We start from the raw sequence: 72,089 nt of genomic DNA, 5'->3' as shown, positions 1-72,089 counted from the left end.
TTGCCTACTTTTAGGGCAAAGCAAATAACAATAAATATATAAATATTGCATAACTTTAAATAAATAACTTTATTTTAACTTAAATTAAATTAAATTTTATAATATATTATAAAATATTATTAAATACCAACTTTGCGAAACATTTGTAAAGCATTTCAAAAGAATTTTTGACACGCAAGTTAGCAAAGACGCACTTCGTCTATTGTTTTCGTTTTTATCTAGAATAAAAAAATAAATTTCATATTTTCTTTCAAATTCCGAGATACATCTTGTAATATTTTTTTATTGTTTGCATAAAAATGGAGTTTATATATGAAATGTTTGCTTTTGTCTATTCAAAAGCAGTTTCCAAGGAAACTACCTGGAGTTTTATTAAAATAGTCGCTACGGTAAGCTTTTTATACTCTGCTACCACAGGGTATGTTAAATATGTGCGGATGTACACAACACCCAGAACGCGACAGACCCAATCGATATAAGCTTCTCTGTCAACATGTTTCTGTGTTCAATCTTGAGGTCGCAAATTTCAATAAAATGTGGTATACTCTTACGGGTTTCGGGACGAACGCTATTAAAAACGTTACGAATCGATCCACTTTTTCGACCAATTTCTTTATTTTAAAAAGTCATTATGTGGAAAGGATTGAAATTTTCTAAATTTTTCGACAATACTCGCTGGTAATAGCATTTCGGCTTTCTAAATTGATTTCTTCTCCCTTCAGAAAAATATTTAATATTTAATAAATTAAGATGAAAATTGGTTAATAGCAACAATTTACCACAAGCGCTAGCGGTAGAGGAGTTGAATCACATAGGTCTCAATTGGCCTGCGCCAACGTGTATAAGGATTATCACGTAGGGAAAGTTCAATTTCTAGTTCTTTAGGACAGAAACTGAAAAATAATAAAATTTTTAGGAAGTAAATTAAATTCGCCAAATTTGATTCAAGACATGTAATGTTTTGGAAATCCTCCAACAAGCAAACTTTCATGGAAAGTATGCCTTTAATTGTAATATTGGTAATGGTGTATTATTGTCAAAACGTGCGAATAACTGTACAAGGCGAAGTGGAGTAGAGTACGTAATAGTAGACGGCTTTGCCCGACCATAATGTTCCTACTTTTTTTTTTAAATTAATAAGTGCGTAGTCAGCTTCAACTAGAAATCTGTACACGTATAATTCACGTATATATAACAAAGTATCAGAATTTTATTTAAAAATGCTTTAGATGTTTGAAATTTTGGGATAATGTAGGGCCGTGAACCAGTAGATAAATGGTGGAGTATTATGCATAGTAATGTACGTAGGTGTGCAAATATGAAATAGACTATCTTGTGGTAATCGGATGGAACAGAACCTGCTGAGTAGGCCAAGTAAGTAGCGCCCCCTAGTCTGACCCTTGTACGACATAACAAACGGAGTTTGCCGTACTTGATAGAACGTTACGTGGGAAGTGTTTGAAAAAGGATTCGATGAAAACTAGCGTCCTTTAAGTTGACCACAAGAAAGCAAGACGGACGGACAGACAGATAAAGCCACTTTCTGAATCGATCGGTGTAATACAAACTGGGTCTATTTCAAGATTTTTGGGTGTTGCATACATTCGCAAAAACCTAACGTATCCTGATAGCACAGGTAGGTATAAAAATGATCTCGTGCTGCTTTTTTTGTTATTCTGGTCGAACTGCTCAAATCAATTAATTGTTATCAGAAGCATGTAATATTAACCGTTTTATCAAGTTTTAACAACTAATAACAGGCAAGATTCCTTTGGTCGTATCAAATACAAACCGTGGTCTTCCTGCAAAAGCAATTCGGGTTTGTGGTTTCATTCTTACCGACGACACCACTCTAAACTGACTTCTTCTTGTAAGATTCGAGGAAAAAAACGCTGTTGATGGCACAAATTTATTTAGCACAAATTTCGAAGTAACCAACACAGTAAAGCACTACATGCTATACAAACACTTTCGTAATTTACTTCGAACAGTTTTATTTTTGGAATAAAAATTTAGCTCAAATTTTTCACACTGCACTACATAACTTCAAATAAATTTTTACAAACTATAATTGATTGAAAGTTTGGAAAGTATTCCCCTTAATGATTTAATACCAACATTTTTGCGATAACAAAAATAGCTACAGAAGTAAAGTAAATTCGTGTGACAAAACCGTTTAAAAAGTTACAGCGGAAAAGGTATAAATAAATAGAAAACGAAGAAGATTTAAAAGCTAACATATCGCTTTTGTTCAATAGACGTTTTTTCGAAAATTTTGGAATATGTGAGAAAAGAATTATTATATAAAAAATATTTTACTTTAAATTGACGAGCGCTTTCCCGAGTCCTCCGAAAACACTTTCAAAAGTCAAATGAATTTTTAGTTGTGGCTTTTAACTTTTACTAAAAAATGACCTTACGAAATTACCGCTGTATGGTTATGAAAGGGAGAAGAACTCGATAATACTAAATGCTTCTCTGGAGGAATTAAAAGTGCATAATAAAGATTTTGATGTTATTTGTGAATTCAGCTTTAGCTCACAGGCGAACGAATTTTGGTCTTTGACGCAGGCGCAATCCTAAATCCTTTGAAAGGATTACTTTGGTCATGTCCTGACTGTAGGAAGCTGGGTATTGACTTTTATAAGCTTTTCATGGAGATAAGGATGGATCCTTAATACCGGAATTCATTCCTCGTCCCCGTAATGCTAGTTCGGCAGTTCTTCCAGCTACAAAAAAAATAAATGTTTCTTCAGGTCCTGTAACTTTCGTTTATCAAAATGTGAGCACAGAGTTTTCCTGTTTGGCTTTCACTGAAACCTAATTAAAGCCTGGTTTACATTCATCGGAACTTTTCCCGATTCTTTGTAGGTTTTAAGAAAGCATCGATTGGATTTGTCTGGTGATGGTGTTTTAATTACCACATCCGCGGCAACTTTGTCGTATTCGTTTGAATTTCCTACTCCTCCTGACGTTGAATTTATTGCCATTCGGGCGAAGATTGGCAGTAAACAGTTATATGTAGCTTGCTGGTATACTCTCCGAAAAGGGGACATTTCCTTTTAAAAAAAACTTGCTGATCTCATTTGGGACGTGGTTGGGAAGTCTAAACCTTCTGACATAGTCATAGCATTGGGGGACTTCAATGTTCCTCAAGCTACTTGGCGTTACAGTGATGATTCTGGCTTTCACATCTAATAGAGCTGTTTGTGTGTTTTTTCAATGAATTATTTGATGATAGTTTACTTTAATACATCTGTGCCTTTAAATATAATAAGAGACATTACGCTCGATTTTTCTGCTGTGAATATTGAAACCCTACTATCATCGTTCTATAATGCATTTCTGCATCTGTTCCAATCGCCCTCGAAGCATCTTTCAATGCTGATTCCGGTTTAACTATTAACTATCCGTTTCCGACAACTAACTCGCCTTCGATTTCTAACTTGATCATTTCAGAAAACTATGTTTTACGTAGTTTGAGGTCTATAAAATATAGTTGCGCGTTTGAGCCTAATATAGTTCCACCATGTATGCTCAAATTATGCTCTGACAAGCTATGTGGCGTTATTTCAATGATATTTAGTTCGTTCTTGCAATCAAGTGTTTTTACATTGTCTTGGAAGACTAGTTTCCTTATTCCGCTTCCCAAATGTGGAAATAGACATCACTTTGAGAACTACAAAGGCATTGCTGAGTTGAACGTCTTGCCTAAAGTATTTGAATGAATTGTTACTCACTATTTAGCTTTTGCTGTCAAATTTTACATTTCTCTATTCTTGCATGGCTTCCTAAAGCGAATATCAACTGTTACGAATCTCCTAAAGTTTACTTGCCATGTTTTCAAGGTTTTTTTTAGTGGCTCTCGCACGTATGTCTTATATACTCACTTTAGTAAAACGTTTGACTTAATTAATCACAACTTGTTGATCTTCAAACTCCATGCCTTTAGCTTCGCTTCGTACTTAGTGAACTGGACAAGCTCTTATTTGCATAATAAAGCATTCGGGATTCTGCTTAACTTCAACACCTCGAATTTCTCTTGTCGTCTGGCGTCCTTCAAGGCAACCACTTAGGACCCCTTTTATTTAATTGACACATTAATGATCTCTAATTGGTGATTAAATTCAGTCACATCTTAATGTACCCTGACGATGTTAAACTATTTTCTTCCTTCTTCTTGCAATCGTCATTATGAAAATGGATTGCGTCTGTCACCCTTAACATCACTTAAGATTTAATTAATGACGAGATAAGGTTCTATGTCCCTAATCACTTCTTCTTTTCTGTTGTTTTTTTCTTTCTTACTTAATTAATTTTTTCTCCTTTATTTTTCCTTATACAATTTATACTAATTTTTAATGATAATTAGTATAAGATTTGCTTCTGAATTTGGCTGTTAATTTATTTTGCTTTGGATGTTCTTGCACTGTATGCGGCCGAAGCCACTCCTGCCCTTGGACCTAAGAAAGACCCTGTAAGGCCATCCAGTATACTATCCTTTCTCGAAGAAATAATGCTTTCAAGGACCTTGTCATACAGTACATCTTCCTGTGCTACAGCTTTTTATCGCTTCGTTGTACCATCAGAACATGATGTTTAATGAGGCCTTTATGATCGAGAACAAAATTAGAGAAGAATATGTTCTTTTTTTCTTAAGGAAAGATAACTCCTTTCGATTGTTTTCCCAGGATTCAAAGAGAAAAATCTCATGACGGGTTAACGATAGTCAGTCTATACCGTCGACTGACCGGCTCTAATAACTAAGAGCTTACATTACAATCGGACAAAGTTTAAAGGGAGCGACACGAAAAAGTGAGAGCTTCGGTACGTTTCTGGTCTTTCGAAGAATCACACAGTTTCGCTTACCTCCAATAACGCGCAGTGTGATTAAAGAGTGACGAGTCGAGATAGTTTGTTGCACGACCCTTCCAGGACACGTTAGTGGGAAAGCCGAGAAATCTTTGTAACTTTTTTAAAGAATTTAGAAGGTGGGCCAATTTCTTTCATCTCTGTAGAAGACTTGTTCTGCTTGTTCTTGTACATGAGCGCTACGTAGCCATCATTACGCCGATGCTCGAGGACATTGAGAGTTTTGGACACGCCTTCATTGCTCGTGAGCATTTGAGCGTTTTGTTGTATGCGAGCTGTTAGCTGAAAACAAGAATGTTTTAAAAACATCAAAACCGTTTTTACATAAATTTTTATAGAAAAACGTACTGTAGAGGAACTCAGGTATTCAAAACGTGTCTACAAGTAGAACAACGTTGCAGGAATGTATTATCAATGGTCGTAACAACATATTTAGGGCAGTACGTTCCAAATATCTTTCAACATGTCGTAGCGTTTTTTTACGAACAACGGGCACACAAGCTTAGATCGATCTAGGAAGCGATTTTGCATCGATCAGTATAATAAAAGATGGGTTTATCTCAAGTGCTTGAGAGCGTTATATACACTCGCACAAACTTAAAAAGGACTATGTGGAGTTAGGTGCCAATATAAAGTCATTGTCCTGTTTACTATAGTGAAAAGCGTTGCTGAATAGGAAAACGGATTTCACTATGAATACTCGGGAAACCTCCTTGCGGATGTAGCAATCAGACGTTGGAGCTAAATAAACGTAGTGTCCTAATTTGTGAAAAAACAATGGAATATAGTGAATATTAAGTGCAAATAAGTTTTTGCTGACAAATGAAGATTTACAATTGACAATGTAGCCAAATGCTTCCGGCGGAACAATCAGTGTGGGCTGAGCCTATTGTTAGGGAAAATGTTTGCAGCGTGCGAAAAGAATTGTCAGGACCAGGGGTTTTTGTTTTTAATATGAGGAAGCATTTTGCTATCCGTGGAATGCGCTGACAGTTAAAAAGAAGTTGGGAAAGAGAAAAGGGCTGTGAGGGAAGCGCGCCCGTCTAGGGGATGTGTGAACGATAGCTAAGTACTATATCTTACACCAATTGAACTTATATGGAATAGTTTCCCCTTTGGTTCGTTAACCTGACAGACGGGATTTGAAGCCTTATTTGCTCTGAGCTGAGCACACAGATTCGCTCAAAATTGCTGATGCTTTTGTGTGACAATTTGCCTTTAATGATATTTAAATTAATTTACGTTAAGTGCGTTTCTCTCATATTCTAGGAAAAATTTATATAGGAGATTATACCTTTATATCAAAGTGACGGAATTATTAATGCTTAAGCTTACACGACATATTGGATTTATTGCACACATACATTATCCATCTGATTAAATTACTGCTCAACAATATTCATAAGTCGTGATATGTGATTGCATGGTAAATAATGTTACATAAATTTAGAAAATTATTATTAAAAATTAGTGAAAAACAGCTATTCTGACGAAAAATGACAGCCAACGTATCGTTTCAGATGCTCCTCATAGTGACATTAATAGGAGAAATTAAATGGTCATGAACCCTACGAAGATGAATCAGAGAAAAATAACGTGAGTACGATCGGAGAAAAAAGAAAAATGTATTGCATTATTTCCCACAAAATTTCCGAATTTCATCAAATCGAATGTCAAGATGTCACGTTTACTTATGAATTATGTTATCTCGATATTATTACAACCGTGATTTGACGCTATGATAGACGCTTGATATATTTAAAACTTGGCAGTGCTATATAGTTAGTAGGGCAACGTTAACAAGAGGCCCTCAGTCCCATACAAACTTTCAAAAGCTAATCTTGGTGGGAGAGTGGTTGTCGCACAAATGAGTAGATGTTGATAGTGAGTACCAAGTTAGCGCTTGCGGGCTCAAACTTCATTGCGGAACACCAAATTTTATCGCAGCTATAATGAATGCTCAGTCGGCAAAAGCAATCGGGAGCGCAGTAATTAAGATCTTCAAGACTCCTTACCACTTTCTTCACATTATTCTGACCATCACTCTGTTACACGTGCGGGGAACATCCACCAGTTGATTGGTCGTATTAAAGAACACAGAACGTGCATGAATAACATATGTAAGCTTATTAATATACAATAACATATGTACATGAAAATACGATATCCGAAAGCGTACTTTTTCTGTTTTATCCACTTGTGACATAGGGTATATTAAGTTAGTGCGCACGCAAAAGGGCTTAAGCTTATCTTTTATCCTACCGATCAATTCTAGGTAAGTTCCTTGGTCCGCTTGAGTAATGCCTATGGTAAATATTCCCAAAAATGAAATGTTGCTCGCAGTTTGCCATTGAAAAGGGCCGAGATCGATCGAAGGATACGCTCACAGCGTAACGTAAAGTGCAAAATTCTCTATTTACGAAGGCAGAAAAATAAATTCGATTTTCTTGTTCATTACTCGTAAACTATTATTATTTTATTATCATATGGTGCCTAGAACAAAGAAATAAAGTTTAGGATTAAACAATAGGATATGCACTGAGGCAACTAAAGTGACTATCGACTCTTTATGCATAAAGTACGACAAATACAGATGAACGGTTGTTTACTCCATTTTAAGTTGACGGGTGTAGCAGATACGGACACAGCTGAATATAATCTTCATATTTGTTGTTATCGTAAGATTCAAATTTGCACTAGTTTACTTATAGGCCGCACAGCTCTTTAAAATAAAGAACGTTTGCGAGAATGGCCACGAAAAAATTTTTAAAATTTTGAAATTAGTCACCTGTGTAGTATTCTGCTTAAAAAACGTACATTATTTATAAATCCTTTTATTACGATTAACTTCACGCGATCGCAGGATGTACGATGAAGAGCGATTGTTTATATACCACAAATTAACTCCATTCTATTTGTACATTATCTATTTTGAGTATTTGCTTCATCATTGCAGATGCTTGATGATTTCATCTTATACTTTGATAGCTTTGGCAGCTAAACTCCTCGTTAAAGATATGGTATCGGATTTATAACAGAGCACGAGCAAGCGTTGAATTCCATGAATTCCTTCTATGCTTTGTTAGCTATTTTGATGTAGACGATATGCGAAGCAAATTTTTAAAGAAAAGTCCTGCAAGTGTTGTTTGCATCACCTCTATCGATGATATCTCCAATGTCTTTGATGTTAATTTGTATGCTTAATAGTTGTGAAAAAAGCTATTCTTTTAAACTTCTGTAGTATTTTTACTCTTTAAAGCAAATACGACACTCTGTTAGGAATAGATTGCAAATTTCTTCATTTCGTGTACTAAGGTCAACAAGGAATTAGGGTAAAAAGGATTCGAGCAACATTGTAATAAATTTGTGCATAATGTAGTTAACGTCGACTGTTAAATTTAAGCTCTAGACCTAGGTACTTAGCCTCATTTTTCCAGCGCATGTTGTTATCGTTAAATCGGTAGGTTTTTCGGTGGGAAACAATTTCCGAAGTTTTAATCGGTTTTTTTTGTTTGTTTACTAGACTAAACCCCCTTGCACATGCGTGATAACGCATATCAGAGCGGAGGACCACAATGTGATCAGTAGGTATGGAAGAAATAAATTCACTTGCTTGGGGAATATTAACAAATAATAGTGTAGATTATCGAGGTGAAAAGCTCGATTCTTTAGAACAGCCAGCAGCAGTTACACTGTACTGTGGATTAAAATAGTCTTGAAAGGGCTTTTAAGAAGGAGAACAAATTTTGATTTAAACTGTGCACAACGAATTATAAAAGTTTTAAATTTTTTTCGGAATTTTTAAATAATGCACCTTGTGCGTGGCACGACTGTATTAAGTTCGTGCGAATGTACGCAGGATCCAGAAGAACTTGAGTTAGAACTGCTTTTATTAGATTGACCTATTCAGAATCACTTCCTGAATAGATTTAAATTAGTATTTCCGTCTGTCCGCTTCGTTTGTTTGTGTTCAAAGTAGAGGCCACAATTTTTGATACATTTTGATCAAGTTCGGCAGATTGACGTGTTTTAGCTCAAAGATACATGCTACTGAAAATAATTCGTATCAGACCACTTTTTCGACCGCTTCTCCCATAACGTCTTATTTTAAATAATTGTAGGGTGATATAGCGTATTTAACGGCTGGTCGTAGCACATTGTAGAGTTTTGACTTGTTTTATTTAAACTTTACGGTCGAAATTGGTTACCAACAGTCCTAAGCCTCTAAATATGGAAAACTTACGAATGAGTTGAAACTTAGATGTGAATAAAGAGTCCTCTTAAATTCTCAGCAGGGTGTTATTTATACCAATCAATCCATTGTTTACAGATCCCTAGTTGACGGCAGTTAATGTTTTAATATTAATTTAAGTTTAACTTAATATTTAATAATAATAATTATTAATGAAAAAACAACAACAGAAGCTTGTGGACAAAAACCAGACTTCTGATATTAAAATATGTTGGAAGATGGGATCTCCAGGGAATATAGCAATATTCTATCACATCTACGCTGGTTGAAGACGTACCTAGCACCCTTGTTTATGATAACTTGCAACTTTTTTTAGAAACAATCTAATTAACCATGCACATATGCTCCGGCTGATGTGAGCGGTACAACAAGGCATTTAATTAGTCTTAATGAGACCTCGGTTTTCTTAAAATATTATGAATACGTATAACTGTGCAATTAACATGTCCCCCCATCCTCAGACGTGGGCTGATTGTAATGAGTATTGTGTGGTAAGGAGGAAGAATTATAAATTGCGGGTGATATTATAATGGATATAGTTTTGCTTAAATTTAACTCCAAATCCAGACCAGAGAGTATTGCGCACTAAATCATTACCTATTTGATGGAACGTATCCTCCACAAATCCAAGCGGGCGCGAGAAGTAAATTTGTCCATCATCGGCATATAAATGAACGCTGCAATTGAGACAACAAGCGACTGTTAAGTTTGTGTCGACTTGAGAAAAGATTTGAAAAGTATGAGGAAGTTTACAGTCTTGTTATCCGCTCACGCGCAGGGTTGCTGATACTCTTCTCTATATGATTCCATTTTTAATATATATTTCTCGGTAAGAAAATGCGATATTTTCACTTATTATCAACGTTCATAACGTTCACTTATTCTCAACTTCATAACGTATCGGTGTTTCAAGACCAAACCAGCAAAAGATATTAAATTTTTTTTTTTTTTTTGTATTTACTTGAAGCATTTAACTTTTCGACATTTTGGTTTTAAAAGGTTGCTATGTTCTGAAATTGAAGTTTTTGCTTCTATGCTTCAACCAAACCCGATACTTTTAACAATATCGAAACTCGATGAAAAAGCAAAGCATGAAATAAATTAAATTTTTTTTGTGATACCTCTTTTCATTTAAATTTTTTTTCTTCTTTGTTTTTTATTGAGAGAACATAGACACAAAAAAGAATTGAAAAAAAAACAACCGAAATTTTAAATCACTACCTGTAGCATACGAATGTCAGTTACTGAAGAGGAGATCTATTTCAACTAACGCAAAAGTCGATGTATGCATGTATTGATGTTTTTATCTCTGCCTTTTTCTCTCTTTGTAGTGTATTAGATTTGTTAGTTAGTAGGTGAACATAACATGATGTTTCAGGTTTTTTTTTGTTTAGGGATTTGTTTAGTTTAAAGTCTGCTTTTGCTGTAACTAATCCATTATCGTCATTTATATATATATATATATATATAAATTTTGTTTAATACCATATATATAGTTTAATATATATACTATTATATATATAATACTATATATGCATAATATATATGCTTATATATGCATGTATAAATGATTAAACAAAGTGCAAATATCTAGGGATAATACCCTTCAAGCAGTTTATTAATTTGATAGGTTAGGGGTTTTTATGCATTTAACTGATATAACGATGTGTATAGCTATAAAGTATGGAAGGAAAAAAATCAAGTAAGAATATTATAGTCGGCCAAAGTCGACTAGTAGTCACCCCACACCACTTCGCCTAATACTGTTCTGAACCATTCTCAATAGCGTTCGTCTTTAGGCCAAAAACACCGGCCTACCATTAGTGCCGCGTAAATTTAATATACTCCATACCAAAAGTGGTGTAGAGTAATAGAGCGAAAGTAACGGCCGCTTTAAGGCAAAGATTTAATACCCATTAGCATGTTAAATAATTATGCAACAATTTTTGTTGTTGGTTTAATGATTTTTAATCATTATTCTTAAAGTTTAAGATGCGGTTAAAGATCAGTCATGAAAGATCATCGTGGCAAGCGAAAAATTCGAGAACCTGCAATTTTAAAATGACTACTCAACTAAAAGAGGAAAAATAAGTAAGAACATTATAGTCGGACAGACCGACCGTTAGATACTCTACACCGCTTTTGTCTAGTTCAATCATTCATTCGCTTTGGTGATATGGTATCAAAGGTTCCAAAAGTTAACGCAATGACGCACTTTCCATGAAAGCACGCTTAGTCGAGGGTGCCCAAAACATCACATGACATTACTCAAATTTAGCAAAGTTTTTGTCATAAAAAACTAGATTGGACCTTCTTTCCACGTAAGGGCTTGCTTTTCGTGTCAATCCCTACACGTGTTGGGATCTAAAAAGTAGACCTATGTGATCCAAATTCCCCAACATAAATTTTTGTGTTAATAGGAATCAATATTCATCATAGAATATTTTAAATTACATTTTTTCCTGAAGAGCTTACTATTCGTGGGAAATCCTATGCGGAGTCTCTTCGAGGAAATAGAACTATGTGCTTCAAATTTGGTCCACTTAATTTGTATATCAAGTTATTATCATGAACAAATTTTCGTCATGAAACCTTACCAATTGCGCCTTTTTGCCATATGAAAATTTCCATTTGCCAAGAATTCTTATATGCGGTGCCATCTGGAAAATAGGTTTCTGCGATCCAAATTCGATAAGGTCTCTTGTCAATTTAAAGTTTCCATCATGAAATATCGAAAATTAGATCTTTTTACCATATAAAATTCAGTTATCATCGAAACGGGTATACAAAGGTAGGTTTAAAAAGATTGCCCCAGCCGATTCAAACCAATTTGGAATGTTAATATTCTATAAGGCAGCGACTACCGTTGAGAAATCGAGAAAATCGCAGTTTTTTTTTCAATATAATTTTTTTAAATATCACGTTATATAAGGAATGGTCGAAAAAGTCAGCTGATTCTAACCATTTTCAAAAGCATTCGTGATTGAGTCAAACAAAGTCAGAGTACCATCTTTTATCGAAATACCTGAAAAATTGCGTCCTGTAGGTTCAACAAAATAGTACACGGGCAGACATCAGACGAGCGTACAGACTGTCAGAGAAGCTTAATCGAATATTTTGTGCTCACTAGCTTTGATTCAAGAAAACTTGAAAGGAAGGAGGACAATATTTCTGCAATGTTTTTGTCAAGATACTGCGGGAGTACCCAGAGAATACCAATGGGAACTTTCATTGTTGTATATGCCATAGATTTCGAGCGATGAGGAACAAAATCTTATTTTTTTTTTTTTTTAGCAGAGATAGCCTTTAACCCTCTTGGTCAATTTTCAGCATCAATCCACGAGCAAAAACCACCCATGTTTTTGCCAAACTTCTAGCTGCTACGTTAGCACAAACGAACATGTCGAACATAGGGTCGATTCGCATCTTGATATTAATCGAAAATATACAAACTTTATAGTATTTCTGAAGCTTTCTTCGGTAGGAGGTACAGAGAATATTCTTTCTTAAGATTCGTGTACGCCTTAGATGATAAGGCATTGAAAAGAACAACTTAGAATGTTTGCTTGTTTCAAAGTCCTTTTCTATTATTGCGAAAGTCCGAATAACGGTCAGTTTGAAATTTACTTTGCTAAATTAACCCTGGGATGTCTTGTGCAGTTTTTTAACCAAATTTTTTCTCCTTTTTGAATTTCGAAGAATGTATGGATGGATGGATGGATGGATGGATGGATGGAGAAAACTTCCAACTATAAATCTTTTGCTGTTTAAAAGTCTAGTCACCTGATAGAATCTCTTGTAGCTTAATTACGCTTGTATTTAGCAAAACAGTAAAAGCAAAATTAGTTTACCGCCATACCCGGGAGAATAGCGTACGCACGTACACCTAAATACGATGCCTTGCAATAATTCCCTTTAATACAAAGCAAAATAAAACTACTTTACCGAGAATTTTGTCTTCGTTATTTATTATCTTAAAGCAAAATCCACTGCATGTATAAAGGTATCATCCATGTTCATAAACGCATACACGTACACAACACAACATAATTGCTAGGGCGGTTTAAGTAGTTTGTCTTTGCATTTAAGGCAGATGCATTTCTGTTTTGTATTTCGTTTTTTTTTTGTTGCTTTTCTTTTTTCATTAAAACATCTGCTGGAAGCACATTTTTTTTTTTTTTTTTGGTTTTTTCAATTAAGAAGACAAGCTGGAATTAAGATTTTCGTTTTTGGATTCGTTCTCTATTTAGATGATTTGAAATATAAAAGCGTAAGTAGAACAGCATTGTAAATAGAAAATACATATTGTATTTCGATGCTTACTGCATACGTACAAACTCGCACACATTCATATCAAAACACTATAAATAAGCAGAAGAATGCGAGGGAGAGAGAGATAGATAGAAAGAGAGAGAGTAATAGTTATGAGTTTAAAATCTTCGATTATTGATATGCCATACACGCGCTGAATGAATGAATGGCTCGGTATTAATCTTTTGTGTGCATCTTACTCTTATACTTATGCGATATACGCGTGTGAGTGAGTGCTTGTTCTCGTAAACCATTCGATTGCAGCTGTTCGTTCACGTACGAATTGTTCATACATCATATATACACGCACAGGTAATCAGGATAATGTTGCGATGTGACCTATAATGAAATTCTTTTTTGTACGACACTTTTCTTTTTTACTGAGTATCTATGTATTCGTTTAGTTTTTGTGTTCCTTCGTAAACATAATCATTTTCAGGTTAGTCATACTTCTTCGGGAAAGTCTTTGATATACGCATATGTAATAATAGCAAGAAGTTTAGGAAAAAATAATACGTTTAAAGTGTGTTATTAACGAACTTTTTTTTTATAATGCGTTCTTTAGAACCTGAACATTTTCCTTCCCGAGCATGTTTCAAAGGTTTATTTCCTGCGATTAATCACAAGCAATGGTGCTTGGATTGAAAAGCCTCTCTCTCTCTTTTTCGGGTAAAATATTAAATATAAGTAATTTCTTGATGCATTCGTTGTACTTAAATTCCTAATTCATGCAATACTTCAAAGGTGGTTCAAAGAAAGTTAGCCGGACTGAATAGTTAATCCATTTGGAATATTTCACGTTATTATAAGTGCCTAACTTTATTGTCTGCTTACCAATGAAACTAATAAAGAATAGAAGTAAAATTCTTCATTAAAATATTTATCACAGATACTGAAGCGGCTTTAAGCCCTTGAGTAAGTTCAAGCCTTCTTTTAATCGCAAGTACATTACAGACTTAAACTATTATCAATCAAAAAGGCAGATTTATTTTAATCTTCTATTCCGTTTAGTTATTGTCTTATGTACATATAAGAAAACCACCCAAATTGATGAAAAGTGAGGATCATAATAGGGTAAGCGAACGAGTTTTTCCTAGGACAAAATGTTTCCACTTAAATATTTCAAAAGAAAAGGAAAAGATAAGCGGGTATTGCAAGTCGCCAACTCTTGATGAATATGTGTACAGTGTTTGTACTTTTTTGTATACAATTTGAAAAAAGAATTCAACAAAAAATCTTCACATCTTCCGCATTGTCATTTTGAAGTTGCTGGCTTTAGTTGTTTCCTCAATACGCAAAAAATATAAACAAGTGAAAAAATTATATTCTTTCATGCCCGCATCTTCCATATCAATCACCGTGATCCTGAAAGAAAGGAAAACAACTAAATGTTCACACTCCGTAATATTTGGTTGGCGCGGTTGATTTTTTCTATTTTCAGTGTAAAAGTGGAAATTGGGCCAACTTGTGTGCAAGAACTTATTATATTTCTGCAAAATTCGAAGGCGTTAACTTCATTTTTGCGGCCCGAAGCATGTTTACAAAAAGTATTCTTCCGACGGACGGATGGAGATGCTTAAATCGATTCCGAATTGGATGCTGATTGAAAATATATATAAAATGTTTCGACAAAATGAATATACCTCTCATCCTTCGGTGATAGTATAAGAATGAAACAAACAACTTATAACACGAAAAGAGTAAAAAAACATGGACTTAAATAAAATTAATAAAGAAATATAAAAGAAGAATTAAATTTAAAAAAAAAATAATTTTAACCAAAACTAAATTATAACTTTCGTAAGGTTCAGCCAAGGAATTTTGTGTTCACCCTGAACTTTTCTCACTTGGCATGATGAACCATCTGTAGCTGATTCGCAAAATTTTCAGAAGAGAAGAAAAGTGTTCTAAACAATTGCCGGTTTCTCTTAATAACCAACACATAAAACATTTTTTGGGAATTCGAAAAGCAAAAAAGAGAAAGCGCACCGCAATTAGGCAACTTTTCCAAGATTGTGGGAAAGCATTATACTTATGCAGGGAAATTATACTCGTTAGATGATGGCATACGCGCGACCTGCGGGCTCAGAATTGTTTGATAAAGGGGGACTCGTCTGCGAAATTATAAAGGAATGATATTGAACTGTTCGTAGGTGCGCAGGCGTTCTCCACTGCTGTTTGTGATTGTATAATCGCCAATTACTTCATATATTAATGTATAATGATACTTTACCCATACTACCTTAACACATAATTACCGTAAACAAGTTGAGTTCGTGCAAAAACACATTTCCACAGTTTCCACTGCTTTGTTTGCGGTGTTTGCTCTTGGATCATAACATCCGCCTTCCACCATAAAGGAACAGTTTAGCGCTGGTAAAGTTGCCCATTTTGAAAGTTGTGCTAAATTTATCTTCTCGCCTGAATCTGAGTGCTTGATACCTAAAATATACTTTAATGTCCCATACCGAGTGCCTAGGCATTTTCGTCTACTTGATATTAATTACTACAGAACCAATTATGGTAACAACGAACCTATCCGAAGATTGTGGAACAATATAACGAGAACTACGACCTGATCGGTTTGGGGTGGGTCCTTTTATCATAAAGTAAAATATATTTAAAGACTTGAGCACTTTGTAATGAAAGGCGTCATTCGTCCTGGTTGGTGATCAATTGAATCATGGTGTTTTGAGGATTAAAGTTTTTCAAATTTTTACGTTTACGTTTAAATTTATGATGCCCGTAATGTTCGATTATATGATACTTATATTGATCGAAATGCATTTTGTTACTAATAAATATAAATGTATATAAATGTATATAAAAAAAGACAGGAAAAAAAATTGTGTTCGTTCGTGACCGAATATTTGTATCCATCATCGTCATCCTAAGGAAGACAAAACAAGTAACAAGCAAAATTTTTACTCTCTATAAAATGGACTGAAGCGGCTGACCTTTTCTATTTTCATAATAAAAGTCTTTGCTTGGAAAGGGTATATCGCTTCCAAAATCGTTGGCGAAATTGCAATCGATATCTTCATTTTCTCTAACGGGAGGATGCTTACCGCGGGTACTGCACTGTTATGCAGACGAAGAAGTGGATAGACGAACTGGCAGAGATATTCAGATGCATTTCAGGCTTGAAACTGGCCAAGAATCCATATATTTTATAGGGTTTATTTCTGCGCGTTATAAAAGTATTGAAAAAAAAATTAAATTTTGATACACTGTAATGTTGGGTAGCCGCGGTCAATTTTTCCCATTTCTGTAAAGATCGCAACATTGGCGATAGAATATGCGTTCAAATTTGTATATATTTAACTGATATAGTTTATGATTAACGATAAAAACCAAGTTTGTTATTTCTTTTGGAAGACGGTGGAGTTCTCAGTTTACGTGGTGTTGTAGACGTGCCCTTCGATCGATTTGGACCATTTTGAATACCAACGCTGCGTGCAAGAACTTCCGATGCTTTTGCCAAAATTTTTAATGTCGACAGCTTCTTTTTTGCGGTCATGAGAATGTTTAGATTAGACTTTACATAAACGAATGGACAGACGGACAAGCAGACAAACGGACAGATGGACACTCTTAAGTCGATTCAGAATTTGGTGCTGATCGTGAATACATATAAACATTGTGGGGTCTCTAAGGCGTCTTTGCAAGCGTTGCAAATATTTTGATAAAACGGATATACCTCCTTATCTTTCGGTGATGGGGATGAAAAAAAATAAGGCATAACTTGTGTTATTTACTGAAAATTATTTTGTTATTCACTTTTTGGACGTCAACTTTCCAGTCTTCGTGTGGATTGTAACATTATAATGCGTCTTACATTTTTCTAAATAGTTGTTTGCGACTGTTACAGGCAATCCTAGTTCAACATGGACTAACAAGTCAGCGATTAACTTCGCTACGTTGATGAACATATGGTACAATTAAATTAAAGGGAAACGTATGTGTCTCCGTCTTTGCTTTGTGAACGTATTTTAGTTTTCCATTTACAATATTCGAGATGAAGTTTTATGTAGTGAAACGCTTTGGTATTATACGAATGCTGGATAAGTCGCTAAATGAACAAAAATTTAACTATTTAATATTTCCCCACACTAAAGGTTTGAAGCGATCTTTTGATCTTGAAAAGTTTGCATTTGTAGAACAACAAAGCCATTTTTTTATGAAAATTGGTACAAAATATTACTTTGGTATATAAATGTACAATATAGGAATTATTTCTTGGAGTCCTACTTTTATAAGTCTTCTCATGATAAGTAAGCCTTCATGTGGCAATCAGGCATATATTTCGACATTTTATGGGGAAATGTATTAGGCGAAGTGGTGTCGAGTATTTTACAGTTGCATATATCCCGACTGTAACGTTTTAATTTGCTTGAGCGTACCTTTGCGGTAAATAAATGTCAATTGCTTTTATTTAGAATTCTCTTTTCTTTCAATTGAGCATAAGGGTCGTGATAATAAAAGAAAAGAACATCGATCCAAATTTTTCGTGACAGAAAGATTTCTTTGTAATCACAGCGCATTACTTGCTATATACGTATTTTTCTAAGTTCATATGTAGACGACATAAACACACAGACACGCACCTATACATATATATACATATACATACAAATACGTCTAGACACGGTTAACGGTTGGAGGTAAAGAAGGCCGGACATAGGATATTTATTCGCATACACACACACATATACACACCTCTTTGTATGCATATGTAAGGGGAAACTAAAGAATAACGTCCCGTATCTATTTTTATATTTACCTATGTTTTAATTTTGTAAACAACAATTTCACACGACTAACTAGATAAAAATAAAGAATAAGAGAAAACGAAACGGATTAACTTTTTTTAACCTGACGTAAACCATATTTCCGCACGGTGATGAAAATGAAAAGATATGATCCAATCTGGTCACTACTTCGATTATTATCCCAATCTTAAGCAATATTTTTTCAATTTAAATTAATTCCTTATCAAGTTTCGCAGGCATTGTCTCCCAAAGAAAATTTTACAACAAAGATTAAGGAATTGACCACCAAACCAAATTATTCATTTTACTTACATATATATACTTACATATATATACTCATAATATCATCTTTAATTAAAAAGCCCTTAAAGCGATGTTAGGGTATTGTCGCGTTCATTAAATCCTGTAAATTTTAAACTTTTAAAAATTCTTTGTGTGTTTTAATTACTTTATATTATAATCCGTTATCTATGAAAAGTTTTGCGAATAATATAAATATGTTGCTATTTCTGTTTAAAAAGCCGCTTGAAGCATAAAAAAACAAATTTTTTTTGATAATAATCTTTTTATTTTTCTTGTTGTTTTTTTTTTTTTTTTAATTTAAAATTTAATTCAATATTTTATAGGTTATGCACTAAGCCAAGTTCTTACCGTGTGGAAGAAAAGTTATTTGCATTTTTTGTGATACTGTGCGTTGTTCGAAACGCTTTTTTTCTTCCTAAATATTTTATGGTAAAGAAAAGAGAGAAAAAAGCCATGTGTTGTGTGTTTATTGAGGCGTAATACTAACCGGTATAAATGGATAAAGAAAAACTAAGAAAATAAAAAACGAAATAAAAAAGCAAACTGCAATAGCAAGCTCTCTAAAGCATATATGATTTTTTCTTAATATTCTTTTTTGTTCTTATTCATAAAAAGAGATAAATAAAAAAAGATAAAGGCATAAGTAAAAAAAAAAAAAAAAAAAAAATGTAAACAACAAATCCCAAAGAGAATGAAACTAGCAATAAAACATGAAATTAACTCAAGGGAAAAGATTAAATCAGTTGGACAACTGGTTGATTCTTGTGCTCTACATAGAGAAACAGCCAAACAGTAAAGCAGCTAAGTAGCTAAACAGTCAGCCAAGCAACCAGCCAAGCAGCCAGCCAGCCAGCTACCAGATAGCCAGCCTGTTAAAGTCAGCCGTTTTGAAGATAGGTCAGCGGTTGGTATATAAAATGAAATACGACACAGAAAAATAAGAAGAAGAAGAAGAATTTAAAAACATTTTGCACCTGCCGCTATTTTTATTATTAATGCCTACACTGCTGTTGCTTTCGGCTATTTTTTGCTTTAGCTATAATAATATCATTGGCAATTCCTTTAGTTAACTATGCCCATGGCGCACAGTTGTTTTGCTTTCACTCCTTTTTTTTTTATTTTATTTTTATTTTACTTTTGTTTGTAAAATTGTTTGCATGCATATGCCGTTGGTCATGTGATTAGAGCTTATATAACGCATACATTTTTTTTCGTGGCTTTGTTTTCCCCTGATGCAGTAAGGAAAAGGATCAAATATTTTCTTCTTTTTCTCTTCTGTTTGCATATGTTCATCTTTTCATTTTTTGTTTACACCTTTTTCCAATTAAAAGTCAGTATTTTTGGTACTTTTTTGGTTTTACTTATCATTATATTCCTGTTAGTTTTTAGTGTATGTTTTTTTTTCATTCATTCATTCATCCATTCATTTAATGTTTCAGCCGTACATTCGTTTTGTGCGGCATATCATGTTGTCTGCCGTGCCGCCTTTCTGTACAACTGACATCGGTTGTTATATGACAGGTAGTTGTTTTGTTTGTTCTTCTTCTTCCTTTTTTCCTTTTTTTTTTTGCGGAAACCCTCGGCTGTTTTATTAAATTCTGTCTTTTATTTTGTATATCCACAGTAAGAAAGAGATATATTAAGTTTATCAAATAGCTCGATATCTGAATCTGGGCGACGGTAAAGACAAACCGACAATTTAAAGACAGACAGATGTTAGGTATCTTTATAGTGTGAGTATGTTCGTGATTGGCCTTGGATTTCAGTTCAATTAAAAATATCTGTCTGTCTCTCTGTAGAAAGTGAAATGGAAAGAAACTGATAAACGAAGCCATAAATATCGCAAGTTCGTTGAGCCTTTCTATGGAAGCCATCATGCATAATATATGAAAACATATAGAAATATCTTACACTCGTTACGATTTGCATGAAACCGTGCCTAGTAACAATAAAATGAGTGGCAAATATCGTAAATAGTAGCTGCTTAAGCAAATTCATTTACAACTTTCATAAAAAATATCATAACCATTTTCCAAGATGTAGTTAGAAGAACTAAACAAATATCGTAAGTGAATTTGTAATTTACGTAGAAATATTTATATATACCTTGAAGACAAATACCGTGATGACATATTTGTTTCAATTGAGTAGGAAACGAAGAATTGATCGAAAGTATGATCGAAGGATTCGTCTTTAGCCAAATATCAACTTTTTGTTGTCGATATTAATAGACGTGCAATGCACTTTGCGCATAAAAATTTTTATATTAAAAAGTTGTTTTTTATTTTACTTTGATTGTCGCTGTTGCACATTGGCGCGTTGCATTGTTGATGATAATGATGATGATGATGATGATGATGATAATAATACCCTTTTACGATTTTCAGTGATAATTACTTGCATGCAGCAAAAATCTGCTGGTATTTAGCATTATATTAAATATACATAAGAAATTAAAAATTTAAAAATATACCTGAATGTGGCCAGCATGCATAATGTGTATGTGTTATTTTAAGACCTTATAATTTATGTAAGCAAAGTGTTAATTTTTGTTTTTCCATTTTTTTCATGTCAGTTAACTTATAGTATATATGTATATGGAATAGATAGTGTCCTTGTGAATAAAGTCTATTTTTTTTTTTTTTTTTTTTTTTTTTTTTTTTAAAGAGACGCACATCTATGCGTGCTTGTAATACCTGCATATAGTGTGCTTCCTTTTTCGAATTTTAATTAGTTTAGGCAGTTTTAATAGTAATTACGTATCAAGTCAGTAAAACCTATTATTAGGGGTTTACTATGCGAGACATTCTCGTTTTTCCTTTTTTTGTTTTTGAAATGTATTAGTAGGTATGATTGTTAGCATGAGTTGAGCCGCATTACATCTGACTTTAGGAATATTAGTTCATGTGCTTGGTTCGGCTCATTCCACTTCCAGCTCAATGCTATTGCAATACGAATGTCCATTGAAAGTGAAACAGGAATTGAGGAATCTGCCAAAATTGTAGTTTTAACGTGTAACGTGCCATTTTGCAATTTTAGTTTTTTTTTAAATATTGTTGATTTTCTGAAATGTTCGAGAACGATATCTGAAGAGTTTAATAAGGGTGGGTCAATTTTTATTCGGTAGCTATCGCTTAAGACTAGAAGAAACGATCACCACTTAAAACTTTAACCCTGTTGTTTTTTAATCTGAGCGCACCTCTAACGCTTCTTGATCATTAACCGATAGGTCTCAAATTAGGAAACAATTAGTGCTTCTTGTTCACACTATGGTATTACTAACTATTAACCCTTAGAAGCTAATTGGAATTTTGTAACAGTTTTATTGAAAATTACGATCGCAAGAGAAGAGTAATAAGTTTTGTTAAACGGACCGTAAAGACATCTAGAAACTTTATGTTGTGGAGTTCGAAATGCCACTTTTCATTGGGAAGCCGACATTTAACTATATACCTGCAGTAGAATTTATAAGATCAGCACAGTCGGATGAAAGACTACAATAAAAGTAAAAATACTATTGAATTCCTCTTTCTAAAATCGACATTATTGTTACTTAAAATGAACAAATTTTAGTTGTTACCTGAACGTTGCTTACGCGAAAAATTAATTATGAAAAACATCAAGAGCAAAAAGGTCATTAGAGAGAAAATTCCTTTATCACACCTGTGGTTTCCATTCAATTCTTAATATTTTCGCCTACTGCACGTTGTCTGTAAGATAATGGAACCCTTTTTCAAAAATCTCTCTCTCGTTTTAAACGGTCAATTTATAGAGTTTATTGCAATCACTGCTAGCTAGACTTACATGTAATACTTAGAAAATTTCTGGCATAATATTTTCTTTTTCATCATTTTTATAGCATGAGATAGATTTTTTAAAATTATTTCCTTTTTTATATCACGTCTTAAAAACTAAGAAGCAGACATCAGGGATTCTATAAAATCCATAAGCTTTTAATGGAGTCTTCCAGTTTTGTGTGCCAACTTAGCGATAAACATAAAAACTAATTTATTAAGGATTTATAGAATTGTGTTTTAAGTTTAAACGCTTACAAGCTTTAAAATTTTACGATTTATTTTAAATTTAAAGTGCTAGATATGCTGACTTGAGAGATTCTTTATGTGTATACCTACTTTTGAGTTGCTGTTTGTTAACGCTACATAAGTGGGTAAATTTGACTTTGACTCAAAGAAGCTTCGCATACGATAATTAAGGGTGAAATGTCCTCTAGCAATGCAAGTTTTTGCTATAGTTTCTTAATCATTAATTTTTTCATTTTATGAAGCATAATGCAACAAGAGTTCTGCGGAACGGTCGGCGGCAAGCTGTGTATAATGTAGAGTAGACACGACCTTATAAATTAATTTATCCCGCTTGAGTTCGTCTGGACGCAAACACCATAAACTATCGCATGTACGAAATGTTTTTTGAAAAATTATGAAAACTTTTTTTTCCTTTTTCTCAACATTAATATTATGCAATAATTACACATGCATATATGATTCAGGTCAGTTTGTAGCATAACTTACATATACGAGTTCCTTGCAGCTAGTATCAAAATGCAACCTAAACGAATTGCGTGCATTTCGAAATGAAAACTTGCAAAGAAGTCCAAATGAATTTAATTCATTAATTTATGTGCGTTCAGGTTCAGTGATATTCCGCTTGCAACATAATTTTCATATATTGCATACGCATATACGTATATTTGTATACATATATAGGTTGGGGAAAAATTCATCCATTATTTTTATATGAACTTCAGGACTTTATTTAACGTGCTTCGGATTGTCCGATTTGGGTCAAATATGCACCGTTTTGTTATATGATTTGTTGCCATTTTAAAGGTAACTTCAAAATGTCTCTCTCATAGAAGTCCTGGTCTCTATTTGCAAAAAACTCTAGTAGTCGATTTTCACAATCCTCCCTAGATTCCAATTTTTTATCATTAAAGTAATTTTGCAATGCAAGAAAAAGATGATAATCGGTTGGTGCCAAGTCCGGACTGTATGGCGGATGCATTAAAACTTCCCAACCAAGTTCCCGAAGTTTCTGGCGAGTCACTGTAGATGTGTGTGGCCTAGCGTTGTCCTGGTGGAACACGACACCTCTTCTGTTGGCCAATTCTGGCCGTTTCTGGTCAATCGCTATCTTCAAACGGCCCAGTTGTTGACAGTAGAGATCAGAATTTAGCGTTTGGCCATATGGAAGCAACTCACAATAAATCATCCCCTTCCAGTCCCACCAAATGCATAGCAAAACCTTCCTGGCCGTTTGAGGTGCTTCACCGCTCTTTGACCACGATCGTCTTCGCACAGGGTTATCGTATGTGATCCATTTCTCATCTCCAGTCACCATCCGTTTAAGAAATGGGTCTATCTCATTCCGTTTGGCCAAGGCTTCGCAGATGGAAATTCGATCCACCATGTTTTTCGGTGTGGCACCCAAACATCGATCTTCTTTTTGAATCCAGCTTTGTGTAAATGGTTTAAAACTGTTTTAAGGTCGATTTTTAGTTCCTGGGCGATGTTACGACTGCTAACATGTCGGTCAACTTCGATCATTTCTCCGATTTTATCGACATTTTCGGCGACCGGCCTACCTGTGCGAGGTGCATCTTTAACATCAAAAATTCCTGAACGGAATCTACGAAACGAAAATTGCACATAATTGGCTGCTAAAGTATCGGAACCATAAACACCTTTCACAATTTTAGCCGCCTGGCTTGCATTTTCGCCTTTGTCAAAGAAAAACTGTAAAATGTACCGAATTTTCTCTTTGTTCACTTCCATTTTTAACACGCTGTAACTCACAACTGAATGCACCAAACAAAAAACAGCAAAAGAATTTTTTTTACCGCGAAATGTCACCTTTCCAACGAGCATAAATATGAAATTGTTTGATCGACACTTTACGAGAAATCTATCAGTGCAGCCATCTACCGAAAAAATAATGGATTTCTTTTTCCCCAAACTAATATATAGAACTTAATAAGTCCGTAGGATTTAGGGAGGTTTTTTTTTGCAATTTCGTCATTTAAACGCACAAGCAATGCTATGCATTTTCATTGTGGATTCTTTGCGCCTTTTCAAGATAGTCTGTGAATATTATACATGCGCAACCCAAAATACAGCTTTCGCCGGTTACTATCCCCAGTGGATTTGATCGTGGAATGTAGTGATGAACCCATTGCAATATATTGCATGGAAAAATGTTATTTTATTTCGCCTAAACAAGTCTAAACAGTGCTTTGGGTCATCAACATGCGGTTGTTCTTAATCAAATGTGAGTAAATGTGGTGTCAAAATCGAGCAGAGCTCGATACTTAATATGTAGTCATCTGATATCAATAAATTGCCAGTTATCTCTCACTTTTCGATCTCTGAAAACAAATTTTTGCATATTTTTTATAATTTCTGGAACAACTGGTGAATTCGGGTGATCAACGCGTTCAAGACAATCGGTGTTTGTACGGCTGCTTTGTAAATGAGGAAACCATTTGTATTGATGGAGCAGAATCCAAATAGCATTTCTCGAGCCATTGTTTTGTTGGAACGGGATCTTTTCCCATTAGAAAGGAATGTTTTATCAACACTGGAAATTCAAATTTTTCCATAATTCTGAAAATTACAAAAGTACCGTTACTACATCAGCTTAACTCGTAAATTAGTGATTGTGAAATGTGGACAGACGAAATTTGAAGGACAATACTATTGAAAAAGATGTGGATTTATCAATGGTGAACGTCGTTGAAGCCAATGCTACGAACTCGTTGAGTGAAATGTTATGTACATATATATATATATAAATAAATATATAAATATAAATACGACATATAAGCCGTATTGGGTATTTGTATATACGTTTACTTAATTAACAAAATTTAATTTTATGCTTTTCTTGTAATTATTGAGAAGTTTACAATTAACAGCAAAACTAAGTCAAAAGGAAATGAGTTGAAATGAGTTACTCTGCCGCAATACTTGTGTTTTTAGTGAACCATAACACAGGTGTAGTTTAAAAAAAAATAATAATAATAAAGAAAAAATTTACAAAAAAAAGAGGAAACCGAATAGAAAAATATAGCAATTTTACATATTTGCTGACATGCTGTTACACACCATTACCTACACATAAAAGTCACATAGTGACCGTAATATGAGCCGCAGATGTTGCCGCATGAAAATGTGAAGTAATAAAAAATCAACAGCTATACAAGTTACAAAAGTACTACACCTACAAAAACAGCAACAACAACAGCATGTACAAGCATTGTAGCGAGAAATTATAAAAATTGATATTAAAAACAAATGTAGTTGAGTTCATAGCTTGCAGACTTAGTAACAGCGTATTACGATATATATATATATATATATATATATATATATATATATACATGTATATATAAAATCCTCTAAATGGTATGCATTTAAAGCATATGTAGAAAATGGTAACATGTTTACTGCTGAACTGCACTTAAGTGCGTATATGTGTGGTATGGTACGCATCTACATTTACGTCTACATCCACATGTACATTTATAAATACTTAATTTGTAAAATGTATGCAAATGTCATATAAATGTAATCAACCAACCAAAGAGAGCTGAACTTTTCAAGCCCAACAAGCAGCCACATTTTTCTGGATATTCAACCGTACTTAGGTACATACAGACATGTCTATGCATGCATAAATTGTTAGAATTTGTTGTTTCGGCTCTCTCTCTCTCTCTCTCTCTCTGTGTGTGTGTGGTCGTATGTCCATCAATAAAATAAGTTAAAGGGTAGCACGCGATAAAATTCAATTGTTAAGTAAAATGCAACTATTTGTGCCATTACTGTGAGTAGAGCTTAGGCATTTCTCTGTTACTGCTTGTTTGCTCGTTTGTTTGTTCATTTATTTTAACCAGTGGTCATTATGCGATATATGGTATATGGTATATGTTAGGTGGTCTATTAAATATTAAACTTTCGTAAAAAGTTTTATAAAGTTCATCAAAAAGTTTTATAATCGTACAGAATACTTGCCTTAATTGAGCTTTAAGACTGAGCAAATGTGTACAATATTCTTAACAGCTGTTATCTTAAATCGAGGTTCGCTAGTATGCTGATTTCAGTGGACTTGATAGATTCTATTTTTCATACTTGCCAAAATGTACCAAAATGTTCTTTGTTCATAAAAGAGTTTCATTTAATGGGAAATGATGTTTTGGAAACCTATAAGTGAAGCGTAATCAAGCTTTCTATGAAGCAATATTTGCATTAATGTAAGCAACCAAAGATTGATAGAGATGGGCTGGTAAATTTCGATTTGGCTGATTATGAGTTTAAATAAGAAAAGTAATTTCATCCAAAATTTTTTCTTTACGAATTTATTCGTTTTGTCATCAATGACAGGCCACAAATCCTTTGCTGAGGGATTTGAGAGGAGAACTTGCGAAGAGTTTTTCCTACTTAGACGTCTTTACTGCTGTGCTTTTTCGGGATCTTCGGAATTTTCTTAAATACTTGAAGGCGAGGGTTTCCAAAGTAGTGAAGAACATCTTGCTCGAGAGTCCAAAATGGTTTGCATTTTCCAGGACTGTAGAGAGATCTAAAGGCGTATGTTTCCAAACTTACGAAGAAAGCTTTTGCCACAGGACCAATCTGTTTCATTTCTGACGATCTTTAAAAGCTCTTATAGAGATCTTAAGGCTTTTTAAAAAACTTCCTTCTGTACACTTGTTCCTTCCAATTTTTGACGGATGTTGTGGACGTTTTAAGAAACAGGTATTCAATTCATCGTAGAATGGCCGGACCGCAAATCTATTCCACATTCTTTCTTCCATGTCTTCACAGATTCTATAAAAGTCTTATGGAAAGAAAACGTTTTGCCTGCTTTTATGTTTTACGCCTTAAGAGCTTCTACAAATGACAGAAAATGTGTTCAAAATATTGTAGAATTGTCTGCCCGTTTGTTTCTTCAAGGATTGGAATGCCTAGGCTTTCTGTATAGCACTAATTAAAGGTTAATTGCAAAAAAAAAATTTTTTTTAAATTAACACACGTTGGTTATTAAATATTACGTTAAAGTTCGGCGTTTATCAAACTGTTGGCTGAAGAATGAAATAAAACCTTATGGTGAATATTTCCTATATCCATTTCGTTCATTTAATTCATACACGAAAATTGAAATCTAGCTAATTTTATTTTCATTAAAAAGCTGAATACTTTTTAGACTACCATATCTGTATGTGAATTGAATAGTCATGAATAAATATTACGTAAATATATACTGTTGTGTTACATTAGAATATAAAAACAAAGTATGCAAGCACATATGGAAGCGAATACAATCTTCAATGACTGGGGTTTTTGTAAAGTTTCCATAGGCAACGACGACAAGTTTGCATTTAACCCTTCATTCGTACAGCCTTCATATTTGCAAGCATATGCTGCACATATTGTTAAGTACTTACTTACGTATCTCTACGTGCATATAAACACAGCAAATGAATTATAAGCCCATAAATACATATGTATATGCATAGTATATATGTATGTATGCAAGGAGTAAAGGAGTAAAAGGGAAAAACTATTTTGTAAATTCCTTAACATTTTAAGGTTTAGAGAAGAAATATATAGAGCTGCAATCAAGTATATTTTTTTTATTATTCAAATATAAAACAATAAGTTGGCAAAAACGAGATTCCGTGATTCGAATTGATTTCTTGTCCTTTTTTCTTGCTGTACATTTTTCTAGTATATGTGTGCCATAAATATTATGGTAATATATAATTAAAAAAAAGAGTAGAAATAGTTGAAGTATTCCTTCCGCCAACCCAATACATTCATATAGATACATGTATAAAAACATGCTTACAATGCATTTGAGTTTAAAACCTTAATGTAATCATTAAGCTAGCAAAAAAAAAAAAAAAAACAGAAAAAAAATGCCCAAATTTATACTCAACGGGAGGCAACAACAATAAACTCGAATAATGTCGGTAACCAAAAGCACCGCAGCCAGTCAAACAAATTATAGATCCTGTTGCTCGAGTCTGCACGTTTGCTTGTGTATCCGTGTATGTGTATATATGTATGTGGGTGCCTTTAATATCATTAAATACAATTAGGTTTTTCTACCATCGCCCCAACACATCACTGGCCAACATGAGTTGGTTGATGTTTAAAGGCCGCTTGTCTTTAATATTTGAGGCTGTCAGAGGCTGTCGCTTGACGTGCAGGTTCCTTTAATGTGTTACGAAAACATCTGCCGTTCGATGAATTTTACAGAATTTTAAGAGTAATTCAACAATACCTTCTGTTAAAGGTTTTGCGGACGGGGGAGGTGGAGAGCCAAAGAAATGAATAACACTGCAATAAAGAGTAATAAGCACTCAGTGCACCTACGATGGCTTAACATTTTTTTACCCTTAGAACTGTAAAGTACTTTTCGGTAGATTAAAACTCTGTTACTCTGTTGCAATCGAAAAAAAAAAAATAAAAAAAAAGTTTTAAGAGAGTTTTGTAAACTTCTTCTGCAGACTTTATCTCCCCTTTGCAGGGTAGCAAGCAGCCAAGAGAGTGGAAAAATGCGGTTAGACCACATTATATGAAGATGTGAAAACGAGATAAGTGCCATAGCAAAGAGAATCTTTCCCTTTGGTTAAAGTCTGAAACAATGTTTACTTTACAGAAAGGGGAAGAGATATAAGCAAACCTGCAAATAGGGAAAGGAAAAGCCTGCAGTGAAACTCCTTTTAAGAAAGTTATACAGGAGAGAAAACCACAAGTGTGCAGCTTATTGAAAAGCTTCTAAGAGAAAGCTAAGCAATTTTGCAAAGTTTTTCTCAGGTATTAAAAAAAAATAAAATATTTCACAAAATTCATTTTTAATAGATTTGTTTTTTTTTTTATTCATTATTAGTTAACTCTGGCCAGTGTTCATTCTGATTTTGCCAAGGTCAGCTGATCCGTGAAGGTTGCTTCTATTTGTCCGATGGTTCTATAACCAGTTATGTATATTTTCTATTCTTTTATCTCATGTTTTATATTATGTATTACATATATATTTATCCTTTATGTGCTGCATCTTATATACTATATTATGGCTTAAGCCTTACCTTTGAACTTATATCATTAAGATAAGTCATGAGACCAAAATTTTGGTCTCAAAAGTAGCTGTTGTAGTTGAGTCTTCAGTTTATACAATTATTATCAAATATTTCCTCTCTACTGTATCTCTTTCAGGACAAATATTTTGTAAGCAGAATAATAATTATTGTAAACCTTCCATCAAACATGCAATTAATTTTTTTAAAACTAATTTTTTTAAGAAGTGAGCTCGAGCGGATGTATGTAACACCCAGCATATACAAGATTGCCTCAGCTTTTATTATATTGACCGATTCAAAAGTTAAAAATTTTTTGTTACGGAATTGACTCAAGCTTCTCTGTCTGTCTTTCTGTATGTTCGGTCTGCTTGTCTTTTTCATCTCAGACGTTTAAGGCATAATATTCACCGGGCATAATATTCTTTCCGTTCCCTCACTTGTCTCCGATCCACATCGTGCTACACGAACAGGGGAAATCCCCTGAGTGACTGGTGATATTGTAAAAAAAAACAAAAAAACGTGGCGCAATAGTTAAGGAACACTGATGATAGCACAATGAGGTGTTTTGGCCTAAAAGCAAACCCCATTGACAATGGCAAGGAGCGGATCACTTTCGCAATTGCTTCCCGTACCATACTTTCTTTTGAGAAATTTTAGTATTTCCGGTTAGTTGTTCACTGATGTGCAAAATTTGGATCGGACGAACATCCCATACGTGATCCTTTTTATAAAAAATAAGTCACTATATAGTAACTTGGTCTAAAAATAAATCTTACTAAATTTGGACAGTGTAAGTAAATTCTTTGGACTCCCATCCAAAGATCTATGGATAGTAAGCTTTTATACGACAACAAAGTTTTAGAGAAAAGTGAATGTTTTAAAGCTCGGATGGTATCATTTCAGATAGAGTAGCTTCTAGATGGAAGTAAAGCATAATTTTTACTTCTTCATCGTGAAGATAATTGAAAAATTTGGTTAAGCAAAGTCGGATGTGGGACTTAACCCTGTTTGACTATAAATCATCGTTGAAAAGAAATAATGCATAAAACAAAGGTGAAGTGGTTTATAATGAAAAATCATTCTTAATTTGTTGAAATCACTGGCAACGTCTTCGTAACATTCAAATTATATTGCTTACGAAGAGTCTGACCCGGCGGAAGGAATTCATAGAGAGACCACAAGACAACGATAAGCGAAAAAAACTGTTAACATCATCTCGATTTTTGAATGTTTTTGGCGGGCGCCTGGTACCGCCTTTCTGAACGATATTCGCTGAATTGTTTCGCTGGTTGTTTCCGGATAGTATGCGTAAATTCAAATTTCGAAAAACTAATCTTTTCATGTTTTCAGAAACGCCAGTTTCTCTATAGCAACTGAGTATATTTTGGCATGAAGCTCTACGCAGATGTCAAAGACAAAAAAAAAAATAGTTTCATGATTTCATGTCATCCAATGAAAAGTTCACCTTATTATTTGATCATAGTATTGCATATGTGTACACAAGCATAGTATTTCGTATAAAAAAAAGTTTTTTTACACTCATTACTATCATATATGAAAAAAACGTTTGTTTTTGTTAAATCGAAAAAAAGTTTTCTTTTGAAAAAAGTGTTGGAAAAATTAATAATAAATTTAATGAGAAATATCACAATTGAAACATCAATTCCCAAAATATATGAATATATGAAATATATATGATTACATATGAAGATGTAGTCTTTTTTTAATTAAAGTATTTTAATTATATCAAATTTGAATCAAAATCAATTTGAAGGTATAAGAGACACAAACGTCTTGACATGGGAGAATCTACTAATTTTTGGGTTCTGTTTATTCAATGCCACATGTCCCGGGTATGCGTACCATAGAAATAGAAATTCAATAGGAATAAATAGAAGAACAGACGGATAGACACGAGTAGTTCCACACCCAAACCCCCTTCTCATATACATCCCTCTCTTCCTAACTTTCCTTACTTTGCAATGGTTTGCCTTCATAGTTGTGATCGGTCAGCAGTTATAAAACGAAAAAATGTGTGTTCTTGTTACAGTTGCTTTCATTTTGTACCAATTTTAGTATTGCGAAGGCAGTCATAAGTGCTGCGAACCACATAAAGAGAAATGTCTTGTGACTTGTGCTGACTCTGCGATATCGCTCAGAATGCGGCCATGTGAAGCGATATTCTAATCAAAACATTGTCATCATTATAAGTGATAAATGGTAAATTACGTGCTAAGTTTTGCTGATTTGGCAAAGTTTGTTTCCACATTAAAGTTTGACTATGCAAAATAACTTATATTCTAAGAGATTTGCAGACATATTCTAATTTTCCCAAAAAACTTTCCCCTTTAATAAATATTGAAATTAACAAATATTCTCATAGGCATCTATTAGCATTCGGATGTTAGTAAGGAGATGTCGCGCTGCAAACTGATTTTTTCTGAAAATGTTTTCCACATATATGCTCTTGTCCGCACGAAAACAATAACAATAGTTGCACTGCAATTACATAAAATGCCACGTTTTCCGCGTAAAATGCAGAGCAGAAGAGCTTAAGTTTATTAAGTGCAGCAACCATTCTCTTGACCAAAACAAAACAAGTGACGCTATGAGTTTACTGCAACCCAACGCACAGACACAATTATTTTATCGGGCTCTTAATGTTTTGCGAGCATGAGATATAAAGCGTTGGTTTCCGTTCGTTTTCAATCACACACTCTCACGATTCTATCAAATTATTTCTAGTTACGAATAGAATAACATATATATGTAGCTCATTGGCATATTCATACATTGGCGCTCCTGCAATCAATGTGTCTGATAACAAGCTTTCACATCAAAGAATGTGATAACAACGCTCAGTATTTTTTGTTTTTTAATATCATATATTCATTTTATGTCTATAATGGGCGTCACAATATTATCTTTGTCTAAGAACCTTCTTATACAAGGTTAGTCTTCGGTCTTCACTACGAGCTCTTTACATTTTATATTTTCCCTGTTAAAGGGGTTTGTTGCTCATATCAAGGCATATATATTTATTAAAACTTCATTTCGCTTAGAACTATAATAGTTGGTTACCTTGAATAGTATTTAATGTCTGGTCGTAAAAGGCAATTTTTTATCCCTATTACCGAAGAGTTAGGGATATATTCATTTGTCAATACGTTTGCAACGCCTAAAAGGTGTATATATTCTTGATTAGCATCCACTTCTGAAGCAATTTATATGCATGTCTGTCCGTCCGTCTGTATAATGCCGGTTGTAAACGTTCCTCTGGCCGCAAAAATGAAGTTCGTGACTTTTATTTTGGAAGTAGAAAAAATCAGCCACGTCTAATCAACAGTAAAGAGCATAAAAGTATAATTTTTTTTTTTTATTTTTGCCTTTTTTGGGATAACGGCAAATATTATAAAAATTCGGTCAGGACCGAATTTAATTTCTGACTTGTTTTTCTTACGTACGGATTTTAAATTATACCAAGCCGCAAATTGGTTGAAATGAATTAATCAGGACTCGAAATAATAACTTTCCAAGCATGCTTTGGACATGCTTTATCTCCAGATTCCAATTGCACCTTCTTAGATTCACTTACCCTTTCCCATCGAAATGCGCGACTAGTTGATTTGAGTTACGCTTAACATACTTTAAAGTCGATTTTTGATAGATTTTCTAGGGTTCAAATCCTAAGTGAGGTGGAGTTTTCAAAAAAATCGTTAGCCTTAGAGGCTTTAAGATTTTAATCTTAGAATTTGCTTTCCTTGTTTCCTCTATAATGTTGATAGTAAAAAACTCTACGCATTGCAGTGGATATTAAATTTTTCGATAATGTTTTTTTGCAATTTATTTATTTTGAAAATGGGATTGCAAAGAACAAGGCCAAAATGTTCTTTGAGAAAATATATATATATATATATATATCTTCGCTCCAGCATTTGTTCGTGTTTTGTTTTTTAAAAAAAATTGTTAAACATTCTTTTAAACATTTTAACAAGTTTACTAACCTACGTAAAAATTTTATTGAATTACACATACGTTGGAATTTTTTTAATAAACATGAGAAAATGAGACCTAATTTTGAGCTCGCCAGGTTTCATAACTCTTTGAGGTCAGTTATCAATTGAAACCACAAGCGTTTTTGTAGTCCATAATTTAATCATCTATTAGCGATTACAAAGAAGAAATATTTTAAAAGTTTTGCATAGATGTTTTTGTGGGTCAAAAGGATGAAATTTAAAATTCTCTCCGATCAAAATAGACATTATTTGCGGTGCAAGGGTATATTAAGATTGAGCGGATCTGTATGCAACTGTCAGATGTACTTCAGATAAGTCCACCGTATATTTTATCGATCGATTTAGAATCACTTTCTGAATAGATTTAAACTTGTCCGTCCGTATATCCATCGTGGGTTTTTTTGCAATTTTTGAGATAATTTGATGAAAATCGGTACACCCGTGTGCCTTGTTCCAAGGGCTAGTGTAAGCGAAAATGATTCGGGTCCTACCGCTTTTTCGATCACTTTCCGTGTAACGCTTGATTTCGAGAAGTGTTTATAACAATAGTTGCGATGTAGGGTATTTAAAGGTGGTCCGTGTCCCACTATAGTGTTTTTCCTGGCCATTTACAACGTTTTACGTTAAAGTAGTTGTCATAACACGTACAGTATAACATTTTCGACATCCTTAAATACATACAGTTTTGATGACAAATAAATGTGTTAGTGATTTTGGAGACAAATATCAGACGAAATGTACAGCTGCTTGCTCATCGTTCGTCAATCAATATCTTATGACCACTTGTCCGTCAACTAAAAAACAATTTAGTTTATAAGCTTGCTTTACGTCTCTATACGCATCGTGAAATGTATTTGTTTTCGATTTCCTAATTAAAGCACACATCACGAATGTTTACGTATCTGATAAAAGATTTGCAATCTTTTCACAAAACTTTATATCGAATGTAATGCGATTCTAATTTGATGAATGCGTTCGGTTTGTCTTCATCAAACTATGTAGATGACGTAACGAATTGTGCAGCAATCTGATTGAAGTAACACCCGTGTTCTAGCAGTAGGATACAATAGCAATCAATTGAAAATTATTAATTCGTAGATTTTAGTTAGTCGCTTATGCTAAGATACCGTAGCTAGGCATGGTTATTATATAACAATTTGTTCTCATTAAATTTAATCATTTTAATTGTAATTTTGAAGAACATACTTGGCTTCGGTGATGAGCTCTGCTCATAAAAGCAAGCCCGAAACTCTTATTGCTCTGTCTGTCTGTATGAAGAGCTTATGCGGAATCCCCCACCTTTGAGCTAGACCACCACTAACGAATGTAAGAATACAACTATAGCATGCGGTGATAAAATTAAAACACTTTGTCTGCCTAGTCGTATCGGTTTACTGGAAAATGGGCAAACTCACCGAGCGGCGAAGTTTGTTGCTACTGTACACCTACTTATGGGCGATATTACGGAGAGGTTGGAACTTCAAAAATATATTGAAAGAAAACTTGCGGAGGAAATTACGGAAGCAGATCTGCGTCAGTAAAAGTCCTCTGTTAACCGTCACATAGTGCCACAACTATATCTAACATATATCGACAAACTCAAGATGAATCGATTTGCGAGAATTCGCCTTGTTCATACATTTGTGACACACCAATGGATCCTAAAAAGGTCTTTTTCACCAACCTGTAATTGCAAACAAATTCCTACATTAAAGCATATTTTTTGTGACTGCCTAGACTTTTCCTTTAATGGAAGAATTAAATTCAGCTGCAGAACGAAATATCTCACAATTCAGTACAGCAGTTTATCAAAACTGCTAGGCTGAACAGCTAATTTTCGTTGCTAAAATAGAGCCGATAGTCTTATGCTCAATTTGTCTTCTAGTCTAACAGTTTACTTCAAAAATTATAATAGTAATAATTGTCTATAGAGCGTTCAAACATTCAAAAGGAAAAGAAAATATTAACGAAAATAAAACAACAATAAACCAATTGTAGGAAGAAAATTGTTAAAGTCATCTGGCCTTGGTTGTGATTATTGTTTTGCTCCCTGTCTGCGCTACTGATTCAATTATATGGCTTATGTTTCTTACAAGTACTTGTAGTACTCTCAGTGTATTCGCAGAGATCAATCGAACGCTTTTCATACATTTAAGAGATGCCCGATACGTAGTTTTTAATAAAAGAAAGAGAGAATAAGGAAAGCGCAATACTCTGCAGCACTAATTATTTCTTTATTTTCTCTGCTATTTGGCTGGTCCGCGAAGGTGTTATACGATTATTGTCCTTGTGATTAAGAGAACTTAAAAAAACACACCAGGTTTTTAGTTTGCAGACGGTGCATACGCAACATTAGTAAATTTATTAAAGTTGAAGAGAAATGGAGCGCAATGTTTTCAGTACAACTAAAAGAGAGCTTTGCGCACGACTGTCGAAACACTAGAGATGTAAGAAAACGTATTTGTGCAGAAATCATAACCAAGACCGGCATCGCTTGCTATCACTTTTTCAGGAATGATGCTCTATTTCATTGACTTAAACTGTTTTGGTCTGCATTTTTATAAATATGAATATACTGTAAAACTAATTCTCTTACTGAATCCTATTTACTGATAAGTTTATATTTTTGCAATTACAAAGAACATACGTACATTCTAGATATGTATATGTACACTTGTTTTCTAAAAGAAGTGATTGGAAAACTGCAGCAACAATTGCCTGCAACAACTTCCTAGCAATTAATATGCATCAGAGAGTTACACTGATTTTATTTCATTCTTTGCTTTAATTTTGTAGTTTGTGCAGAGGTAGGCTTATTTATATTCCTTGATTACGTTAATTGCAATGTAGACATGTATATGTATACATTTTTTTCTTAATATGCCCAATTAATCATGTGACCAGGTGACGATGGCAGCCGTATTATAGCGGGTATGTGTCGAATCGGGCATACCTCCCCCGGGTAAGCATTAAACATAGTTACGACCAAAGAAAACTCTACCTAAAACTCTACGCTTATTAACTTAAGAAATCAACATTTAACTGTACACTAATAAAATACTGATCGGGACTAACTCACCGCCTACTAACTACTTATCAAATAATCATTCATAATCAGTTAACAGACGTATTTTGAGCAGCATCACAGAAACGCCATAAGTTACAAGCGTTTTATTCACTCCGGTTTTCGGAAAGTGTTTCATAAGAAAATTGATTTTGGAGAGTTTTATTATGATTAATGTGTCGGAACAGCAAATTTTTAATATAGGATCACAAAATTTATGATAAATTTTGTCTAATGATTATTGAAGGCCCCAATGCCAACATATGACAGTGGAAATGCCAGTGAAATGGGATAAACAATTAGATTCGTTCATGGATCAGTGATTTTGGTTAAAACTTTAAGAAATTATGTCGTCCTGAATAAATATAGTAAGTTTCACCTTCAAGCTGCTGGAATTCAAAACTAAATGCGACAATTCTGATCTTTCAATATTTTCTATTTATTTGCCTCCACGACATAATATCAAGAGGAATGATTGTGATATTAATTTCTTTCTAAAAGGAGAAATTCATCGTCCGAGGTGACTTCAATGGTAAACATCTTTGGTGGCGTTCAAGGCACAAAAATCCTATCGGAAAGGATCCTTACAAGCGTTTACAAAAAACCGGTGTTCCCCGCTTTCTACTGGTAGACGCACCTTCTGGCGAAGTGATCTAAGGAAAATCCCGGATCTCCCGTATTTTCTTGTTTATTCGAGTATTCCCATATTAGGGTCTGATGATCACTATCCGTCTCACTTCGTCACAAATCCCTTTTCTCACCTCAAAAACCACAAGATAATCCTTTCTAACTAAAAACTGATATAAATTATTTTATATCAGGGTCAGAACTAAACGTGGACGGGAACCGAATTTTACTAACACGATTATCTAGGCAGCATTTTTCATCAAGCTCGGTTGAAACACGATCAGGAAATTAGAATAAAGTTCTGATGATCGCCTCTAAGAAGATTAAAAAAAATTTTGAAACAAAACAGAACCGCAACTAGTAAAACTAGTTCAAGTCGCACTACAAATGAACTGGAACACCGTCTTCTTGATTTTCAATAACAGACAGGTAACAATTTTGCCACGAAACTTATCCCTCCAACAAAAAAGATGATCATAAGCTTTGAAATGTTACAAAATTTTTAAAAACACCAACAAATGGACAAACTAGCCGATAAGAGAGTCAAATGGCACATCAGCAAATGAGATATCATCAAAGTAGTCGCCCTTCGTAAATGCTTAGAGTCTACCTTTCAACATTTTTTCGACAATCCCGGGAGAGAAGTTATAAGGTTTGTTGCATGGAAATGTAAGTATGTGATTGATTCATCTGCTCATTATTGTAACATAGATTGCACTCTGTGTTCGCGGGCGCAAATCTCAATAACGTAGCGTTTACTTTGGTTGTAGCCATACCGGCTGCAAGGGGCATCCCCTAGCTGATTGGCCATCTAATAAAAAAAAAAAAATGCACATATTAAGACAAAAAGAAGAAGATTCGTCATCAGCTTACTTACTTATCTATCGGCCATTAAGAACAGCTTTTTGCTAAGTCTACAGGGAGAATGTTTCTAAAATTTCAATCAGTGTCTGCTGCACGTCATTGAAAAGAAAAAGCGCGCTTTCTAAGATTCTTTCGTCTCGTTTTGAAAGAATTTGAAATAAATAGGGAATAACCATATAACTAAAAAGCTAATAATGCTGAGTAACTAAACGATAATATTTATTTAATAATAATAAGAACAAAAAAAGAAAGTTTGCAACAAAATAAATAAAAACAATAATAGATCAAAATTGTGCCGGCATTTTTATGTTCTCTTAAAAACAGAGCCTTACTTGCAGTGGTTTCTGACTAGAACTCTCTTAACCGAAACGTTTTCGAATGTCTTTCGCATAATGCTCTCGTTTATTTTTCTGTTCATCAATTGTTCAAACAACCTGTTCATTCATTTGTGACTGCGACAGGGATCTCTTAGCACGAATTTGCAAAGCAAAGAGCGAACGTCCATGCGTTTGATGTTAAGCCGGTTTTGGTATAAAAGGACGAACATTGCAACAAGACAACTTTAGTCCTATCTCAGCAGTCGTAAGTCATCGTATTGATTTGAATAAACGCGAGGCCTAAGTGCACATATATTTATATGCATAAATATATATATAAATATATATATTCATATATATATACAAATACCTAACTACTAAATACAAATTTTGTAAAGAAAAAGTGAAAAAATATTTGCAAGAAAATTTAGATGAAAGAAAGTTTTATTAAAAAAAGAAAAGGAGATGAAAAAATAAAAATTTGGAAAAAAAACGTTTTTTATTTAATTTTTTTTTCCTGTACTTGAAAAAATCCTGTATCGTGAAATTCACATTTCTTTGTTTTTTTTTTTGTTTTTTTTTTGTTTTAAATGAACCGTATATTCAAAATGCGACAAACGCCGGTTATTGTTTTCGAACGTGGCCCTAAGGCAATAATTACTTTAGTTGTTATTGTGTTTGTTTTGAGCGCGTGCCTTGCGTCTAGCAATGCTTCGGTACTTAATAACATAAACAACGTGTTGCGCGACGTGCCTAAAAAAACTAAGCCATTGGCTATTAAAAATGCATCGACGAATCTCTCCGTCTCCGCCCCGGATTCCCTTGGCACAAAGACTGACGAACAGGAAAACAATACCGAAGAGTATAATGATTCTTCAAGTGCTGAACTGTTACGTTTTGTCGATGACAATGAAAGTGTTGAAGATATGGTTAATCACAATAGTAATGACGATGTTGACAATGATGATAATGATGATGAAAATGATTTCAATATTAATTTAAGTGATTTAGATAATAATGATGATAATGATTCATCATTAACAGCTTCCTCATCTTTAAAATCGTTATCATTAGAAGATCAGGTTCGCTTGTTATCAAAGCAATTGAATGTTTTGATGACACGTCGTCGCGAGGATTACGAATTATTGGAACGTAATTTATTAAAATCTCTAAGGATTACCATGGAAAAGGAACGAAAACAAAATTCAATTGCTGCCAAAATTAATGCCAACGTAAAGAATAGCGATAATAACAATTGGGATTTATCCAAACAATTGGAGCAATTAAGGTAAATGAGAAAATGAAGAACAAATATTTTCATTGTTGCAACGCGACTATACCTCTTTGTTTATATATAGTTTTTCCGTAAAGTGAAGTTTGACGAAAGCAACCTTTAAACGGTGAAATAACTTTGTAATCATGAAAAATTGTTTATATTCGGAGTTGGATTATTGAAATGTAGGCTACTGACAGAGAGTAATAGAGTTTTCAATATCTACCACATATCTTTAAAAGTATTAGGTCGCAAAAAAAAATTTCAGTTACCTGAGATTTCTTTTCTTCTCCTTACGCGATGCTTGACGAGACTATGAGTTTTTTATTTGCTTTCTTACTATCTTCTTTTCCTTCCTCTTCGTTCTCTACGTTTGCCGATACTCGATGAGGATTAAAGGTTTCTATTAATTTTTTACTTTTTTAAAGCTCTATAAAGGATGCTTACATAGTCATAAGGTTCAAACGGGAGTCTAGTCAAGATCATACCTAGCAAAGAAGTAAAAATTGTTTTCGACTTGATTGCTTATTTGACTACGATTTACTTGGAGTTTCTTACACTTCATTGCAGCACCTTTTGAGGATATCTTCTATTAAAGGAATACCCGTTGCCCAAATTGAAGCTAATTTAATTACCATCAACTTTTAAGTTCATAATTAAGTAGACTTTTAAGAAATGTATTGCTTTAAATAAAAAGCAACTTGTAGGCTAATGCGACCTTCTACGAAAGAGGCAGATTTTTTACATTTTATACAGTGTTGTGACTTAAAGGCGGGATCGAATCAGTTATTTTAGCTATTAGCGCGGCTTCCTCCTTTCATCGTAAAATTTTATCATTATGAATGTATGTTGAGCATAATAATGTACTTTAGAGAATATTTTTCTCATTTTGTCAAATCGTTGCATTAAAAGCTAATTTCATATTACACATATCCTGTGTTTGATGGATGTACGCCTATGTCGTCGACACAGTTAATTGACTAAAATGCTTGAAACCATTTTTGACATAATTTTATTTTACAAAACATTGTTGTGAAAGTAGAGAAACTGCAGATTTTATATACAAGTCAATAAAAACTTATCTTCAATAAATTGCCATAAAAAGATAAAACAATTTTTAAAATTGAAAAAGAAGGGATAGTCATAAATAGACGGTTGCGTGTATTCCCTTACTAACACACCCATATTAGGGGAATAGAAATTTGCAGAAAAATTCCAAAAAAAAAAATATTGAAACATTGTCTTTTTCTTAATACCACATCAAAGCAAGTAGAAAGAAGCGCGAATATCGGGCCGGCATAGTCAACAACAATTCCCCTGCACGGCAGGTCATATTTTAATCACGACTGGCTTGCGGGCATAAATGTGATAATTGCTCAATCAATAAAGTCATAGCACTTATCGATCGGGTATATGTCTTCCATACCTCCCAGGTCATATCCCTCTTTGTCCGCTTCCTTCTTGCTGGCGATCACCGTATTTATATACTAATTGAAGGCATGACATAGCATTTATTGTTTTACTGTTGCTTGAAATAGTGAAATAATGTTATATTTCTTATATGTATCGCGTATCATCCCCTCGATAATGGTCAATTAAAGATAAGACCGTTTGACCTAAAAGTATCAACTCCAACAAAGCTTTCTTTAAAGGTCTCAGTTACAAATGGTCGAAGACATTTTATTATTAACGCGAATATTTCCCATCCATGCGTTAAATATCATTTTAAAGCTTTTTCTCTTTCACCACATTCTTTTTGAACGGTGTGAAGAGATTTAATCCAATCGCTTAAAAATATCGCATTATTTAAAACTTATTTACGAAACTGCAACAGACGAATTATATCTTCTTTACGTTTCGTTAGTTTTGTATGTAGAGAATGCAATTTTTTTAATTTTCTTAAAAATATCCCAAACTTATGCAACGCAAAGAAAGAAGAAAGAAAGAAAAAAAAAAACAAAAACAATATTTTCTACTTAGCGAAACGGTTACGTTATTATTGCGGTCACCACCAGTGAACATCGATGAGTTATATATGCCATCAAGTTTGTAACAAAATGTAAGGAGAATCAAGAAATTTTCTTTGTTTTTTTTGTTTTGAATCAAATTAGCCTCCTTTGTCCGTCCACATGGTTTTAGGCGCAATTTTTTGTTATTCTAAATCTGACATTTACAAGGTTTCCTTAAGGATCTATCTACCGATCATCGTTCCGCACTTACGGAAATAGTGAGGGAAAACATAAAATATGTAAACTTGTTAGCATAACATGCTGAACTAGGGTACATATTTTTAAGATTACTTTTTGTATAGTCAGAAAACGAATTTGATCAACAACTAAGCAATTAAGAAAAAAATTGATGGTTATCGCCAATTCGTGGTTATATCCAGTAAACATCTTGTTTATACATATTTTCTTTTCCTTTTGCAACATCTTAAAGCACAAATAGGAAACTGTGTAGGTCAAAAATTTAAAAATTATCTATGACGGACTATAATGACGTAAGGCTATCGCTAGAATGCGTTGTCGTTTGCTGTGGTGCCACGTGGGTAATCTTTAAGCAACTATGACAATAAAATCTAAGGTAGAAATCAAGAAAATGATCTGAACGTATGCTTTCCTTTAAACGCCAAGTCTAAGGTGAAAGTTTCTTAAACATGTTTAAAGTAAGGAAGCATTAGTTAGCTTACGGGCTACGGCAGCTATATATCCTTTACAATCCTATAAGAACATGCAATTAACAGAATAGGTTGCAATCTTTATAGGAGCCCATAATTATGAAAGTAGTCTAAGTCAAAATTTAAAAAAATGGGTTTATCAGCTATTTCACGACACTTTATTCTAAACTAAATTAATTCAATGCAATTTTTACGATATCATCAAAAATGAATCATTAGACATCGTTTGCAATTTTAACATTGCATGGAATTCTTTTAGTTTTAATTAACAAAGAGGTCTTATTTAAAAATGTAAAGAAATTATATGAACACAGCCTCGACTTACTGAAGGGAAAAATCGAAGCACGCAGTAATGAGGAAGAGAAATTTTATCTCAGGCAAAGTCACGATATCCATTCGCAAAATGCAGAACGAGCTAGAGGACTAGGTCGTACAGAGGACCAGAAAACAGCAAAAGGCAATGCCTGGGAATATTGTGGATTCTCACTTGATTTGCAAAAAGCACTCTTATATCCAAAAATTTTTGTTTTGTTTGCTTATTATAAGCGAAATACTTACGTATACAATTCGGGTTTCCCAAATTTTCACGATGCCAATGTCAAGAGGTATGGGATGAAATTACTGCTTTAAGAGGTGCACAGGATGTGGTATCATGCATATTAACGCATATGGAGGGTATAACTATTACGATAGACCACAAATTTTTGGTATCTGCTCATACCTTTCTACCGAATGACCGAATGTGATGTTGGTTTGAGAGAAATGAAAATAAAGAAGCCTAAAAAGGGAAGAGCAAAAATATACGGAAACATTAAATTATTTCCATTATATACCACCACTTGTCTAGTAATGCAAGAAAAACATATGTTTACTACTATACATCCCTCCAGTTTTTCAAAACCATTTTAAGAATCTTAAGAACTCGTTGTGGATTATTTCATTAAAATTATTGTTCCTAATAAAACTCATACTTTACTGCTTTTTTTACTGGGTTAAGTCATTTATAGGACAGGCAGTTAATTTTGAATATGGTCTAAGTCAATTCAAAGGTCAAAAACAACTTTTTTGTATAAAATTCACACAAAATTAAGACCACTAAACTAAGACAAATCAAGACTATTAAAAATCTAAATTAAAACGCCGAATAATATAAATTTAATTTTTAATTTATTGAAATGCTATTCATTAAATATCTCGAAACAAGCAATATATGACTTAAAGCATTTTCATAATTATGGGCGCATGTATCTCTTTAAGGTGGTGGATATATGGCGCATTTCATGTTACGCTTATACGATACTCAGATTTTTCGATTGTTTCATAAAAACGAAAGTAGCATAGTAGTTCTACTGACAATAGTGACAGTATTTATATGTCACCCTAAAAACTTTTTGAATGACGTGCTATAGATTTCTTATGTAACTTTTTGTAAGCTCAGCATTATATCTTATCACGTGAAATGTGCGGACGAGTATTTTCGCGACTATTTATTATTATTATTTAACACCAATGCCACCAGCAATGTAGAATGTATTTACGAATTGTATTTCTGCGTAGGATGTCTTACCGGGGTGCAATAGAATATTTACATAGATATTATTTTTATATTGCTATCGCATGTTTTCCCTAAGCTGCAAAACCAGCAAACTGGAAGATTTTGAAAAAGGGAGGATAAGTATGTAGTGTTTATTTTTAATAGAAGAGAGGAGAATAATATTTATATACACAATTAGAATGCTTAAGTAAATGTTTTCCATCTTTTCTTTTTTTTTTATGTTTATCTTTATTTTATGTATTCTATGTGTGTGTTCACATCCTGTCTTTAGGATATTTGAGAATGTTTACCTCAATTAATAATTTAAAGCATGCACATGGGCCTTTGCTGTAGTGTTTAAGCGGTTAACTACATGTATAGATGTTTTCTTCTCAAAAACCATAAATTTACTTAAATATTCATTTATTTAATTGCTCAAGGAAAGGGAGAACTTTTATTTTCTTCTCACTAGGAAAATAAAAAACGAAACGATATCTAAACAAAAATATTTCTTCAGAAAATATAAATTCTTTAAAAAGTTTAATGTTGTTGAAGAGAGAAAAAGTGACGTCAATTTACACCTTTGCATATATTTTTTTAAAAACCAGTAATTAAAAAACTTTCAATTTGAAACTTTTTTTTCATGATCAACATTTAGGCAATTGTACATATTTTTGATATTACATAACACTGTATAGTAATTGCACACTCTTCGAAAATAGTTAGTCGCAAAAAAAAAAAAGAAAAAACAACAAATGCAAAGCACAAAACAAAACACATTCAAAAGGGATCAAAAGAGAATTTTCAAGTAATTGGTGTGAACGATTTTTTTTTTTTTTAGTTTATGTGGTTTGCATTATGCATTAACACATGATAAAGTTTGCCGAAATGTATGCTTTATTAAAAAGTTTGCACAAAAAAGCCATTAAAAACCGAAAAAAGTTTTTACAGTATTTCCCTCGAAATTTTTCAATTCTCTTTATGTCACCAACATACACGGACATGCGAAAAGTTATGTTTCTTCCTCTTTTTTATTTTTTTTTTACTATTAGAATTTGTATGCAAAAACGTTTAGTAAAATTACTTAAGATAAACTTATAATCAGGAACTTTTCTTATTTATTATTATATAAATTACCTTAAAGTATGTTATAATTTGTTGGCAATTTGTTTATTTTATAAATAGGCCAACAAATTTTATGAAACGTTGAGTTGAATTGCAAAGAAATCTCCTAATCGAGAGCGCGGAGAAACTTTATTAAAATATTTTTTTTCAAAAATCTATTCTTTTTTTTTTTATTTGATTTGAAAAGAGAAGGAATAATATGAAATGTTTTTATGAGTAGTTCTTATTTTTACATTTTTACTGTTCAAAAATAGTATGCAGTCAAATGGAAAGAAAATTTGTTGCACAATTATTTTTAAAAAAATTTTCTGAATGAAACAATAAACAAAGGCATTATTTTATTTGTTGAAATTTAACAGATCGGAAATTTATGCACAATTTGGAGCGAATTGTGGATGCCCGTCACTTGACTTGATATATTAAAGCTATTTGGCTTTTTGAGAACAAAAGTTATTGTTGTTGTCATTAGTAAAAAGATCGAGATTTTTTTTCTGAAATCAAATTCCTCGTAGTAGTTTACTTTATATTTCATGTTGTTATCTGCTGCGGTTTTTAAGTTAACGAGTTAAGTACTTTGCATATTTTTTGCATTTTGGGGTTATTTCCCTTGAAGGATGACTGCTTACTTACAAGCAGGTAAATATTAGAAGTTTCTTTAAGAGTGTATAGTCGTGATTTGAGCATATCTCGTTGTCCAATCGGTTTCGCCTGTCTGTGCTCTTGACTTGAGCGGGAGGATAAGTGAAGCGATTCTATCAGATGTGACAAAATTTGCTATTGAAATTTGACCGATAATCAGGAAGATGCGTATTATAAAAATTATTGAATTTTGGCTTGAGAGAAAAGAAATGGCGGAATCACTAAAAGATTATCGGCTGCATTTGTAGAAGCTCAAAGTCTCGCAAAGGAAAAGAAAATTTCTTATTTTGCAAAAGATATTATAGTGCAATAATGTAAGTAGCTTTTACTTGGAAGTTTAAAAAAAGAGAGCAAATAACAAAATTAGATACGGCTCTGGCTAAATCTTCTCATGCACTCAACACATTTTTCTTAACTTGAATCGTACTACGTATCGTTATAAGGAATAATATCACTTTGTGACTCAGTCGTTTATGGAAATCGTGAATATAATAATCAACACCTTATTGTTACCTTAAGTAGATTTATGTATCCAAACAGGAGCTACATATAAACATAAAATATTATATACAGTTCTTATATTTTTTGGAAAGGCAGTATAAAAGTTCAAATATTGGTCTCAACGGTATATCATGGCGCGATTAAAGTTAAAAGAAAAGTGACGAAAAATGAAGAAAACAAATACAATCTGAAAACTCATATATATCTAATTATGTAACTTATGAGTAATGAGTAAAGAAATTTTTGTTTGTTTCCACCTTACGTTGTACCACGACCGCGTCTTTTGATCGGATTGGCCAATCTGCATTAAAGGATTTCCAACATTTATGTCAAATTTAAAGTTAATATCTAGTGCTGCCTTGTGGGTGTTCCCAACGTTTCGCCAAGATGAATATACCTTTGTTCTTCGTTGGTGGCTATAAAAATGATTTTTTCGCTTAAAAAAAAATTATTTTGTCTTTTCTTGTCCATATAAGAAACATCGTATATAGTTGCCTTTTAGGCTTTTTTTAGCTTCAACGTAGATACTTTTCGTAGCAGTCATTCTACCATTTGTTATGTCAATCAATCACTCAGTCAATCTATCCATCTGTCAATCAAATTTTACATATTATGTCTCTTTTTTTTGTTATTTACTTGTTCATAAGAACTAACACATCTTGATATTTACATTTCATTTGCAAATTTATGTGCATCACCGCAAAATGCTTGTGGCTGGAAGGAAATATGGCAAAATAAAGATAATAAATTTTGACATTTTTCAATCATGCCCTCATACATTTATTTTCAAAATAGTTTGCATGAAATGCTTTATTAAGCATTCATTACAACTTTATAAAATTTGAGTATGTATTACGTCATGTTTATCCGATATGTAATTTGCTTAGTATGAACTGTATGTGTTAGTTCATTGCAGTGTAATTAAATTATTGGAAGCAAGGAATAGTTTTTGTGTTTGAATTTTGGTTTTTGTTTTATTCATGTGTTGAGACTTACAAATGAAAATTTAATTGCAACTTTAGCTTTGAAATTAGCCACAAAACTTATAGACAATTTTCCTTTATAAACATTGTCAGGCAGGAGGGCCTTATAATGATGGCTCCTTCTCTCTATGCGAAGTAGAGTGTATGGCTTAAGGCATATTTGGCATATTTGACTGGATACTTACTTGATATTGTCTAGCAGGACAATTTCCTGCAAGTGACTCGGCTTATCCGCATCTTACACAATGTGTCGAATATATTTTGTGAAAATTATCTGTTGCAAAGCATCAATCTTAAATGAAGCGTTATTTTATTTTATTGTCAGTGATGCAAACATCTTCCCAAAGTCATCCATTGCTCGATAAAATTTGATAAATTTCATAATTATCTATATTTAAAGGTAGGCTGTATTGTGTGGAATTGTTTTATGCTTAAAGGCAGGCAAATGTTCTTTACAATTATGTAAATGATATTGGTTTTAATGGTCAATTATTGAACTGTTGACATAACTGCTCTGTTTTCCATTACAAATAATAGTAGAGAGAATTTTAAATAAAATGAAGGATTTCAAAAAAGTTATTTATGTAAAATTTCAATTTATTCCATTTCGTTGTAAATGAATAATCAAAAGTTTATTATTACTACATTTTCCGATAAAATGATATATATATGTGTGTTCTTTCATATCTGCTGTTTAATGCAGATATCAACTTTTGTTGATATTCCTACGCAGTGGACGATTGGTTTGTTATTGAAATGGAAATTAAAAACTTTGCCTATATTTAATCTTTTGCTTGTCATGTTTGAACATCAAATTAACATTAAATTGACTTTTCGAAATTTTTAGAAATGTTTTGGCAAATGCCTCTTTTTTTTAATTTTTTTTTTTAAATCCATGTCCAAACGATGACTTTATAAAAAGAATTTAATGTCGTTATGCTATGCAATGAAATATTTTATGTAAGACAGCCTTCATGTATATTATGGAAATTTTCATGTAAATCTTGAACTGTGAATTTTTTCATATTAAATTGATATTCAATTCAATATCACTTTATGTAGCGCAATAAGTATTTCAATATGTGTATATATGTGAGAACGAACTAATCTGTAAATAATGATTTTCTACCGGATTACTTGTATATTGCAAATAATCATTTCCTTCCGGGTTAGATGTAAACCATAACATCTATATATATGTGTGTATATATGTACATTAAATATTTGCTCATCTGTCAACCACGTTCTCCATTGTTTCCGTTACAGGCAAGAAGTCCAGTCCTTGCAGACGAAGCATTTAGGAGGCAATAATGAACGTCTCACCATTGAATGGTTACAGCAGTCTGTTGGCGAGTTGCGTAAACAACTTGTAGAGTTACAGCAAATTGCCAGCAACGCTATGCGAGACGTAACAACGCGCACACAAAGTTGGGAAGATTTGGCAACAATACGTAGCGATTTTCAACAACTTAAACTTGAATTAGCTACAGTTAAAGAGCGTCAACAACAAACCGAAGTTTATATACAAGAGTTACGTGAAGAGACCCAACAACAGGAAGAAGACTTTAGGCGTTTATTGCAAAATAAACATCAAACACAACAACAACAAACAATAAAGGATGCAAGTGCAATTCAAGGCAGCAGAAGCAGCAGCAGCAGCAGCAGCAGCAATGAAGAGACCATGGATGAGATTGAAAATATTCAGGTAAGCTTTTGTTGTTGGCTAAAAGCAGCCGCAAATTTTAAAACTTAAGCAAAGAAGCTTTTAATCCTAAGGAGGTTTTCGTAATTACCAAATGTAGTTTTTTCACAAAGCCAAGTCATTTTAAGTTTAAAACTATTTGGTTTCAAAAATTGAAGTTGACATGAACTTAAAAAGATGTCAAGTCAAATGGGAAGGAAAGAGAAAAACTCGAGCATTTTTCAGCCTAAAGGCAAAGAGCGCAAAATTCTTTGCCAAATATCTTGTTACTTTCACTAACCGTACACGATGTCCCTTTTAGAGCTGTGTAGATGCTTTCGCCTCTAGGAAAATCTCACGAATGAAAAATTTAAATTCAATTCTTGTTGCTTATTATATAAATAACACACGTGTAAGGAAAATATTCTGGAAAAATCTCTTTAGAAAATCCCTATAAAATCCATGACTGTCAAAACGATGGAAAAAATTCGTTGACAATAGCGTTGCATTTATGACTGTCAACTTGTCCTTTCTTATACTCGTTTTATATTTTATTTATATTTATGTGCATGTACGAGTAAGATGTGGATGTGTGCGTGTGTTTGTGTAAGTGTTGAACGATTTTTGTGACAAAGCATGTACGTGCCGGTCTATTTCTTATTGTATGCAATATCTAAGCAATCTTTTGAAATCATTTCACAAGTCTTTTGAAATCTAAAATTCTTTCTATTGTTACTATTGTTTTAATTCCAAAATTTAATTAATTTGATTCGTGCGAAAACATAAAATTTAGAAAATTCATTTATGGTTTTTCAAAAAGATAAGCTTAAGTGAGGATTGATTTTGTTTTAATGGAGAACATTTTAAGTGGGTTCATATTCACATTCGTTTGAAGTTCTGAACGAAAGCATGAATACATAAAAATTGTATCTTTTATTTTAATTCAGATGCCAGAAGAGACCAACAAGATTCAATTATGGTTATCGATCTTTGCATTGGGATCTTTTTATTGATTACGGTAATAAAATTGAATGTCAAGTTTTCTTCAAATCATATCATTTTTCCAATTATAAGGACTGCATAGTTGGCTTACTTATGTCCAGTTTCTCGCTTGGGCGTCTCTATAAGACCTTGCAATTTTTGCGACTCGAAAAGTTCTAAAGACAAATTCGATGTTTGAAAGAGACAGACATGGGAAGGGACAAATATAAATAGTTATGTCTGCTAAAAAATCGAATGTTTCGAATTGTTAAGTTGACATATTGTATCATTTCCATCTTTTTACTTATTGGTATATTTTTTAAGAAATTAAATTCCTCTTAGGATCTATTGAAGACGCATGCGTCGTCTTCTTCGGGTTCATGAGAAAAAACTTGTCTTTCCTGTCATTCATTTGTATAACGAGTGCGACCGAATCTTGTAGCAAAATGCATGTAGGATTTGCGGAGGAGAATCCGTAAACTCGGCTACTCGAGCTGTCAGAGTAACAAAGGGTGTACTTTAGGTTCATTGATTGACTTTTGATCTTCTATGTACTAATACCAAAGACGCTCAAAGATCAAACTAATGTTAAAAATTTTTTTCGATTATTGTGGCAAACCAAACGGTTAATAAGGAATATTGAATAATAAATAGATTTAAAGAAGAAAGAGGCAAATTAGTCGTATTTTTTCGACAGTGTAGTACAACTGATACACTAGCTATTTTTGAATTGCTTAAATAAAAAGCCGCCAACCAAAGTATCTCCTAATGCAAGCAACTTGTCTGCTCTCACAAAAACGATTCCTCTGATGATGATGAACTTAAAGGATAGCGCCCAATTACAGTTTCTTCGCGATTGCAATCGTGTATGTTTGACTTTGAACATCGTATTCTAAGTCTTATTAATCGGTATTCATTTTCTACTAATTGTTTGCGTTACCATATTATATTCCATGTTGATTTTACATAAGGTACTATGGCCTTGAAAAAATAAGCAGAATCTGAGAATTGTTGTTTTAAAAATCGAATATCAATGTAAACTTAATATTTTGAAGGTCGGCATACTGGACAGTATATTAAGGTCTAACAGATATTTTATGTCTAACTGTATTCGTGTTCAAACAAAGAACTTCGTGGCCGCCTTGTACCTTTTCTCCACTCCACAGTGAATCAGCTGTGAAGCTGTTGATCTGCTGAATTTTTAGAAGAATAAGAAGGAAGTTTGTTAGTTTATAAATGGAAGTTGAAACCCAAATGGAGTTACTGTAAGATGAAGTCTACTATCGAAAGCTCATTTGAGCATAAACATTTAATATTCTTCTACTTTTTCGCACGAAAACTTGAATGCAAAAGAGAAGCCTTTATATTGAAAAAATGAAATCGATTCTTCTCAAAACAATTGTGTATTGTATACGTACTTACTTTCTTGATTACATTTTGATTGATTTCAGAACAATGTCCCAAAATAGTTAAAATCCGCAAATTTTATATAAAGTATTCTATAGAAGACTGTTGTGCGTGAAATGCTTAGACGCTCCTCACCGGTCAAACGGATCGATTAAGCCAACCCTCAAATCGTTGGCAGTGATTTCCAGTACTTAGTAGTAGTTGGCAGTGCTAATTTTCTTTTTCGCTCCTCACTTGCGTGTTTTTAGTACAGTTTAAGTACTACTTCAATCTTACAAATCAAATAAATAGCAAAAGTCGAACTCCAAATTTAGGGGTCATTACAATAACGAGGTGTTGCAAATGAAATGAGTCAATCATTATAATATGCACTTTTGACTTTGCTATGTAGTTTAAAGGTATCATTATGAGTCTTGTTATTGTTATTCGGGCAATATTGTGTAGTTTCTTCAAAGGAACAAAATATTTTTTTTTGATGTGATCATATGAAATGGATATAAAAATCAAGAACGAACGACATAAATGTTATGCGATAAAAATATTTAAAAATGTAAAAAATATATAAAATATGGGAAGAAAGTAATTCGTTGTTGTAGCAATTATAGTTAATACTGCAGCCGTAAAATCATAACACGTAACATTCATTCTATGACCCGCACCCTTATCGTCGTTCTTCTCCTACTTTCCTTCTGAGCAGCACTCTGCTTCAGGTTATTAACAAAAAAAATTGACTCAATACACAATAAATAGTTTACATCATTTTTCAGATCATCATAGAGAAAAAAATATTAAAATATTATCTGCACACTGCTTTGCTTACGTAGATACTTAAATTTCAGTCATGGAATTTAACAATCGTTGATTTCGGTGCGCAGTTGGTGAACTTTCGCGAGTTTATGATTTTATAGCTGGCACTAAGGAGACTACATTAACTATTTATGATATTTAACTGAACAAGAAAGTGGGTACATAAGTATAAGCCGGTATTTTAAAAGATACTTGAAGGGTGTCAATAACCATAATTTCATTAAGGAAATTTTATGCTTGTTATCGGTATAGGGAAAAGGAATAAACTCTAGGATTAAAACAGAATGCGTTATGGTAACTAAGAGTATAAGTTAAAGTTTTCCTTTATTATATTTATTTCAAATCTAACCTGATTATGTAAAACGGGACCCGTGGGTATTTAGATATGTACTGATTACGCGGTTAGTTACGCCCTGAAATAATAGTGTCCTGCTAAAGCGGCGCAAATTTGTTAAAGCTTAGCAATTTGTGACCTATAAACACTTGTTGCTCACTTTGCTGCATAATTGTAACGCGACCTCTTAATTGAATTTCTATATCCTACATCACTTGCGATACAGGTATATTAACTTTGAATGACTTAATATAGACCTACATTTTATTATACCAGAAAATGATCCTGAATTGATAATTTGCCTGTCTGTCTGTCCATTTGTTCATATGATGTCTATCCATGTATTTCTGCTTTCAACGTATAGGTCAGATTTTTGAGATATTTTTATAAGAGTTAATACATTCTGAAGTGCTTCGTCTGAAGGGTGAAAGGTGATTGAAATTTTTTCGAATCGGATTGAAATTTTCGAATGTTTCCCGCATAATGCCTTACTTTGAAAAATTGATATATGAATAACTGCATTAAGCGAGGTAGGGAGTTTAACGTTGGACCGTGAACAACTATGACGCTTTTACTTGTTCAGTTTAGTTATAACACTGGCAATCCATGAGCATTAAGAAGATTTTATGTTTTGATGTGACGTGCAGAATCCGATAGAGACATTAGCCTGTAAACTTGATAGAAGGACCCTAAGTGAATTGATTAATTCATAATTGAGTCTACATTGACTTGGTTGCATAAAAGAATAGCTCCTCGATGAACGGGCTGAGACGTTGAAATAGATTTCATATAATTTGATTTCACCATGATGTAGTGCCCGTTTATGTCTTTGGCCAATTTTGCGAAGAAGGAGATTCCTAAGATAAATCAACTTCAAGTAATAATCTATTTTGCAAAGCATGCTTGGAAAATAATTGAATGGTTTTTATGCTTGACCACAGAAGACATCATGTAATTCCGCTTGCAATGCCCAAAAATTCACAATCTCGGTAAAGATTATAGATTTTGAATTAACGTGATATCATGTTTATTAGATTTTCATAGGCTGACTCCTTCATACTCCCGATCAACCTTCCTTCCATTTATTTTTTCCTTGCCTCAGTCCGTTTCTCAATCTATTCATCTCTTCTGTTTGTGCATAGTCCCCCGCCATCTTAGCTTGTTTTTTCTGCTTGCCCATTCCATCCCCCCATTTAACTTTCAATTCACTTGGCCATCAAGTTGAACATCATGTCTAGAATAGTTAAGAGGTGAAAAAAGAGCAAATTTTCAATCACGTTCCGTAAGTGAATTGGAAATCATTTTTAACTAACTTGATATTAAGTAAAAGGTTAATTGCGTAAAAGGTCTAAGCTTTTCCAGTTCAATAATTTTTCAAGAATTTCAAGAGTTTAATACAATTTTCATTATGAAAGCGGAAAATTGCGTAAATTGCGCAAAAAAGGAAAGACAGCGGAATATTTTCTATAAATTTTCTCTTAATACATTTTCTTTCATTTTCAAACAACAATAAAAGCCTTAAAACGCAAATACATCCGTTTTTCCGATTCATTCATTTTGTTTTCTTTTCATTCATCACAAAAAGAAAAGCAAAAGTGCAATTTTTCAAAACACAATGTGTACGGCAACATACATAGCAACGTATACGGCAGTGTACACAGTAGCATGTATACAAATATATATAAGTATATATAAATATGTAAATGTGTATAAAAATTTTTGTTGTTCTTGTTAAAGAGCAAATAAAAAAAAGAAAAAACCAAAAAAAAAGTTGGCATAAAAAGCTTTAATAAAAATATTTATACATTTTTATGATGATGTTTATTATTTCCATTACATATATATAGATATGTTCTGCTGTTTATGCTTAATGTTATGTTATGTTATGTTTTGCGTAAAATAGCATACGAAAGCACGTTTCGGATGTTGGAAGTTTTTATGAGGGCTTCCGAGTTTCATTGCCTATTTTAAGGCTTTCATCTAAGAGAAATATATAGTAAACACATTATTTATGACTTTATCGTAATGAAATTTTTTTTTTTTTTTTTTTTTTGCTAACAAAATAAATGAAACAAACGGGTCTTATGTATCTGTATCTAAAGTAATCAAAATATGGCCACAGAAGGGTGTGTTCGGTTTTGCTTAATAAGGACAAATGAATCTTGGTTTTTATGTGCTGTGTAAAGCTGTGTAAAACGATGTCAGCAAGTTGTAAATTTATTTATATTAATTTCAAAGCTCGTAAGGAGATTAAGAAAATCTTTTGTGGTTAAAAATTAGGAAAGGACTGTCGAAAGTGCTTAACGACAATATTATGTAAACTGATTGGATATTTGTTTGTGCGTTGAATACAAAATTATACAAAAAAGTAGTTAAATTTATATTTATCATCTCCGCTGCTGTCCTTTCAATTTTGGCAACTTTCTATTCGCAGTTGATTCCATGGTTTCTCTCCGTATACTTAGCGGTTAAGTGGGATGGATCTCTCTTAAGAAAATGTTTATACATAACAAAGTATGCGTAAATACGTTAAGACATGAATAAAAATTAATAATAAAAGGACTTTTTTATTGACGCAAAGCATACTGTATATAAAAAGGTCAGGAGAAATATCAAAATTGCTATGTTTATATTTATTTTTGTATTAGCTATAAATCTCCGATGACTTTCGCAAGCAAAAACGAAGAAGAACAAGCAACCTGTACTAAAAAATGTCGATGAAATGATAATGTTGTGGCTTACATCACATGTAAAGTGCGTATAGTTTGTGCGGATGTATGCAATACTCAAAACGACTTGAGATAGACGCATCTATTATTATATTAATATAAGCTTGGCCTTCAGACCGCAAATTTTGAGACATTTTGATGTAATTTGGTACTCTGATGTGTTTCGCCTCGAGGACGGGCGCAATTAAAAATTGTTTAGTTCGGATTATCCTTCCGATGATTTCCCAAATAAGGCCTTATTTCGAATAGTCATACGAAGAAGTATAAGGTGGTGTAGGGCGGACGGCCGCAAAGCGAATTAAAATCAATCCCTAATCGCAATAAAACATAATTTGAATGAATGAGAACACGGCTTAGGAATTTCCTTGCAAGGGCTTTTAATTGATTTTAAAATCTGTCTTTTTATGTACTTTTGGTTTAATAAAAGGCCTTTAAATGATGTGGCTATTTAAAACTTAATTAAGTCGGATGTACTTAAAAAAAATATTTTTTGGCTTTCATCAATTCTTCTTCGTTAAAAGAAAATTCGCATCACCCTGACTGAACGCGAACTTGCATATAATAAAGTTTGAGATTTTTTGACAGACATGAGTACAGGTGTCTATTTCCTTTCATTAAACAAAATTTGACATTTTAAAATAAAATTCGGTCAAATCAACTCACAAATATTCTCTTCATTACCACATTTAACACATCGGTCAATAATCCACGGTCTTTGCACTTAATTGTCACTTCTAGTAAAAATGCTAAAGCTCCGTCGCTTAAGCGATAACTTTTTATTCCATGTCATTTCGATCATTTGTTTTTTCACAAGTTACGGTGGCTCCATTGACGCCGTTTTTATTATTTTCAAAACAACCAAAAATTCCACTTTCTTACATTGATTACTGATTGCTTTTCCATAGAAAGTGTCATTCAAATTCAGTGTAGACTTGAACAGCGATATGGAAACTCCTCTTCATCAAACCTAATACAATATGAATTGCTTTACCGGTTTTATGTATTACGAAACGCACATGAACGTCGAATACAATTGTTTACATCGGAAAGCTTCGAAAAAAAACCCAACAAATTATTGTCGATAATCAAAAAAAAAATTGAGCTGCAAAAAAATGGCTGACAACCAAAAGATATCAAGAGACAATTTACACACTATTTTACCTTCGTTGGACACAAGAGAGACAGAGGTGTTTGTTAAACGGATATCGACTTTATTCATGGCAGAGCAAAAGCACTGCATAACTAGTTGATGGCTACAATGGTAAAATTTTATAAATTGAATTCAGAACCTGCCGATACCTTCCGGTATATTCTCCAAATCTGAAGCCTAGTGACTATTAACTTTTTGCAAATTTCCAACCGATGCTCCAAAAAAAAGGTTTGGATCAAAAGTGTTTTGTGGACTTTGATGAAAAGAACCCTTCCACAAAAAAAAAACAGCAACGATTTTTTACAGACACTTTGAGTTGGATAGTGCTTTTCCTTACTTAGTCTGAGGGACTATTGACAGATATTTCATAGGCATATGGTCTTAAACGCAGTGAAGATTGATTCCGCTTTTACTCGTAAGAATTGAAGCTGCATACACTGAAAGTAATGAGGACGAGGACGATAAAATTACCCGATTAATGCGATCGCGCTTCATTGCCTTCGTGGCCTAACAGTGTACACAACGTTCTCACCTTCGAGCAATTTATTTCAATGTTCGATTCAATTCAATTTACGTACATAAACATCTCTATATATGCTAATTAAGTCGTTTTGTAAAATTAACATGACTAATCACTCAGTAAATGCTCGCTATATGTGTAACGCGATGATAACAACGTAGTGGCAAAAGAGAAAGAGATAAAGAAGAAACTATAATGCAGTCTATTAAAAACTAGAAGCATCATTACAATATAAACCCTTTTCGAAAGTACTTTCCATCTTTGTTTAGTTCCCTCGCGATTATGTCATCGCTTTCGAACTTCTCCTTGACTTTGCTCGATTTCTGGCGACTTTAAATGTTTTGTTTGTCTTTTTTTTCTCCTTTTTTTGTTTTCTTCTTTTGCCATTGATTTTTCGTTTCGAAAGGTTGGCTTTTAATGTAATAGTAAACAGTAATTTTTATTTGTTAATAAATTTTTCTTTTTTTTTTGGTTTTTATTGACCCCTAGCTTAATGCCACTTGAGTCTCTTCTTGTTGTCTGTTAAATGAATTTTTTTTGTTCATATTTTTATAAAAATAAATAAATAAATTAATAAAATATAAAGCAACGACTATTTAATTAGTTCACCCATACTCTCATGTGAAAAGCAATTTAGTTGTAAAAAAAAAAATTCAGACCGTGCTCTTTTGTCTTCTATAATAAAACATATCAACATATCCGATAGCTTTAAATACAAAAAAAAAAAAAAAAAAAATTAAAAAAAAAAAAGCTAATTGAATAGCGTTAAGCCGTGACAGCGTATATGGCAACCACAGCAAATACATAAAATTGAAAGTGCATTTTATTAAATGCGGCCTCGTTAAGTTGATCAGGTCCACTTTCGCTCTAAACAAGTCCGTTATGTGTTTGCTATCAATTTTAGACAGATATCTGTCGTAAATTCAAGTTTTGTTTCGTTACTTTTTTTTGTTAGCTTAGACCTATTTGCCAATTGATTAGGTTTATATTCGGGCTTGATTTGCGTAAGGATATACGAAACAAAGCTGGTATGAATTCATTCCTAGGGTTGTAAGCCTTTCAACAACAGATAATGAGTGCATGGGGTGGCGGAAACCTACAAAAGCTCTTACGTGCGTTGACATGGCCTCGCAATCATTTATATATATATAAATATAATAATAAGTTCCAAGTTTCGTGGGTATTTTCTAAATTTTCCTTTTTGTGTTCTTAGGCCGATTTGATTCCAATTTCAAATTTCAATTCTAAAATCAATTACGAAACTACTACGAAAATAATTATATTACGGAATAGCACAAAGTTTTCTACGATTGAAGTGAAAAGATTAGTATATATATTTTATATTGATGCATTAATATATTGGTGAGTGATAAGTATAAGAAGAGAATTTAAAAAGTTATGACACAACGGGGAACACAGCGAAGCTTGCGGCAAACTAAGATCAGCGGCAAATCGGTTAGGCCAACGCATATGAAAGAAATGTGCTGTAAGCATATAAGAATTATTAAAAATATGGTGAGCAAAGTGAAAGGTTTCAAATAAATCTTGCAAATTCTCCCTTCGATAATGATTCACTTTTCTTTTTATCCGCTTGGCAGTGTAAACCAATTAAGGAGGACACTCTTACACTCACTATCATCAAGTGTTAGGTTGGTGAGTTAAGAAGTTTTTAAATTGCAATCTAAACTATTTAAGAAACTTTTTCAAGATCGTTTTATTTAAGTCCGTTCACGCGTTCTCGTGCGTAAAGAGTGCATTCCACTTTCAATTCTCTTTGGAAATTCCAGCAAGGATTCTACGTCTTGGAGACTTTAAAAAGCAAAAGGACGTACGGACAGACATGACCAATCCTACGCTAAATGTAATATACCGCATCCCCTGGTGGTGATTGCACCAAAAAAAGCTCTGATTTGTCTTTCAACGAATAGTATCAACAATGAATAAATAAATAGTGCCAGAAATCAAAAGCGTAAATGTATATATATATATATATATATATATGTATATTATATATGTAAGTTTTTCTGAATGAATTTGTGTTAACATGAGATGTGCTGTTACACATATATAATCCATAACATTCATAATAGGACCGAGTAAAAAAAAAAGCCTTGCAAATGGCAAAAAACCAGTGACATGTTGCAAAACATTTACTGTAATGACGTAGAACTCTACTCTATTTGTAAGAGGCGAGATTTATGTGCGAAACGGAACTAACTGCAAAAACTGCAGCAAAATCGAATACGAGCGCAACTACAAACGCGCCACTAAAACTTGGCGGGGAGAAAAATGCGAAATTTTTTTTTGCGAATAGCAACGGGATGCAGATAACAATTCATGGTCAACGAAACACAGCGCATAACATAACATAAAGCAAAATAATAACTTCATTGCTATGCAATAAATATTAAAAAAGCTTTTGTGTGTGTGTGTGTGTGTATGCGCACATGAGCATGTGTTATGCTGGTGGTGTGAATGTAAAAGAGCACAAACGTAATAAAATTACAGCAAGAGTTTTCAATTGTTTTGCCTTCGTTCGTTACCATACGAACTATTCTCAAGTGTTCGATATTTTATGGTTTGGCAATAATTTATAAAATATATTTTCGCATTTGTGGACGTTTTTAATTCATATCTATTCAAAAAGGAAAGAATTTAGTAGCCTTCGCGTTGCATACGAACGCGGAGATCTCTATCGGTTATATTTATAGCCGAGCAGACAAGAGCCGCAACTATCAAGTCGGTGTGGTCGTAGTACTTACCGATTTTGTGTGCAGATCTCTTATGGCCACTCATTGTTTCCTTTTCTGTTTCTTCACTTCTTTCCGAACATCATTGTGTTACATGTGCAGGCGACATCCCCTTAGGCATTGATTAGTCGTATTAAGAACAAAAAAAAAAAAAGACAGTAAAATTATTAATTTAATTACTTAATTAATCTATTTTTCATACCTATTTATTTATTTGAATTTATTTATTTATAAATGCTCACATTCTCGCCATTTCAATTATTTTGCGCTTACATATTGTTTGCGCGTCTCCCCATCTCTTTGTTCTTCTCTAGTTATTTGTTGTATGTTCGTCTCTTCATCTATTATCGGTACTCGCTTTCTTTTGCAGTTTGCCGGTGCTTACGGGTTCCAGTCTCTTCGTTGCCCTATTTAGCCGCTGGTATTCACACGTCAGTCTGTGCGTCCATTTGTTCATCAGCTTATCTAAGTATTTGTTGCTATGATTCCTAAAAGCGTTAGAGATGAGAAAAATATGAAAACGACGCGAGAAAATTCTGGCTTGAAAGGAAAGGCCAGAGTAGAACTATCAGTAAGCACACAATCCAACTATATTTCTTCATTTCCGTCTAGCTCTTCTTTGCCACTAACGTTATCGAATTTTCTTTTCAATCCCACGTCTACCAAAGTAAAACGCACACAAGCTATCCATTTAAATGTCATAACAGTGGATTACTAGGTTTCTGGTGAACTATAATTTTTAACATAATTTTGAAATTTAAAAAAGCTGAGTTTAATTTCTGCTTTTTCTAGCAATGGAAATTGCCTATGAAAATCGAAGCATTTAAATCTTGGATATCATCCTAAAGTTCAGAATGAAAAGAAAACAGAAAACAATCTAAAACAAAAACTTATTTGAATACACTTTTGTGCTACGAATTGAAATGTGATTTAAGTAATTTCCAGGAGTGTTTTAGCTTTGCCTTTTTACAGATTTTTCATACGTTAGGGTAACTAAACTCCGCCACAAGGCGAATACACTATTTTCGTTCTTTCTCTTTAGGGAATTTTTGTTAAAAACGAAATAGAAAAAAAAAGCAGCTGCAACTTCTGAAAACTCGAATGCACAAAAACGGAATTTCTCCTGGAGATTGAAATTGTATTTAGTTATTTGTTTTTGTACAAATGAAAAAATATATGTTTCTTCCTTTTTTTTTCATAATCTCTATTCCATATACCGAGAAATTGGTTTTTTGCAATTTTCTTTGAAAACTGGAGGCAATTTTTATATGCAAACTACCAGAAACGATGGACACGGTTTGCTGCAACTTAAATAACATGGGCTCCAATGTAAACACATTTACCAGTAATCGCATTTGAAATTAAACTACACGATTTTCAATTCAGTGGCTGTGCTGAAATTTCTTTACAAATATACTAAAAGACTGCGATTCATTTGTTGCTCCATCAGTTTACCGCACTACTAAGAGTTTCCCTTCTTAAGGCAAAGCTCTTAGTAGAGCGTTTACAAATGTTGCAAAAGTAATCTTACATAGGCCTTTGAATACAATGACATTTAATACGAAATTTTTTTAAAAACTTTTCATTTCTACTTTGTTGTTGTTTTAGTTTACCGTTTAGAAGATGATGTTTAACGCAAGGGTTTATCGTCTCTAAAATACATTTAAGCCAATTACGGTTGCATTTTTCTTATCTTTTATTCTTCTCAGTGAAAGCATACAAATTTTTGCCTTTCTTTTGTTATTCTCTTTCCGCAAGGAATAGGTGGCATAAAAATAATGTCAAATATGTTAAGCGGTGAGTTTTCGTGCAAAAAACGGCATAAGAGAAATAGGCAAAAACGCTATAGTGGTGGCAGGGGCCACCATGAAACGCGCTACACTACATTGCAGTTATCCATATAGCGGCTTTTCAAAGTAAGGAGTTATATGAATCCGACCCAAACCATTTTCCTCCTTGCGTCAAAACACGCCAGTGTACCAAATTTCATCAACATGTCTCAAAAATTGCGGCTTGTAGTTTGAACACAAGAAAAAAAAGGCAGACAGACGAACAGACAAACTTAGCAACCATGACAGCAGAATTATTTCTACATCGATTGATGTAATAAAGGATGGATCTCAAGACATTCTGGGTGTTGCATGCATCCGCACTACCTTAATACACCTTCGTACTACAAGTGTTCTACGGTACAAAAAATAAGAATAAAGTTCTTGTCCAGTTTGGAGCTTATCTATGTAATCTGAATATTCTTGGCGTGCAGGTAATGTCTCCTATTCGCGTAAGGCCGTGATGGCCAGAAAGAAGTGAGGAAGGAGGATGAAAGAAAAAAATATGGAGTTGGTGGACGCAGAGTAGTGGATGGGAGCCCAATCGATAATCGTTGTGCCTTTACCGAAATTTTTATTATATGTGGCCCTGACGTTATCGGGATGTAGTCATTTTATTAAAACGTTTGCAACATCCCGAAAGAAGCTTCAGAACCTTAATAGGCTGTATATAATCTTGGCCGGTACGCTTTCTTCGTCGTAAAAATTTAAATATTTGCCTAAACTTTAAAAAAAAAATTTGCAAGTTATTGCAGTTAGGATGTTATTGAAAATACGCCGAATTAAAGTAAAACATAAACTGAAAAATCGCGTTATTTTCCACACTTTACAACATGCCCCTGGTCAGCAACATTCAAGGGTCAGAAGTAGAAGAGCTACATATGACGACAATAGTCCAAGTCTTCACAAGATGATCCTCGAACCCACTGATTATCAGCCGATCTCAGCGACTATGGGTATTGTGTGAAGCATACTTGTAGAAAAATTTGCAAAATTTGAATGTCGTGGACAGTTCCTTTCGGAAAGGAGGCTCATAGATTTCGTTAGTTCTAGGCCAGTAATTTAGGTTGAATGGCGATCGCCTGTGCTACGATCGAACAATTATTTGATTATTTTTATGAACGAGCTTGCTTGTAAATGAAAACGAAACAATTGAGAATCATGCATGTCCGGAGATCTTACTAAATAATTCAATCGACAAAAGCGACGGGTGGGGAGTATAAGGACCAAAGATTTAAACAACGCCAGCATACTGTTAATTATCGATTAGATTCAGGCCTACTACGAAATAAAACAAACGGGAAGGTTTCTTAGACAAATTACTGGCGAGAGTCTTGCTTATTGCGACCAATGAAAATTATTTACCGAATGGCGGTGTTTGCGTTTTCCGCCGCCTGACAATATATTATAGAATCACAAATCAATGTCTGTTTTGCTTGAAAAAAACAAAAACACAGTTTGCCAATGTATGTGGAAACAAAAGAAACACTTATTAATTTTTGCATCAAGAAAGTTTGAGAAAATCAATTCGTTTGATCTCCGCATACGCACGCTTGCATTCAATTTGTGTGTCTGTTCTGAAGCGACGCCAAGTTTTCTGAGTAATAACCGAATTTGAGGTTACCTTGAATTTAATAATCGCATTTGGGTTGTGGAGGTATAATATTTTTGAATTCATTTATCTTAATTAGAGAGGGATAGTTCATATCAGCGTAGATTTTATAACTTCAGATTTTCTAGTGTCTCATGATTAAGGCTTATTAAGAAGACAATGCAATATTGTATGCTTCGTTTGAGGTATACTTCGTTTGAAGTGGCGAAAAGTTCTGAACTCCGCAGTATCGGAATTGTTTTTCCAAATAATTGAATGCATCTAAAACTAAATGTAGGTCAGCATTTAAGCGTATGTTGCTAAAAACCCGATACTGAAGTTATGCAACTGATCCATGCAATCAATGAAAGGTTATTATTGCAAATTTATTTGTTTTATTAGCAGTAATTCCTTATCAAGTCGAAACCAATCATACCTTAAAGGCATTATTAACTAGTTTTGCATAGCACTTTTACGTATTTCGTTATACCGCAAATGAATTGAGAATATTAATGTAATCCCTTGTGATTAATAAAAAAGAAGAAAGAAGCACTTTTGAATGCTTATCAAACATCTGGCTAAAGAATACATACGAAGAAAACCAAAATTTTATAAAACAATTTTCTCATCACTTGAATTGAATGAAAACAGCTGCTTCTCATGCTCTCACATACACACATTAACAAGCGTATCTTTTTCGCTTACATATAAATCCTTATATAAGTCAAAACTGTCCTTTATAAAAAAGGCCAAGAGAAACTGTATATAAAAACCAGTTTGTCTGTCTTTGCTTACGAACCAAGAAGAAGAAAGAGCAAAAAAAAAAAAAAAAGAAAAAAAGAAATGAATTTACGACCCATAAATGATAATGACGATGATGATGATGATGATGATGATGATGATAATGGTGGTGGAAGATGACGATGAGAACATCATGTTTTAATAAACAGTTTATATCTTTAATAACATGGTTAAAAGCGAAATATAGTTATAAACCGGTTATATTGGACTCTTTTTCATTAAAAACTATATATACATTCACTTACACGTTCATGCACAGTTATAACGAAAGTATTTTAACTTAATTTGCAGTCGCTATTGTGTGTGTTAATAAATTCATGTATTATATGAGATGTAACGTGTACATTACACACTTGTATACAAGAGCATATTTATATATTTATTTATGTGTGTATTTAAAACTTAAAATTTTGTATACGATCTGCACGTGTAGTACAACCCTCCATGTATATGCTCTTATGATATATTAAGTCGCTTATATTCGTTTTACATGCATATAAATTTTCACGCGTGTACTTTAGGCATCTGTTTCATTCATTTTAGCATATTTACATTAAAGCAGTGGCGAAAATAAATTAAACCTTAATTAAAAATTGAAGAAAAATTCACAAATGATATACCAAAGTAATGAGCACTTTAGAGAAGAGTAGTTGTGTATGTGTGTTGGGAAAAACATAATTGGAAAAATCTATTATGAGAAGAAATTTGTAGTAAATGTGTTTTGTATTTAAATCCGGTAAGCTTTCTGGCGAAAGCATCTCTCTATGGCCGATTGCAGAAGATGGGTCCTTAGCGATCCGTTTAAACTTTTTAGGGCAGCTCTCCAGATATTCTAGGTACACTAGAGACACAGTAAAGATGCCTATGCTTCCAAGTCCAAAGGCATGTCAATTACATTTTTTCATCACTTCATCTAGCTTCTCCGTCCGAATTTTCTTTGCAGCATATGTGCACTAATTTACCGTTATCCAATTCGTAACTTTATGATGAAGACAACACTTTCCACGTAATTAGTTCTGAAGAAATATTGAAGAAAGCTTGCATTACGCCTTCAAAAAGCCGCCTCGTGTCCTGTCAAGAACTCTCTTCCTTGAGGATCGAGAAAATCTCTTTCATTCGCAGATATACATATTTAATATGCAGGCCGAGTCTGAAAGAGGTGTGAGCTCTGTGCCCTACATTTTGTCTTCGTCTGTCCTTTTAAACGTTTTTAAGGTAGTTTGGCGACGACGTATCTCTACCCTTTTTACTTATTATAAAATTGCAGTTAGTTGTGTGATCTTGCGTCTCATCTTTCTTCTTCTTCTCCTGGATTTTTGCTTATTACCTAATCAGAGAAATATGCGATATAATATCTATGTCTTCCTTCCTTTTAAGCAATTCATTGTTTTAACCATTTCTAAGTTAGTTACGATGCGACCTAACTCTACCTTCTTCCTCATATATCTAATCTCTTCATTTTAAACTGCACGCTTTTATATAATGTATATCATGACTATTCATTTTCAAAAATTCGAATAAGGAAGGTCCCCATAATCTTTTCGTTATAGATGTTTCAAGGTTCGTCAGATATTAAGTGGTCAATTTCAAAGCATTTTAAAGAATTTTTTTCAAAGAATTTCATAACAAACAAAAGCTCTTTTCCTTTTAAAAATGTTTTATCAGAAATAATTTATTTGATATTTTCTCATTCATTGGCTTCATAATGTCAGTGTAGTTTCTTGATAACTTTCATTGTCACAGAATTAAGTTTAGGTTTTCCATTTAAATACCTATAAATACCCTGAAACTTGTTAGATTTTATTGATTATTCGCCTGAGTGCATACTATGCTTTTAATTAATCTTATAAAATCCTAAATGTATGCAGTTTCAATTTGAGTTATTTACATTTACTAGTTTTGTTTTTATTTAAATAAACAGATTTGAATTTTTTAAAATCTATTTCATTTAAACTTTATGCATCATAGAATCAAAAAATGAGACGGAAAAGTTAAAAAATGAAAAAAGAAAAACCAAATTAATTAACTATAATCTAATAAATGCCTTATGGCATGCTCTTTCATATCGATAAATAATTTTAATTTTATTAAAAACTTTTCACATTAGATATCAGCCGATCTAATGGCTGACCACAAACGTCGTCATTGCCGTTATCAACGTCAACAAATTCATGAATTGCAACTTGCTCAACGTCAACTAAAACGTCAGTTTAATGAATTGAAATACCAACGTTTGGGTGAACGGGTACGTAGCATTGAAATCGAACAGCATCGTATAGCAGATGCCAATTTCAATCTAAGTCGCCAAATAGCGTCATTGGATAAGCTGCACTCTTCAATGTTGGAATTGCTCGAAGATGTAGAAGATGTACAGAATAAAGTTGATAAAAATATGCCCGAATTGAGGCATGAAATATCTAAGCTGGAATTTTCAAATGCTCAATTGTTGTCCGAACAGAACATTGTGCGAGAGGAGGGCAAGAATGTGGCACGTTCGGTACAGGCATTGGCAGTCAGTATCAGTACATTGCAAGAGGAACGTGACAGCGTTAGAAGAATGCAGTCAAGCGTAAGTGAATTACGCATGAAAATGGATCGTTTACAAAATATGTTAGATGATGTGCAACGTGCTCTCATCTATAAACATCGTGGCAGCATCGATAAACGGGATAATAAGGTGGGTGAAAAGAAACGAAAACTGTAACAACATTTGACACAAATGGTTAGATTTTGTTTAGTTGTGCGAATTTTTCCTTTTCATTTTCTGCCACTAAATTAAGCACAAACGTCTTGTCTGATGTTTAAGTATGTGTGCTCGAGAGAGTGTGAGGGAAATTCTTTTAAGAGTTTCTTGAAATGTCAAGTTAAAATGTAAGATGTTCCTTTGCTAAATTTATGCTTGAATATAGGCAACAATTCGTATTTAAGACAAAATCCTTAAAGTAGATGATGTTAAATTATGTTAAACGGTATGAATTTTCTTTTATTTTTTTTTTTTTTATTCTTTAATTTATCCTATTATAGAAATACCATAATAATCGCACGGTATCTGCGCAAAATGCTGAAACTTTGGTAGCTAAGTTGGAAAATGTTGAACAAGAGTTTGAGTCGATTATTAAAAAATTACCCATAGACTGCAGCGAAGTATCGCACTCAAGCCAGCCAAATGATGACGGTCTCTTTTTGATTGCACCAAACGGTCAACCGCATCATCCCATGCTGGTTCATTGCTCCGACGATGGTTGGACTAGTATACAGCGGCGCTACGATGGCAGCGCAGATTTTAATCGTTCTTGGGAAGATTACGCAAACGGTTTTGGTTCGCCGGCCGGCGAATTTTGGATTGGCAACGAACAGCTGCATCAATTGACATTAAACAATTGCACCAGATTGCGTGTACTCATGCAAGACATCTATGACAATGTTTGGCTGGCCGAATACAATCAATTTTACATTTCGTCGCGCTTGGATGGCTATCGTTTGCACATAGACGGCTACAGTGGCAATGCTTCCGATGCTTTGGATTATCAGCAGGGCATGCAATTTTCGGCCATTGATGTAGATCGCGATATCTCACAAACGCACTGTGCTGCTAACTATGAGGGTGGGTGGTGGTTCTCTCATTGTCAGCATGCCAATTTGAATGGCCGTTATAATTTGGGCTTAACGTGGTTTGATGCGGCGCGCAATGAATGGATTGCCGTCAAATCAAGTCAAATGATGATTAAACGTCAGCCGTCGGCGATGTGCAATTATATAACAGCACATACGTCAGCGACTACAACGACGTTGCCATTGTCGACGACGACGTGGCCGTCATCATCAGCAATTGCTGTTGAAGCCATGAGCACAAGTACCGAAATTCCTGTACTGACAATAGTGTCTAACAATATTCCCAGCCAAAAAAGCTCAAGGAGTGAAAAGGACAACAACTCACTACACACACAGCAAGTGTAGAGAGTCTGTGTGGGTCCTTTTTACTCAACACCACCGCAACAACACCAAAAAGGCTGGCCAAGTAGCGTTGTTATATGCATGCATTCAAATGTATATAAACGTAAGCATATTTGTTAGATGTAGAACCACCACAACCACTGCTACTGCAGTTTGAAGTGCAGTACGAGTGTGCGTGAGTATAAGTAAGTAAGTAAGTACTTTAGGTCTAAGTACAATTAAATGTATGTAAATGTTTACATACACTTACATACAAACAATGTAAATATATTTTGATGTTTTAGTTACGTTTTAGTTTTAAGTTGTGAGAAAAATAGTTAAAAAAAAAAAAGAAAACAAATCAAATGTAAGCGTCCATACAAGCACAAAACGAGACAAAAAAGAAACAAACTAAAGTCAATATATATATAAGAGTTTCATAAAGAGAGCATAAAATGGAGGACAATATAAAAGAATACAAAGACATTTGTATATATGTAGCAGTTTTATAATAGTATGTGATCGTCAATGAATGCTCAGTTTTAAACCAAAAATTTCTAAGAATTGCTTTACCATTTTACTCGCATTTAAATGTCTAAACTTTTCAAAGCAAGCCACGATTTCAAAAGTATTCATATGTTTTTTTTTTTTTTTTTTTTTGGGGAGAAAATATAAGCTTTTTCAAAAACAACGTAATTCAATTGAGGTCATTTGAGAGTCCTTTACATTTTTAATGAAAATTTTTGAGTCTTTGTTTTTATTAACTCAGTTTCTAGTGCATTAACTTTTCATTTTTATTAAACCCATTGAAACGCTTGGAGAATAGATTCACAAACTCTTTATAAATTTATACAAATAATTTAATTGCTTCTCTCTTTTTTTTGTTTTTGCTTTGTTTAGCAGACTAGTTATGTCTGGTTTTTTTTTCTAACTATGTAGGTCGTCGTAAGTATTTTTAGTTTAGTGGGAGTTTTTTTATTTTTTTTTGTTTTTTTAAAATTGATTTATTTTATGTAATTTTAAATGATTTTCCTAATAACACTCCTAAGAGTATTTAAATCTTAATGTCATTTAAAAGTATTCTTGATGTATTATTATTATTATTATAATTTTTTTTTAAAATAATTTAAAGCTCAAGGGAAGGGTAAATAAGAGTTTTTACATTTTGATTTTCAATATAATTCTCATAAAGATTATAACAAATTTTGAAATGTGAAAATTTAACTGCAAAATATAACCTCATCTTGGAGAGAGGCATAATAAAACGAAAGTCTACAAAATTCATAAAATTCTTTCACCGAAAATCTGAAAGAAACTGACAAAGTATGAAACCTTATCTCATACGTATAGAAAAACATTTCGAATGGTGCAAAACGTATTGATTGCTGACTAGGAGCACTCCTCCTGATTCCTATACAAATACATTACAAATTTCAAATATTGTATAAGTATTGATTGCTGACTATGAATACCGAGCCCGAGCCATTTTCTCTTTCAGTGAAAATATTAAAAACCAAAGGAAAAAAAGAAAAGGAAGAATATATTCTCTATAAACTACACACACGTGCTTACAAGTTTACACCTCGCATATAAAATCGATTTATTTTTATTAGCTCTATTTTTGTTTTCTCCGCTTCCTTTAACTACATAACTTTCCATTTCAACTCCTACGCCTACTACTGTTTAACAATAAAAATGAGAAATATTTTCAAATGTTTTTTTCAACGATTTACATTCCCGCTGTAAGTACGATGTAAAAATTCAAAATAATTCACAAAAACCCCCCCAAAAAAAAGGACGAGAAATAATAGCAAAAAAAAAGAGGAAAAAATTTAAAGAGCTTGTGAATGTTTACAATTAAAAAGCTAAAGCCATTATTAGTAAATAATTGATATCGAATAGAATATTTTTACGTAAGCATATCATTGCGTTTAAAATGGAACAAAAAAAAAAAAAAAACAGAAATAAAAACAAAAAACCCACAGTAAATTTAATGTTACGTATAATTAAATATAATACTATAACGAAAAATGAAATTTTCAAAATGGACAAATAATGCTTAGAATTAAGTTAAATCCGAAACATATGAAAATATTGTAAATGTAAAAAAAAAAGCAAAAAATGAAAAAGAAAGTAGAAAAAAGCCGCCATGAACATAAATAGAAAAGCTCTCAAACGAAATCTCATAATTACATTGAAAAAAGAAAAAAAAAACTATCCTATAATTTAGTTTATAGAGAAACTAAAGTGAGAATTGATCCTATTCTTGTGTACCCACCAGCCGCCGTCGAATATATCGATATTTTAGGGAATAATTTTTAAGGGTCAGAAAGAGAACCACTCACTAAGTGACAATTGATGTTCTTCAAATGCCTTTTGAAGACTATTGCTTTTTTTTGTTTTGACATTACGGACATCGTAAATTTAACCGCAAACATAAAAATCGGAAAACTTGTAATCACAAAAACACCATGGTTCACCTGATCACCAAACAGAGTGACTAAGTGCTTTTATTATAGAGTGATCAAGTGTTTAATCATTTTCGACTTTATAGCAGAAGTATACATAATTCTCATTATATTGTTTACACAACCTTCGCATAGAATCGTTGTTTTCATAGTTTGTTCTGTAATCATATATATATTACGTATATTGAACAGGCCTAGACACTCGGTGCGGAACATATACGTATATTGTTGATATCAAATGCTCGGAATCAGATCCGAAATTCAGAAGCTTATGAGCAAAAGACACACTTAGCATGACACATCTGCTTTCGTGAACGGGCAACTTAATAAAGGGTGAACTGTTTCTATAAGAGGGAAGGCAAATTAAAAACAGTTTTTGTATGTTTGCGGTATTGTGGATGCCAGATAATCGAACAGAATTCCAGGCTAATTGGGTAGTGTAACGATCGCGAAACTTTTTGGTTCATTGGCGTGCTGAAGAACAATTTTCCATCCGACACGACTCCAAGATTAGTAATTGAAGCTGATTTACCAATTTGCACATCATTGATTTTATACGACGTATTCAACGCATTGGCCTGGTAACACACTATGTTAATATTTGGGGATAATAGGTTAATACACCACCATTTGTAAAAGTTATCGCGATCCTTCTGAAGATAAACGTGGGGTTGACCGATTGCTCGGCCTATAGATACGTTAAATGTCAGCATACGTTTTATAATATTTGCTAAGTCATCGATGCAGAAGACAAGCAAAACAGAACCGGGATGACTATCTTGTGCAACTCCAGAGTGTTCACAGATAGGTTGATATGTAATTCTAGGATACTATTACAATAAAGTTGCCATGAAATATTCTCACTAGATGACCGTATTGAACGTCTCTTCCATGGCCGTTCTTCATTCAGGTATCTACTTAATCGTGCAAGTAATGAAAGTTTCGTTGTTGGAAACGTCCGCTAGCATTTATCGCAATATCAATGAATTGCTGTAACGGAAAAGATATCTTCGCTTTGGATTGATTGCAAATCTGTGACTGAAGGTCACTCGGTGTATCTCATCAACCGTACATTCGGTCTATAGTGCTGAAAATGTCGCATCTGTATGATAAAGTATGTCGTACACATTTGAAATCCTTCCTATATAAAACTTGACATTATCCAATAAGTATTTGTATGAAGTAAAAGTCAAGCATCAATTTAAGACCATGCATGGTCATAAGCATGGCAATTGTCGAGGAGAAAAAAAGTGGCGAAAGAGGCATAGGTTGTGAGAGGTCTGCGAAGTGTACTTCCTATTAGTGAGTGCTACAACTTTAACGTGGAGTATGCACTATAGCTATAGCAGCATATCAATCGCAAACTACCGTTTGTTTCTCGCGCAATGAAACCTGAGTGTAAATTTGCTGACCGCGCTTCTTATCAACAGAACAATGCGGTATCCTCATAACAGACATGAAAGCGTCGCTTTTAGGAAGAATAGAAAAGAAAGGAAGCCTATTTAATCTATTCTTATAACGTAAGTTTTTAACTACCTGTACCTCGACTACGATGTATTATGTCAAGGAAAAGTTCCTACCATTTTCTCGCATCAGTATAGTAGATACTTCATAACTTCCCAGCCCAGTTTTGTCGGTGGAGTTATTAAAGGTATATGGAAAACTAAGCTTTGCCTATTTATCACATCTGGTCGTTACCCTTTAATCGAAGTAGGGAGTGGAATCAATTGTCTGGCCAGGCTGGAACAGTTTATGACACTCGATTCACTCCCAGTTCGTCCAAACACAAGGCGCGTGGAAAGTTACTTCGAATCAATTCATTCTTTGGTATCGTTTCTGCATCTTCATTCATTCGACCATGATTATTTCCACTGATTATGGTC

General features: G+C 33.4%; 1 protein-coding gene across 1 annotated transcript; it reads left to right on the top strand.

The window, feature by feature from the left end:
- The first annotated feature begins 38,982 nt into the window (after nucleotides 1–38,982).
- Nucleotides 38,983–69,061, top strand: LOC119638265 (protein scabrous). Its single transcript, XM_038034944.1, has 4 exons — nucleotides 38,983–39,781; nucleotides 48,492–48,930; nucleotides 65,913–66,482; nucleotides 66,830–69,061. The coding sequence occupies exons 1-4, from the start codon at nucleotides 39,084–39,086 to the stop codon at nucleotides 67,760–67,762; spliced, it is 2,640 nt and encodes an 879-aa protein (XP_037890872.1). The 5' UTR covers nucleotides 38,983–39,083; the 3' UTR covers nucleotides 67,763–69,061.
- Nucleotides 69,062–72,089: the final 3,028 nt, after the last annotated feature.

This window comes from Glossina fuscipes, unplaced genomic scaffold (assembly GCF_014805625.2).
Source record: "Glossina fuscipes isolate IAEA_lab_2018 unplaced genomic scaffold, Yale_Gfus_2 86, whole genome shotgun sequence".
NCBI lineage: Eukaryota > Metazoa > Arthropoda > Insecta > Diptera > Glossinidae > Glossina > Glossina fuscipes.
The sequence above is the reverse complement of the archived record's forward strand: the minus strand, read 5'-3'. Positions and strand labels throughout refer to the sequence as shown.

Coding starts and splice junctions, on each gene's coding strand:
- LOC119638265 (XM_038034944.1), top strand. CDS start 39,084: ATGAACCGTATATTCAAAATGCGACAAACGCCGGTTATTGTTTTCGAA. Junction 39,782..48,491: donor AAACAATTGGAGCAATTAAG/GTAAATGAGAAA, acceptor TTTCCGTTACAG/GCAAGAAGTCCAGTCCTTGC. Junction 48,931..65,912: donor ATGAGATTGAAAATATTCAG/GTAAGCTTTTGT, acceptor TTTTCACATTAG/ATATCAGCCGATCTAATGGC.